The sequence below is a fragment of the Trachypithecus francoisi genome, unplaced genomic scaffold, assembly GCF_009764315.1.
Source record: "Trachypithecus francoisi isolate TF-2019V2 unplaced genomic scaffold, Tfra_2.0 Contig00254, whole genome shotgun sequence".
NCBI lineage: Eukaryota > Metazoa > Chordata > Mammalia > Primates > Cercopithecidae > Trachypithecus > Trachypithecus francoisi.
In genome coordinates, this window is record NW_022680528.1 from 157,529 (window position 1) to 229,617 (window position 72,089).

At 40.4% G+C, this 72,089-nt stretch overlaps 1 long non-coding RNA gene across 1 annotated transcript; it reads right to left on the reverse strand.

Moving 5' to 3' along the window:
- Positions 1 to 42,672: 42,672 nt before the first annotated feature.
- LOC117081819 lies at positions 42,673 to 58,982 on the reverse strand. Its single transcript, XR_004436343.1, has 3 exons — positions 58,879 to 58,982; positions 56,950 to 56,954; positions 42,673 to 42,683 (listed from the first exon to the last, which is right to left on the reverse strand). It is a non-coding gene; the product is annotated as an uncharacterized LOC117081819 (long non-coding RNA).
- Between the last annotated feature and the right edge of the window lie 13,107 nt (positions 58,983 to 72,089).

The window sequence follows — 72,089 nt, forward strand, 5'->3', positions numbered from 1 at the left end:
AGAAAGCTTCTCTGAAGTTTCTATCTGAAGACGTTTCCTTTCTCACCGTAAGCCTCAAAGTGCACCTGAATAACCCTTTCACAGATTAAACAAGAACAGTGTTATTATACTGCTCAATAAAAACAGAAGCGTAACTGTGTGAACAGAATTCACGTGACACAGAGCAGTTTCACAGAAAGCTTCCTTCTGGATTTACTTGAGGATATTTCTTTCTCCATGTTCTAAGGTCCTCATATTCCACAAAAACAATGATTTCAAGGTGGTCAATCCAAAGAATGGTTTAACTCTATGAAGCAAATACACACATCATGAAGCGGTTGCTCAGAAAGTTTCTCTGCAGGTTTCATCGGAAGACGTTTCCTTGCTCACCACAAACTTCTGGACATCACTAAATATCCCTTCACAGATTCTTCAAAGACAGAATTTCGAAACTGGGCAACATAGAGTAAGCATTAACTCGGTGAAGTGAAGGCACATATCAGAGAGTAGATTCTTGGAACGTTTTTTCCTCGATTTTATTTCAGTATATTTCAATATTAGCCATAGTCCTCAAGGCACTCCGAAATATCAGTTTTTCAGGTTCATAGGAACAGTGTTCAAATACTGCCTTGTGAGAAAAGAGGTATAACTCCCTGAGTGGAATGCATACATCACAAAGTAGTTTCTCAGAAAGCTTCTATCCAGCTTTTAGCTGAAGATATCTCCTCTTTCACCATAGGCCTGAATGTGCTCCCTATTATGCCTTCGTGTATCCATGCACGACGGAGTTTCCAAGCTGAATAATGTAAGAAAAGTTTCAACTATGTGAGATTAATCAATATATCTAATACAAAGCCATTTCAGAGAAATCTTTCCAGTTTTTGTCTGAGGATATTTCCTTTTTCACCATCGCCGTACCTATACTTTCGAATGTCTCTTGGTAGCTTTTTCTCCAAGGGGATTCCCGAATCCTCTATAAGAAGAAAGGTATATTTATGAGAGTGGAATGCACACGTCACAAAGGAGCTCTTCACAAAGCTTCTCTCCAGTTTCTATCTGAAGACATTTCCTTTCTCACCGTATGCCTCAAAGTGCTCCTGAATAACCCTTAACAGACTAAGCAAAGACAGCGTTATGATACTGCTCAATGAAAAGAGAAGCTTAACTGTGTGAGTGGAATTCACGTGACACAGAGCAGTTGCACAGAAAGCTTCCTTCTGGTTTCTCTCTGAGGTTATTTCTCTTTCAGGATATTCTAAAGAGCGTTTCCAAATGTACTTTCTCAGATTCCACAGAAACAGTGATTTCAAACTGCTCAAAGAATGATTTAACTCTATGAGATGAATACAAACATCACAAAATCGTTGCGCAGAAAGCTTCTCACCAATTTTCGATGGAAGACATTGCCTGGCTCGACACATTCTTCCGGTTGTCACTTACTATCCGTTTGCAGAACGTCAAAGACAAACTTTCAAACTGGGAAATGTAGGGTAAGCTTTAATCTTGGGAAAAGAATGGATATGTCAGAGACCAGTTTCTTCGAGTACTTCTTTCTGTTTTTTATTGGACGACATTTCGCTTTTTGCCATAGAGTTCAATGTGTTCCGAATATCACTCTTTTGGTTTTACAGGAACAGCATTCAAACTGTGCATATGAGAAGAAGGTTATACTGCCCTGAGTGTAATGCACACATCACCAAGTAGTTTCTCCGAAAAATTCTCTCCAATATTTATCTGACTACATTTCTTATTTCACCATAGGCCCGAATGTGGTCTGAAATATCCCTTCACGGATCCAACCAAGAGGGAGTTTCCAAGCTGAGTAATGTAAGGAAAGATTTATCTATGTGAGATGAATAAACATAGCAAAAAGGAGATTCACAGAAAGCTTCTTTCCATTTTTTATCTGAAGATATTTCCTTTTTCACCAGAGTACAGAATGTGCTCCTGAAGGTCCCTTCGTGGATCCGTCCATGACTGCTTAGAAGCTGCGTACTGTAAAGAAAGCTTTATCTATGTGGGATAATTACACATATCACAGAGCACTTTCTTGTAATGCTTCCTTCCAGTTTTTGTCTGAGGCTATTTCCCTTTTCACTATCGGTGTCAACATGCTCCCAAATATCACTTGGTACCTGTTTCTCCAAAAGGATTTCCCCGACGCTGTATGAGAAGAGAGGTATAACACTGTGTTTGGAATGCACACGTCACAAAACAGTTCCATGGAAAGCTTCTCTCCAGTTTCGGTCTGAACATATTTCATTTTTCACTGTAAGCCTCAAATCACACGCTAAACATACACAGGGTTAGAAAACTGCTCAATGAAAAGAGAGGCTTTACTGAGTGAGAAGAATAAGATGACACAGAGTAGTTTCACAGAAAGCTTCCTCCTGTTTTTTTCCTGAGGATATTGCTTTCTCCATATTATAAGGATTCCACAAAAACAGTGATTTCAATCTGCTCTATCCAAAGAATGGTTTAACTCTATGAGATGAATACACACATTGTAAAGCAGTTGCTCAGAATGTTCCTCTGCAAGTTTCTTCGGAAGATGTTTCCTTGCTCACCACAAGCCTCCTGGGGTCGCTAAATATCCCTTCACAGATTCTTCAAAGACAGAGCTTCGAAGCTGGGCAGCATAGAGTAAGCATTAACTCTCTGAAGTGAATGCTCATATCAGAGAGCAGATTCTTGGACACTTCTTCCTCGATTTTATTTCAGTATATTTCACTATTCACCATAGTCCTCAATGCGCTCTGAAATGTCACTTTTTCGGTTTCACAGGAAAAGTGTGGAACGCTGCCTTGTGAGAAAAGAGGTAAAATTCCCTGAGTGCAAATCATACATCACAAAGTAGTTTCTCAGAAAGCTTCTATCCAGTTTTATCTGAAGATATCTCCTCTTACACCATAGGCTTGGATGTGCACCCAAATGTCCCTTTGCGGATCCGTGTATGATGTAGTTTCCAAACTGCATAATATAAAAAAGTTTTAACTATACGAGATGAATAAATATATATAACACAAAGCAGTTTCACAGAAATCTTTTTTCCAGTTTTTATCTGAGGATATTTCCTTTTTCACCATAGCATTCCCTATACACCTGAATGTCTCTTGGTAGCTCTTTCTCCAAAAGGGATTCCGGATTCCTATAGGAGAAAAAAAGTATATTTGTGTGAGTGGAATGCACACGTCACAAAGCAGCTCCTCAGAAAGCTTCCTTCCAGTTTCTATCTGAAGACGTTTCCTTTCTCACCGTAAGCCTCAAAGCGCTTCTGAATATCCCTTCAGAGATTAAACAAAAACAATGTTATGATACTGCTCAAAGAAAAGAGAAGCTTAACTGTGTGAGCAGAATTCGCGTGATGCAGAGCAGGTTGACAGAAAGCTTCCTTCTGGTTTCTCTCTGAGGTTATTTCCTCTTCAGGATATTCCAAAGAGCATTTCCAAAAGTCCTTTCTCAGATTCCACAGAAACAGAGATTTCAAACTGCTCAATCCAAAGTATGATTTAGCTCTATGACATGAATACAAACATCACAAAAGAGTTGCGCAGAAAGCTTCTCTCCAATTTTCTATGGAAGACATTTCCTTGCTCGACACAGGCCTCTGGTTGCCACTTACTATCCCTTTGCAGAACCGTTAAAGACTGACTTCCAACTGGGAAATGTAGAGTAAGCTTTAACCCTATTAAAGGAATGGACATGTCAGAGAGCAGTTTCTTCGAGTGCTTCTTTCTGTTTTTTATTGGACAACATTTCACTTTTTGCCGTAGTCTTCAATGTGCTCCAAATATCACTCTTTTGGTTTTTCAGGAACAGTGTTCAAACTGTGCCTTATGAGAAGAAAGTTATAACTCCCTGAGTGGAATGCACACATCAGCAAGCAGTTTCTCAGAAAGCTTCTCTCCAGTTTTTATCTGACTATATTTCCTATTTGACCATAGGCCGAAATGTGATCCCAAATATCCCTTCGTGGATCCAACCACAAAGGAGTTTCCAAGCTGAGTAATGAAAACAAAGCTTCATCTATGTGAGATGAATAAACATAGCAAAAAGCAGATTCACAGAAAGCTTCATTCCACTTATTATCTGAAGTTATTTCCTTTTTCACCATAGACCTTTATGTGCTCCCGAAGGTCCCTTCGTGGATCGGTCCATGACAGTTTCCAAGCTGCATAAACCTCAAAGACCGACTATCAAACTGGGAAATGTAGAGAAAGCTTTAACCCTCTTAAAAGAATGAACATGTCAGAGAGCAGTTTCTTCGAGTGATTCTTTCTGTTTTTTATTGGACGACATTTCATTTTTGCCATAGTCTTCCATGTGTTCCAAATATCACTCTTATGGTTTTACAGGAACAGTGTTCAAACTGTGCCTTATGAGAAGAAAGTTATAACTCCCTGAGTGGAATGCACACGTCACCAAGCAGCTTCTTAGAAAGCTTCTCTCCAGTTTTTATCTGACTGTATTTTCTATTTCACCATAGGCCTGAATGTGATCCCAAATATCCCTTTGTGGATCCCTCCATGAGGGAATTTCCAAGCTGTGTAATGTAAAGAAAGGTTCATCTATGTGAGATGATTAAACATAGCAAAAAGCAGATTCACAGAATGCTTCTTTCCAGTTTTTATCTGAAAATATTACCTTTTTCACCATAGTCCTGAATCTCTTCCTGAATGTCCCTTCGTGGATCCGTCCACGACAGTTTCCAAACTGCGCAATGTAAAGAAAGCTTTATCTATGTGAGTTTATTACACATATCACAGAGTAGTTTCCTAGAAAGCTTCTTTCCAGTTTTTTCAGAGGCTATGTCACTTTTCACCATCAGCAACAACATCCTCCTGAATATCACTCGGTACCTGTTTCTCCAAAAGGGTTTCCCGATGCTGTATGAGAAAAGAGGTATATCACTTTGAGTGGAATGCACACGTTACAAAGCAGTTCCTCGGAAAGCTTCTCTCCAGTTTCAGTCTGAAATATTTCCTATTTCACCGTAAGCCTCAAAGTGGTCCCAAATATCCCATCACACACTAGACATACACAGGGTTAGTAAACTGCTCAATGAAAGGAGAGGCTTAACTGAGTGAGAGGAATTAAGACAACACAGAGCAGTTTCAGAGAAAGCTTCCTTCTGGATTATACCTGAGGATATTTCTTTCTCCATGTTCTAAGGACCATTCCCAAATGACCTTCCTCAGATTCCACAAAACCAGTGATTTCAAGCTGCTCAATCCAAAGAATGCTCTAATTCTATGAGACGAACATGCACATCACAAAGCAGTTGCTCAGAAATTTTCTCTACTGGTTTCGTTGGAAGACGTTTCCTTGTTCACCACACACCTCCAGGCGTCACTAAATATCCCTTCACAGACACTTCAAAGACAGAGTTTCAAAACTGATCAGCATAGCGTACACATTACTCTGTGAAGTGAATGCACATATCAGAGATCAGATCCTTGGAACGCTTCTCCTCGATTTTATTACAGCATATTTCAGTATTCGGCATAGTACTCAATGCGCTCCAAAATATCTCATTTTTTGTTTCACAGGAACAGTATTCAAGCACTGCCTTGTGAAATAAGAGGTATCACTCCCTGAGTGGAATGCATACATCACAAAGTAGTTTCTCAGAAAGCTACTATCCAGTTTATATCTGAAGATATATCATCTGTCACCGTAGGCCTGAATGTCCTCCCGAATGTCCCTTCGTGGATCCATGCATGATGGAGTCACCAAACTGCATAACATAAGAAAAGTTTTAATATGCAAGATGAATAAATATAACAACCACAAAGCAGTTTCACAGAAATCTTCTTTCCAGTTTTTGTCTGAGGTTACTTCCTTTTTCACCATAGCCGTCCCTATACTCCTGAGCTTCTCTTGATAGCTTTTTCCCCAAAAGGGATTCCGCAATCCTCTAGGAGAAGAAAAGTATTTTTCTGTGAGTGGAATGCACACATCACAAAGGAGCTCTTCACAAAGCTTCTCTCCAGTTTCTATCTGAAGACTTTTCCTTTCTCACTCAAAAAGCCTCAAAAAGCCTCAAAAAGATCCTGAATATCCCTTGGCAGTTTAAACAAAAACAGTGTTATGATACTGCTCAATGAAAAGAGAAGTTTAACTATGTGAGCGGAATTCACGTGACACAGAGTAGTTTCACAGAAAACTTTCTTCTGGTTTCTCTCTGAGGTAATTTCTTTTTCAGGATATTCTAAAGAGTGTTTCCAAATGTCCTTTCTCAGATTCCACAGAAACAGTGATTTCAAACCTGTCAATCCGAAGAATGATTTAACTCTATGAGATGAATACAAACATCACAAAAGGGTTGCGCAGAAAGCTTCTCACCAATTTTCGATGGAAGACATTTCCTTGCTGGACACAGGCCTCCGATTGCCACTTACTATCCCTTCGCAGAACCCTCAAAGACCTACTTTCAAACTGGGAAATGTACAGTAAGCTTTAATATTGTGAAAAGAATGGACCTGTCAGAGACCAGTTTCTTCGAGTGCTTCTTTCTGTTTTTGTTGGACGACATTTTACTTTTTACCATAGTCTTCAATGTGCTCCAAATATCACTCTTTTGGTTTTACAGTAATAGTGTTCATACTGTGCCTTATGAGAAGAAAGTTATGACTCCCTGAGTGGAATGCACACGTCCCCTAGCAGTTTCTCAGAAAGATTCTCTCCAGTTTTTATCTGACTATACTTCCTCTTTCACCATAGGCCCGAATGTGATCTCAAATATGACTTCGTGGATCAATCCATGAGGGAGTTTCCAAGCTGCATAATGTACAGAAAGCTGCATCTATGTGGGATAAATAAAGATAGCAAAAAGCAGATTCACAGAAAGCTTCTTTCCAGTTTTTCTCTGAAGATATTTTCTTTTTCATCATAGTCCTGAATGTGCTCCTGAAGATCCCTTCTTGGATCCGTCCATGATAGTTTCCAAGCTGCATAATGTAAAGAAAGCTTTATCTATGTAAGGTGATAACACATATCACAGAGTATTTTCCTAGAAAGCTTCTTTCCAGTTTTTGTCTGAGGCTATTTCCCCTTTCACCATCAGCATCAACATGCTCCCGAATATCACTTGATACCTGTTTCTCCAAAAGGGTTTCCCCAACGCTGTATGAGAAGAGAGGTACAACACTGTGAGTGGAATGCACAAGTCACAAAGCATTTCCTCGGAACGTTTCTCTCCAATTTTGGTCTGAAAATATTTCCCTTTTCACCGTAAGCCTCAAAGTGCTCCTGAATATCCAATCACACTCTAAACATACACAGGGTTAGAAAATTGCTCAATGAGAAGAGAGGCTTAACTGAGTGAGAGGAATTAAGACGACACAGAGAAGTTTCACGGAAAGGTTCCTTCTGCATTTTACCTGAGGATATTTCTTTCTCCATATTCTAAGGATCATTCCCAAATGTCCTTCCTCAGATGCCACAAAAACAGTGATTTCAAGCTGCTCAATCCAAATAATGCTCTAATTATATGAGACGAATACACACATCACAAAGCAGTTGCTCAGAAAGTTTCTCTCCACGTTTCATGGGAAGACGTTTCCTTGCTCACCGCAAGCCTCTGAGCAACACTAAATATCCCTTCACAGATTCTTCAAGACAGAATTTCGAAACTGATCAACCTAGAGTAAGCATTTCTCTGTGGAGGGAATGCACATATCAGAGAGCAGCTCCTTGGAACGCTTCTTCCTCAATTTTATTTCAGCCTATTTCAGTATTCGGCATAGTCCTCAATGCGCTCTGAAGTATCACATTTTCGGTTTAACAGGAACAGTGTTCAAGCACTGCCTTGGGAGAAAAGAGGTATAACTCCCTGAGTGAAATGCATACATCACAAAGTAGTTTCTCAGAAAGCTTCTATCCAGTTTTTCTCTGAAGATATCTCCTCATTCACCGTAGGCCTGAATGTACTCCCGAATGTCCCTTCACGGATCCATGCATGATGCAGTCTCAAAACAGCGTAATATAAGGAAAGTTTTAACTATGCAAGATGAATAAATATATCTAACACCAAGCAGTTTCACAGAAATCTTCTTTCCAGTTTTGTCTGAGGATATTTTCTTTTTCACCATAGCCCTCCCTATACTCCCAAATGTCTCTTGATAGATTTTTCTATAAAGGCGATTCCAGAATCCTGAAGGAGAAGAAAGGTATTTCTCTGTGAGTGGAATGCGCACGTCACAAAGCAGCTCCTCAGAAAGCTTCTCTCCAGTTTCTATCTGAAGACGTTTCCTTTCTCACCACAAATCTAAAAGCGCTCCTGAATATCCCTTCTCAGTGTAAACAAAAACAGTGTTATGATACTGCTCAATGAAAAGAGAAGCTTAACTGTGTGAGCAGAATTCAAGTGACACAGAGCAGTTTCACAGAAAGCTTCCTTCTGTTTTCTCTCTGAGGTTATTTCTTTTTCAGGATATTCTAAAGAGCGTTTCCAAATATCCTTTCTAAGATTCCACAGAAACAGTGATATCAAACTGCTCAATCCAAGGAATCATTTAACTCTGAGATGAAGGCAAACATCACAAAAGAGTTGCGCAGAAAGCTTCTCTCCAATTTTCGACAGAAGACATTTCCTTGCTCGACACAGGCCTCTGGTGGCCACTTACTATCCCTTCGCAGAATCCTCAAAGACCAACTTTCAAACTGGGAAATGTAGAGTAAGCTTTAACCCTGTGTCAAGAATGGACATGTCAGAGAGCTGTCTCTTCGAGTGCTTCTTCCTCTTTTTTATTGGACGCTATTTCACTTTTTGCCATAGTCTTCAATGTGCTCCGAATATCACTGTTTTGATATCACAGGAACAGTGTTCACACTGTGCTTTATGAGAAGAAAGTTATAAGTCCCTTAGTGGAAAGCACACATCACCAAGCAGTTTCTCAGAAAGCTTCTCTCCACTTTTTATCTGACTATATTTTCTATTTCACCATAGGCCCAAATGTGATCCCAAATATCCCTTCGTGGATCCATCCATGAAGAAGCTGCCAAGCTGCGTAATATAAAGGAAGCTTTACTTATGTGAGGTTATTACACATATCACAGACTAGTTTCCCAGAAAGCTTCTTTCCAGTATCTGTCTGAGGCTATTTGGCTTTTCACCATCTGCATCAACATGCTCCCAAATATCACTTAGTGCCTGTTTCCCCAAAAGGGTTTCCTCGATGCTGTATGAGAAGAGAGATATACCAGTGTGAGTGGAATGCATATGTCACAAAGCAGTTCCTCGGAAATCTTCTCTCCAGTTTCGATCCGAACACATTTCCTTTTTCACCGTTAGCCTCAAAGTGCTCCCAAATATCCCATCACACGCGAAACACACATAGGGTTAGAAAACTGCTCAATGAAAAGAGAGGCTTAACTGAGCGAGAGGAATTAGGACCACACAGAGTAGTTTCACAGAAAGCTTCCTTCTGGGTTTTACCTGAGGATATTTCTTTCTACATATTCTAAGGATCGTTCCCAAATGTCCTTCCTCAGATGCCACAAAAACAGTGATTACAAGCTGCTCAATGCAAAGAATGGTTTAACTCTATGAGACGAATACACACAATGCAAAGCAGTTGCTCCAAAAGTTTCTCTGCAGGTTTCATTGGAAGATGTTTCCTTGCTAACCAGAAGCCTCCGGTCGTCACTATATATACATTCCAAGATTCGTCAAAGATAGAGTTTCGAAACTGGGCAACATAGAGTAAGCATTAACTCTGTGAATTGAATGCACGTATCAGAGAGCAGATTCTGGGAACGCTTCTTCATCGTATTGTTTCAGTATATTTCACTATTGGCCATAGTCCTCAAGGCGTTCCGAAATATCACTTTTTCAGTTTCACAGGAAGAGTGTTCACACTTTGCATTGTGAGAAAGGAGGTATAACTCCCTGAGGGGAATGCATACATAACAAAGTAGTTTCTCACAAAGCTGCTATCCAGTTTTTATCTGAAGATATCTCCTCTTTCACCATAGGCCTGAATGTGCTCCCGAATGTCCCTACGCGGATCTGTGCATGACGGAGTTTCCAAACTGCGTAATATAAGAAAAGTTTTAACTATGCGAGATGTATAAATACATCTAACACATAGCAGTTTCTCAGAAATCTTCTTTCCAGTTTTTGTCTCAGGATATTTCCTTTTTCACCATAGATCTCCATATACTCCTTAATGTTTCTTAGTAGCTCTTTCTCCAAAAGGGATGCTGGAATCTTCTAGGAGAAGAAAGGTATATTTCTGTGAGTGGAATGCACACATCACAAAGCAGTTCCTCAGAACGCATCTCTCCAGTTTCTATCTGAAGATGTTTCCTTTCTCAACATAATTCTCAAAGTGCTCCTGAATATCCCTTTGCAGACTAAATAAAAACAGTGTTATGATACTGCTCAGGGAAAGAGAAGCTTAACCGTGTGAGCAGAATTCACGTGACACAGAGTAGTTTCACGAAATCGTCCTTCTGGTTTCTCTCTGAGGTTATTTATTTTTCAGGATATTCTAAAGATCATTTCCAAATGTCTTTTCTCACAATCCACAGAAACAGTGATTTCAAACTGCTCAATCCAAAGAATGATTTCATTCTATGAGATGAAAGCAAACATCACAAAAGAGTTGCGCAGAAAGCTTCTCTCCAATTTTCGATGGAAGGCATTTCCTTGCCTTACACAGGCCTCCGGTTGCCACTTAGTATCCCTTCACAGAACCCTCAAAGACCGACTTTCAAACTGGGAAATGTACAGTAAACTTCAAGACTGTGAAAAGAATGGACATATCGGACAGCAGTTTCTTCGACTGCTTCTTTCTGTTTTTTATTGGATGACAATTCACTTTTTGCCAAAGTCTTCAATGTGCTCCGAATATCAATCTTTTGGTTTTAGAGGAACAGTGTTCAAACTGTGCCTTATGATAAGAAGCTTATAACCCCCCGAGGGTAATGCACACATCACCAAGCAGTTTCTCAGAAAGCTTCTCTGCATATTTTAACTGATTATATTTCCTATTTCACCATAGGCCCGAATGTGATCCCAAATATCTCTTCACGGATCCGTCGATGAGGGAGTTTCCAAGCTGCATAATATAAAGAAATTTTCATCTATGGGAGATGAATAAACATAGCAAAAAGCAGATTCACAGAAAGATTCTTTCCAGTTTTTATCTGAAGATATTTCCTTTTTCACCATAGTTGTGAACCTGCTCCCAAATGTCACTTCGTGGATCCGTTAATGACAGTTTCCAAGCTGCATAATGTAAAGAGAGCTTTATCTATGTGATATTGTTACACATATCACAGAGTAGTTTCCTAGAAAGCTTCTTTCCAGGTTTTGTCTGAGGCTATTTCTCTATTCAACATGGACATCAACGTGCTCCCGAACATCACTTGGTAACTCTTTCCATAGAAGGATTCCCGAATGCTGTATGAGAAGAGAGGTATAACACTGTGAGTGGAATGCACACGTCACAAAGCAGTTCCTCGGAAAGCTTCTTTCCAGTTTCGGTCTGAACATATTTCCTTTTTAACTGTAAGCCTCAAAGTGCTCCCGAATACCCCATCACACGCTAAACATACACAGGGTTAGAAAACTGCTCAATGAAAAGAGAGGCTTAACTGAGTGAGAGGAATTAAGACAACACAGAGCAGATTCACAGAAAGCTTCCTTCTGGATTTTACCTGAGGATATTTCATTCTCCGTATTCTAAGGATCGTTCCCAAATGTCCTCCCTCACATGCCACAAAAACAGTGATTTCAAGCTGCTCAATGCAAGGAATGGTTTCACTCTATGAGACAAATAAACACAAGGCAAAGCCGTTGCTGAAAATGTTTCTCTGCAGGAATCATCGGAAGACAGTTCCTTGCTCACCAAAAGCCTCCTGGTGTCACTAAATATCCCTTAAGAGATTCTTCAAAGACAGAGTTTCGAAACTGGGCAACATAGAGTAAGCATTAACTCTGTGAAGTGAATGCACATGTTAGAGAGCAGATCCTTGTAACGCTTTCTCCTCGATTTTATTTCAGTATATTTCACTATTCGCCATAGTCCTCAAGGTGCTCCGAAATATCGCTTTTTCGGTTTCACAGGAACAGTGTTCAAACACTGCCTTGTGAGAAAAGAGGTATAACTCCCAGAGTGGAATGCATACATCACAAAGTAGTTTCTCAGAATCCTTCTATCCAATTTTTATCGGAAGACATCTCCTTTTTCACCGTAGGCAGGAATGTGCTCCCGAATGTCCCTTCGCGGATCTGTCCATGACGGAGTTTCCAAACTGTGTAACGTAAGAAAAGTTTTAACTATGCAAGATGAATAAATATATCTAACACAAAGCAGTATCACTGAAATCTTCCTTTCAGTTTTTGTCTGAGGGTATTTCCTTTTTCACGAGTGCCGTCCCTGTAGTCCCGAATGTCTCCTGGTAGCTTTTTCTCCAAAAGAGATTCTGCAGTGCTCTAGGAGAAGAAAGGTATATTTCTGAGAATGCAATGCACACGTCAGAAAGCAGACCCTCAGAAAGCTTCCCTCCAGTTTCTATCTGAGGACGTTTCCTTTCTCACCGTAAGCCTCAAAGCACTCCTGAATATCCCTTCGCAGACTAAAGAAAAACAGTGTTAAGATACTGCTCAATGAAAAGAGAAGCTTAACTGTGTGAGCAGAATTCACGTGACACAGAGCAGTTTCACAGAAAGCTTCCTTCTGCTTTCTCTCTGAGGTTATTTCTTTTTCAGGATATTCTAAAGAGCGTTTCCAAATTCCTTTCTCAGATTCCACAGAAACAGTGATTTCAAACTGCTCAATCCAAAGAATGATTTAACTCTATGAGATGAATACAAACATCACAAAAGAGTTGTGAAGAAAGCTTCTCTCCAATTTTCGATGGAAGACATTTCCTTGCTCGACACACACCTCTGGTTCCTACTTACTATCCCTTCACAAAACCCTGAATGACCGACATTCAAACTGGGAAATGTACAGTAAGCTTTAACCCTGTGAAAAGAATGGACATGTCAGAGAGCAGTTTGTTCGAGTGCTTCTGTTTTTTATTGGACACCATTTCACGTTTTGGCATAGTCTTTATTGCGCTCCGACTATCACTCTTTTGCTTTTACAGGAACAGTGTTCAAACTGTGCCTTATGAGAAGAAAGTTATAACTCCCTGAGTGGAATGCACACGTCACCAGGCAGTTTCTCAGAAAGCTTCTGTCCAGTTTTTATCTGACTATATTTCCTCTTTCACCATAGGATGAATGAGATCCCAAATATCCCTTCGTGGATCCATCCACAAGGGAGTTTCCAAGCTGCGTAATGTAAAGTAAGCCACATCTATGTGAGATGAATAAACACAGCAAAAAGCAGATTCACAGAAAGCTTCTTTCCAGTTTTTATCTGAAGATATTTCCTTTTCACCATAGTCCTGAAAGTGCTCATGAAGGTCCCTTCGTGGATCCATCCATGACAGTTTCCAAGCTGCGTAATGTAAAGAAAGCTTTATCTATGTGAGATGATTACACATATCACAGAGTAGTTTCCTAGAAAGCTTCTTTCCAGTTTATTTCCGAGGCTATTTCCCTTTTCACCATCAGCACCAACATGCTCCCGAAAGTCCATGAGTTTCCTAATGGACTTTTACTGAGGATGTTTCTTTCTCCATTATCTAAGGATCGTTCCCAAATTTCCTTCCTCAGATTCCACTAACACAGTGATTTCAAGCTGTTCAATGAAAAGGATGGTTTAACTCTATGACACAAATACACACATCGCAAACCAGTTGCTCAGAATGTTTCTCAGCAAGTTTCATCGGAAGACGTTTCCTGGCTCAACACAAGCCTCTGGGCATCACTAAATATCCTTTCACAGATTCTTCAAAGACAGAGTTTTGAAACAGCGCAACATAGAGAAAACATTAACTCTGTGAAGTTAATGCACATATCAGAGAGAAGACTCTTGGAACGCTTCTTCCTCGATTTTATTTCAGTATATTTCACTATGCTAAATAAATAAATATATCTAACAGAAAGCAGGTTCACAGAAAACTGGATAGAAGATTTCTGGAAACCTACTTTGTGATGTATGCATTCCACTCAGGGAGTTATACGTCTTTTCTCACAAGGCAGCTTTTGAACACTGTTCCTGTGAAACCGAAAAAGTGATATTTCAGAGCGCATTGAGGACTATGGGAAATAGTGAAATATGCTGAAATAAAATCGAAGAAGAAGCGTTCCAAGAATCATCTCTCTGATATGTGCATTCAGTTCACAGAGTTAATGCTTTCTCTATGTTGCCCAGTTTCGAAACTCTGTCTTTGAAGAATCTCTGAAGGGATATTTAGTGACGCCTGGAGGCTTCTGGTGAGCAAGGAATCGTCTTCCAATGAAACCTGCAGAGAAACTCTCTGAGCAACTGCTTGGTGATGTCTGTATTCGTCTCATAGAGTGAAACCATCATTTGGATTGAGCAGCTTGAAACCACAGTTTTTGTGGCATGTGAGGAAGGACATTTGGGAACGATCCTTAGAATATCGAGAAGGAAATATCCTCAGGTAAAATCCAGAAGGAAGCTTTCTGTGAAACTGCTTTGTGTCATCTTAATTCCTCTCGTTCTGTTAAGCCTCTGTTTTCATTGAGCAGTTTTTTTTTTTTTTTTTTTTTAAAAAGTAAAAAGGAATTTATTGACTTTTAAAGCAGCTTTTATACACTCACTGTCTAGGTATTTATAAGTTAATTTTTTTTTTTTTTCTTTTCCTTATTGTCATTTCTTTTTCTTTTTTTTTTTTTTTTTTTTTTTTTATTATACTTTAAGTTCTAGGGTACATGTGCATGACTTTTATATCATGTATAACTCCCCAATGCAATCCCTCCCTCCTCCCCCCTCCCCATGATAGGCCCCAGTGTGTGATGTTCCCCTTCCCGAGTCCAAGTGATCTCATTGTTCAGTTCCCACCTATGAGTGAGAACATGCGGTGTTTGGTTTTCTCTTCTTGTGATAGTTTGCTAAGAATGATGGTTTCCAGCTGCATCCATGTCCCTACAAAGGATGCAAACTCATCCTTTTTTATGGCTGCATAGTATTCCATGGTGTATATGTGCCACATTTTCTTAATCCAGTCTGTCACAGATGGACATTTGGGTTGATTCCAAGTCTTTGCTATTGTGAATAGTGCCGCAATAAACATACGTGTGCATGTGTCTTTGTAGTAGAGTAATTTATAATCCTTTGGGTATATACCCAGTAGTGGGATGGCTGGGTCATATGGCGATTCCTCAAGGATCTAGAACTAGATGTATCATTGAGCAGTTTTCTAACCCTGTGTGTGTTTACCGTGTGATGGGATATTCGGAAACACTTTGAGACTTAGAGTGAAAAAGGAAATATATCTAGACTAAAACTGGAGAGAAGGTTTTGGAGGAACTGCTTTGTGACGTGTGCATTCCAGTCACAGTATTATACCACCCTTCTCATACAGCTTCGGGGAAACCCGTTTTGAGAAACAGGGATCAAGTGATATGCGGCAGCATGTAGATGCTGATGGTGAAAGGGGAAATAGCCTCAGAAAAAACCTGGAAAGAAGCTTTCTAGGAAAATACTCTGTGATATGTGTAATTATCTCACTTCGATAAAGCATTCTTTACATTATGCAGCTTGGAAACTGTCATGGACGAATCCACGAAGGGACTTTTGGGAGCACATTCAGGACTAGTGTGAAAAAGGAAATATCTTCAGATAAAAACTGGAAAGAAGCTTTCTGTGAATCTGCTTTTTGCTATGTTTATTCATCTCACATAGATGTAGCTTTCTGTACATTACACAACTTGGAAACTCCCTCATGGATGGATCCATGAAGGGATAGTTGGGATCACATTTGGGCCTATGGTGAAAGTGGAAATATAGTCAGATAAAAACTGGAGAGAAGCTTTCTGAGAAACTGCTTGTGTACGTGTGCATTCAAAGCAGGGGGTCATAACTTTCTTCACCTAAGGTACAGTTTGAACACTGTTACTGTAAAACCAAAAGAGTGATATTCGGAGCACACTGAAGACAATGGCAAAAAGTGAAATGTAGTCCAATAGAAAACAGAAAGAAGCACTTAAAGAAACTGGTCTCTGACATGTCCATTCTTTTCACAGGGTTAAAGCTTACTGTACATTTCCCAGTTTGAAAGTCGGTCTTTGAGGGTTCTGCGAAGGGATAGTAATTGGCAACTGGAGGCCAGTGTCGAGCAAGGAAATATCTTCCATCGAATATTGGTGAGAAGCTATCTGCGCAACACTTTTGTGATGTTTGTATTCATCTCATAGAGTTAAATCATTCTTTGGATTGAGCAGTTTGAAATCACTGTTTCTGTGGAATCTGAGAAAGGACATTTGGAAACGCTCTTTAGAATATCCTGAAAAATAAATAACCTCAGAGAGAAATCAGAAGAAAGCTTTCTGTGAAACTGCTCTGTGTCACGTGAATTCTGCTCACACAGTTAAGCTTCTCTTTTCATTGAACAGTATCACAACACTGTTTTTGTTTAGTCTGTGCAGCGATATTCAGGAACGATTTTGAGGCTTACGGTGAGAAAGGAAACGTCTTCAGATAGATACTGGAGAGAAGCTTTCTGAGGAGCTGCTCTGTGACGTGTGCATTCCACTCACAGAAATATACCTTTCTTCTCCTAGAGGATTCCAGAATCCCTTTTGAAGAAAAAGCACCAAGAGACATTGGGAACTATAGGGAAGGCTGTGGAGAAAAAGAAATATAAGAAATATCCTTAGATAAAAACTGGAAAGAAGATTTCTGTGAAACTACTTTGTGTTAGGTATACTTGTACATCTCTCCTAGTTAAAACTTTTCTTATATTATGCGGTCTGGAAACTCCGTCATGTAGAGATTGGCGAAGAAACATTCGAAAGCACATTCAGGACTACGGTGAAAGAGGAGATATCTTCAGATAAACGTTGATAGAAGCTTTGTGAGAAACTACTTTGTGAGGTATGCATTCCACTCAGGGAATTATACCTCTTATCTCTCAAGGCAGCATTTGAACACTGTTCCTGTGAACCCGAAAAAGTGATATTTCAGAGTGCATTGACGACTCTGGTGAATACTGAAACATACTGAAATAAAATCTAGGAAGAAGCCTTCCACAAATATGCTTCCTGATATATGCATTCACTTCGCAGAGTAAAAGCTTACTCTATGTTGACCAGTTTCGAAACTCTGGATTTGAAGAACCTGTGAAGGGATATTTAGTGATGCCCGGAGGTTGTGGTGAGCAAGGAAATGTCTTACGATGAAATGTACAGAGAAACTTTCTGAGCAACTGCTTTGCGATGTGCGTATTCATCTCATAGAATAAAATCATACTTTGTTTTGAGCAGCTTGAAATCACTGTTTTTGTGGAATCTGAGGAAGGACATTTGGAAACCATCCTTAGAATGTGGCAATTGAAATATCCTCAAGTAAAATCCATAAAAAAGCTTTCTGTGAAACTACTCTGTGTCATCTTAATTCCTCTTGCACAGTAAAGCCATTCTTTTCATTGAGCACTTTTCTAACCCTGTGTATGTTTAGCGTGTGATGGGATATTCGGGAGCACTTTGAGGTTTACTGTGAAAAAGGAAATATGTTCAGACCGAAACTGGAGAGAAGCTTTCTGAGGAACGGCTTTGTCACGTGTGCATTCCACTCTCATTGTTATACCTCTCTTCTCATACAGTGTCGGGGAAACCCTTTTGGAGAAAGAGACACTAAGTGGTATTTGGGAGCATATTGGTGCTGATGGTGAAAAGCGAAATAGCCTCAACAAAAACTGGAAAGAAGCTTTCTAGGAAACTACTCTGTGATATGTGTAATAATCTCACATAGATAAAGCTTTCTTCACATTATGCAGGTTGGAAACTCCTTTGTGGATGGATCCTCGAAGGGATATTTGGGATCACATTTGGGCCTAAGGTGAAATAGAAAATATAGTCAGATAAAAACGGGAGAGAAGCTTTCTGAGAAAATGCTTGGTGATTTGTGCATTCCACTCAGGGATTAATAACTTCTTCTCATTAAGCACAGTTTGGACACTGTTCCTGTAATACCAAAAGAGTAATATTCGGAGCACATTGAAGACTATGGCAAAAAGTGAAATGTCGTCCAATAAAAAACCGGAAGAAGCACTCAAAGAAACTGGTCTCTGACAGGTCCATTCTTTTCACAGTGTTAAAGCTTACTCTACATTTCCCAGTTTGAAAGTCGGTCTTTGAGGGTTGTGCGATGGGATTGTGAGTGGCCACTGGAGGCCTGTGTGAGCAAGGAAATGTCTTCCATCAAAAATTGGAGAGAAGCATTGTGCACAATGCTTTTGTGATGTTTGCATTCATCTCATAGAGTGAAATCATTCTTTGGATTGAGCAGTCTGAAATCACTGTTTCTGTGGAATCTGAGAAAGGACATTTGGAAACTATCTTTAGAATATCCTGAAAAACAAATACCTCAGAGAGAAATCAGAAGAAAAGTTTCTGGGAAACTCCTCTGAGTCACATGAATTCCACTGACACAGCTGAGCTTCTCTTTACATTGAGCAGTATCAGAACACTGTTTTTCTTTAGTCTCTGAAGGGTTACTAAGGAGCGTTTTGAGGCTTATGGTGAGAAAGGAAACGTCTTCAGATAGAAACTGGAGAGAAGCTTGCTGAGGAGCTGCTTTGTGACGTGTGCATTAAATTCACAGAAATATACTTTTCTTCTCCTAGAGGATACTGGAATCTCATTGGAGAAAGAGATACCAAGGGATATTCGGGAGTATAAGGAGGGCTCTGGTGAAAAAGGAAATGTCCTCAGACAAAAATTGGAAAGAAGATTTCTGTGAAACTGCTTTGTGATAGATATATTTGTACATCTCACATAGTTAAAACTTTTCTTTTATTATGCAGTTTGGAAACTCCCTCATGCACGGATCCGTGAAGGGACATTCGGGAGCACATTCAGGCCTGCGTTGAAACAGGAGATATCTTCCGATAAAACTGGATAGAAGCTTTCTGAGAAACTACATTGTGATGTATGCATTCCACTCAGGGGTTATACCTCTTTTCTCACAAGGCAGAGTTTGAACACTGTTCCTGTGAAACCGAAAATGGGATATTTCAGAGCGCATTGAGGACTATGGTGAATAGTGAAATATACTGAAATAAAATCGAGGAAGAAGTGTTCCAAGAATCTGTTCTCTGATATGTGCATTCACTTCGTGGACCTAATGCTTACTCTATGTAGCCCAATTTCGAAACTCTGTCTTTGAAGTATCTGTGAAGGAATATTTTGTGACGCCCGGAGGCTTGTGGTGAGCAAGGAAACATCTTGCAATGAAACTTGCAGAGAAACTTTCTGAGCAACTGCTTTGTGATGTGTGTATTCATCTCATAGAGTTAAACCGTTCTTTGGATTGAGCAGCTTGAAATCGCTGTTTTTGTGGAATCTGAGGAAGGACATTTTGAAACAATCCTTAGATTATGGAGAAAGAAATATCCTCAGGAAAATCCAAAAGGAAACTTTCTGTGAAACTGCTCTGTGTCGTCTTAATTCCTCTCACTCAGTTAACCATCTCTTTTCATTGAACAGTTTTCTAAACCTGTGGATGTTTCACGTGTGATGGGATATTCGGGAGCCCTTTGAAGCTTACGGTGAAAAAGGATATATATTCATACCGAAAATGAAGAGAGTCTTTCCAAGGAACTGCTTTGTGACGTGTGCATTTCACTCACAGTGTTATACCTCTCTTTTCATATAACGTCAGGGAAACCATTCTGAAGAAACAGGTACCAAGTGACATTCGGGAGCATGTTGATGCTGATGGTGAAAAGGGAAATAGCCTCTGACAAAAACTGGAAAGAAGCTTTCTAGGAAGCTACACTGTGATATGTGTAATCATCTCACATAGATAAAGGTTTCTTTACATTACACAGCTTGGAAACTGTCATGGACGGATCCACGAAGGGAACTTCAGGAGCACATTCAGAACTATGGTGAAAAAGGAAATATCTTCATATTGAAAACCGGAAAGAAGGTTTCTGTGAAAAGAAAGGACGTATAACTCCCTGAGTAGAATGCATACATCACAAAGTAGTTTCTCAGAAAGCATCTATCCAGTTTTATCTGAAGATATCTCCCCTCTTAACATAGGCCTGAATGAACTCCCGAATGTCTCTTTGGAAATTCATGCATGTCGGTGTTTCCAAACTGCGTAATATAAGAAAAGTTTTAACTATGCAAGATGAATAAATATATCTAACACAAGGCAGTTTCACAGATATCTTCTTTCCATTTTTTGTCTGAGGATATTTCCTTTTTCACCATAGCCCTCCCTATACTCCCGAATATCTCTTGGTAGCTTTTTCTCCAAAAGGGATTCTGGAATCCTCTAGGAGAAGAAAGGTATATTTCTGTGAGTGGAATGCACACGTCACAAAGCAGTTCCTCGGAAAGCTTCTCTCTCCAGTTTTTATCTGAAGACATTTCCTTTCTCACTGTGAGTCTCAAAGCGCTCCTAAATATCCCTTCCCAGACTAAACAAAAACAGTGTTATGATACTGCTCAATGAAAAGAGAAGCTTAACTGTGCAAGCGGAATTCACGTGACACAGAGCAGTTTCACAGAAAGCTTCCTTCTGGTTTCTCTCTGAGGTTATTTCTTTTTCAGGATATTCTAAAGAGCGTTTCCAAACGTCCTTTCTCGGATTCCACAGAAACAGTGATTTCAAACTGCTCAATTGAAAAAATGATTTAACTCTGTGAGCAGAATACAAGCATCACAAAAGAGTTGTGCAGAAAACTTCTCTCCAATTTTCGATGGAAGACATTTCCTTGCTCGACACAGGCCTCTGGATGCCACTTACTATCCCTTCACAGAACCCTCAAAGACCGACTTTTAAACTGGGAAATTTAGAGTAAGCTTTAACCCTGTGAAAGAATGGACATATCAGAGCGCAATTTTTTCGAGTGCTTCTTTCTGCATTTTATTGGACGACATTTCACTTTTTCCATAGCCTTCAATTTGCTCCGAATATCACTGTTTTGGTTTTACAGGAACAGTGTTCAAACTGTGCCTTATGAGAGAAAGTTATAACTCCGTGAGGGGAATGCACACATCACTAAGTAGTCTCAGAATGTTTCTCTCCAGCTTTTTTCTGACTATATTTCCTATTTCAACATAGGTCCGAATGTCATCCCAAATATACTTTCGTTGGTCCACCAACAAAGGAGTTTCCAAGCCGCATAATGTAAAGAAAGCTTCAACTATGTGAGATGAATAAACATAGCAAAAAGCAGATTCACAAAAGGCTTCTTTCCAGTTTTTTTCTGAAGATTTTCCTTTTTCACCATAGTCCTGAATGTGCTCCCAAAGGTCGCTTCGTGGATCCGTCCATGACAGTTTCCAAGCTGCACAATGTAAAGAAAGCTTTATCTATGTGAAATGATTACACATATCACAGAGTAGTTTCCCAGAAAGCTTCTTTGCAGTTTTTGTCTGAGGCTATTTTCGTTTTCTCCATCGGCATCAACATGCTCCGGAATATCACTTGGTACCCGTTTCTCCAAAAGGGTTTCCCCGACGCTGCATGAGAAGAGAGGTATAACACTCTGAGTGGAATGCACACGTCACAAAGCAGTTTTTTGGAAAGCTTCTCTCCAGTTTTGGTCTGAACATATTTCATTTTACACCATCAGCCTCAAAGTGCTACCGAATATTCCATCACAAACTAAACAAACACAGAGTTAGAAAACTGCTGAATGAAAAGAGCGGCTTCACTGAGGGAGAGGAAGTAAGGTGACACAGAGCAGTTTCACAGAAAGCTTCCTTCTGGATTTTACCCCTGGATATTTCTTTCTCCATATTGTAAGGATCGTTCCCAAATGTGCTTCCTCAGATTCCACAAAAAGAGTGATTTCAAGCTTCTCATTCCAAAGAATCGTTTAACTCTATGAGACGAATACACACATCACAAAGCAGTTGCTCAGAACGTTTCTCTGCAGGTTCCATCGGAAGATGTTTCCTTGCTCACCACAAGCCTCTGGGCATCAATAAATATCCCTTCACAGATTCTTCAAAGACAGAGATTCCAGCTGGGCAACATAGAGTAAGCATTAACTCTGTGAAGTGAATGCACATGTCAGAGAGTAGATTCTTGGAATGCTTCTTTCTCGATTTTATTTCAGTATATTTCACTATTCGCCATAGTCCTCAATGCACTTTGAAATATCACTTTTTCGTTTTCACAGGAGCAGTGTTCAAATCCTTTTGAGAAAAGAGGTATAACTCCTGAGTGGAATGCATACATCACAAAGTAGTTTCTCGCAAAGCTACTATCCACTTTTTATCTGAAGATATCCTCTTTCACTGTTGGCCTGAATGTGCTCCTGAATGTCGTTTCGTGGATCCGTGCATGATGGAGTCCCCAAACTGCGTAATCAAGAAAAGTTTTAACTATGTGAGATGAGTAACTGTATCTAACACAAAGCAGATTCACAGAACTATTCTTTCCAGTTTTTGTCTGAGGATATTTCCTTTTTCACCATAGCCGTTCCTATACTCTCAAATGTCTCCTGGTAGCTGTTCCTCCAAAAGGGATTCTGGAATCCTCTATGAGAAGAAAGGTATATTTCTGTGAGTGGAATGCACATGTCAAAAAGCAGCTTCTCTGAAAGCTTCTCTCCAGTTTCTATCTGAAGACGTTTCCTTTCTCACTGTAAGCCTCAAAGCGCTCCCGAATATCCCTTCACAGACTAAACAAAAGCAGTGTTATGATACCGTTCAATGCTAAGAGAAGATTAACTCTGTGAGTGCAATTCACTTGACAAACTCCAGATTCACAGAAAGCTTCCTTCTGGTGTCTCTGTGAGTTTATTTCTTTTTCAGTATATTCTAAAGAGCGTTTCCAAATGTCCTTTCTCAGATTCCACAGAAACAGTGATTTCAAACTGCTCAATCCAAAGAATAATTTAACTTTATGAGATGAGTACAAACATCACGAAAGAGTTGTGCTGAAAGCTTCTCTCCAATTTTCGATGGAAGACATTTCCTTGCTCGACACAGGCCTCCGGTTGCCATTTACTATCCCTTCGCAGAGCCCTCAAAGACCGTCTTTCAGACAGGGACATGTAGAGTATTCTTTAACCCTGTGAAAAGAATGGACATGTCAGAGAGCAGTCTCTTCGAGTGCTTCCTTCTGTTTTTTAGTGGACGACATTTCGCTTTTTGCCATAGTCTTCAATGTGCTCCGAATATCACTCTTTTGGTTTTACAGAAACAGTGTTCAAGCTGTGCCTTATGAGAAGAAATTTATAACTCCCTGAGTGGAATGCACACATCATCAAGCAATTTCTCAGAAAGCTTCGCATCAGTTTTTATCTGACTATACTTCCTATTTCACCATAGGCCCGAATGTGATCCCAAATATCTCTTCGTGGATCCATCCACGCGGGAGTTTCCAAGTCACGTAATTTAAAGATAGCTTTAACTATGTGAGATGAACAAATATAGTGAAAGGCAGATTCACAGAAAGCTTCTCTCCAGTTTTTATCTGAGGATATTTACTTTTTCTCCATAGTCCTAAATGTGCTGCCGAGGGTCCCTTTGAGGATACAACCATGACATATTACATGCTAAGTAATGTAAAGAAATCTTTATCTGGGTGATATGATTATACGTATCACAGAGTAGTTTCCTAGAAAGATTCTTTCCAGTTTTTGTCTGAGGCTATTTCCCTTACAGCATTGGCATCAACATGCTCCCTAATATCACTTGGTACCTGTTTCTCCAAAAGGGTTTCCCTGGCGCTGTATGAAAAGAGAGGTACAACACTGTGAGTCGAATGCACACATTACAAAGCAGTTCCACAGAAAGCTTCCATCGAGTTTCGGTCTGAACATAATTCCTATGTCACCGTAAGCCTCAAAGTGCACCCAAATATCGCATCACATGCTAAACATACACAGGGTTAGAAAACTGCTCAGTGAAAAAGGAGGCTTAACTGGATGAGAGAAATTAAGATGACACAGAGCAGTTTCACAGAAAGCTTCCTTCTGGATTTTACGTGAGGATATTTCTTTCTCCATATTCTGAGGTTCGTTCCCAAATGTCCTTCCTCAGATTCCACAAAAACAGTGATTTCAAGCTTCTCAATCCAAAGAACGATTTAACTCTATGAGACGAATACACAAATCACAAAGTAGTTGCTCAGAAAGTTTCTCTGAAGGTGTCATCAGAAGATGTTTCCTTGCTCACCAGAAGGCTCCAGGCATCACCTAATATCCCTTCACAGATTTTTCAAAGACATAGTTTTGAAACTGTGAAAAATAGAGTAACCATTAACTCTGTGAAGTGAATGCACATATCAGAGAGCAGATTCTTGGAACACTTCTTCCTCGATTCTATTTCAGTATATTTCACTATTCGCCATAGTCCTCAATGTGCTCTGAAATATCACGTTTTCGGTTTCACAGGAACAGTGTTCAAACGCTGCCTTGTGAGAAAAGAGGTATAACTCCCTGAGAAGAATGCATACATCACAAGTAATTTCTCAGAAAGCTTCTATCCAGTTTTTAACTGAAGATATCTCCTCTTTCACCATCGGCCTGAATATGCTCCAGAATGTCCCTTCACGGATCCGTGTATGATGGAGTTTCCAAACTGCGTAATATAAGAAAAATATAACTATGCGAGATTGCGAGATGAATGAATATATCTAACACAAAGCAATTTTACAGAAATATTTCCATTTTTGTCTGAGGATATTTACTTTTTCACCATAGCTGTTTTTGTACTCCCAAAAATCTCTTGGTAGCATTTTCTCCAAAAGGAATTCCGGAATGCTCTAGGAGAAGAAAGGTATATTTCTCTGAGTGGGATGCACACGTCATAAAACAACTCCTCAGAAAGCTTCCCCCAGATTCTATGTAAAGACGTTTCCTTTCTCACCGTAAGCCTCAAAGCTCTCCTGAATATCCCTTCGCAGATGAAATGAAAACAGTGTTATGATACTGTGCAATGAAAAGAGAAGCTTAACTGTGTGATTGGAATTCATGTGACACAGGGCAGTTTCACAGAAAGTTTCCTTCTGGTTTCTCTCTGAGGTTATTACTTTTTCAGGATATTCTAAGGAGCGTTTCCAAATGTCCTTTCTCAGATTCCACAGAAATAGTGATTTCACACTGCTCAATCCAAATAATGATTTAACTCTATGAGATGAATACAAACATCACAAAAGAGTTGTGAAGAAAGCTTCTCTCCAATTTTCGATGGAAGACATTTCCTTGCTCGACACAGGCCTCCAGTTGCCACTTACTATCCCTTCGCAGAACCCTCAAAGACCAACTTTCAAACTGGGAAATATAGAGAAAGCTTTAACCCTGTGAAAAGAATGGACATGTCAGAGAGCACTTTCTTCGAATGCTTCTTTCTCTTTTTTATTGGACGCCATTTCACTTTTTGCCATAGTCTTCAATGTGCTCTGAATATCACTCTTTTGCTTTTACAGGAACAGTGTTCAAACTGTGCCTTATGAGAATTAAGTTATAACTCCCTGAGTGGAATGCATACGTCAGCAAGCAGATTCTCATAAAGCTTCTCTCCAGTTTTTATCTGGCTATTTCACCATTGGCCAGAATGTGATCCCAAATATCCCTTCGGGGATCCATCCAGGAGGGTGTTTCCAAGCTGCATAATGTAAAGAAAGCTTCAGCTATCTGATAAGAATAAACATGGCAAAAAGGAGATTCATAGAAAGCTTCTCTCCAGTTATTATCTGCAGATATTTCCTTTTTCACCATAGTCTTAAATGTACTCCCGAAGCTCCCCTCGTGGATCCGTACATGACAGTTTTCAAACTGTGTAACGTAAAGAAAGCTTATCTATATGAGATGAATACACATATCACAGAGTAATTTCCTAGAAAGCTTCTTTCCTGTTTTTGTCTGAGGCTATTTCCCTTTTCACCATCAGAATCCACATGCTCCCGAATATCACTCCATACCGGTTTCTCCAAAAGGGTTTCCCTGACTCTCTATGAGAAGAGAGGTATAACACTTTGAGTGGAATGCACAAGTCACAAGGCAGTTCCTCGGAAAGCTTCTCTCCAGTTTCGGTCTGAACATATTTCCTTTTTAACTGTAAGCCTCAAAGTGCTTCTGAATATCCCATCACACGCTAAACATACATAGGGTTAGAAAACTGCTCAATGGAAAGAGAGGCTTAACTGAGTGAGAGGAATTAAGACGACACAGAACAGTTTCACAGAAAGCTTCCTTCTGGATTTTACATGAGGATATTTATTTCTCTGTATTCTAAGGATCCTTCCCAAATGTCCTTCCTCAGATGCCACAAAAATAGTGATTTCAAGCTGCTCAATCCAAAAAATGGTTTAAATCTATGAGACGAATACACACAACGTAAAGCAGTTGCTCAGAAAGTTTCCCTGCCTGTTTCTTCGGAAGTCATTTCCTTGCTCACCACAAGCCTCCGGCGTCAATAAATATCCCCTCACAGATTCCTCAAATACAGAATTTCGAAACTGGGCAACATAGAGTAAGTATTAACTCTGTGAAATGAATGCAAATATCAGAGATCAGATTCTTGGAACGCTTCCTCCTCGATTTTATTTCAGTATATTTCACTATTCGCTATAGTTCTCAATGCACTCCAAAATATCACTTTTTTGGTTTCACAGGAACAGTGTTCAAATGTTGCCTTGTGAGAAAAGTCGTATAACTCCCTGAGTGGAATGCATACATGATAAAGTAGTTTCTCAGAATGTTTCCATCTAGTTTTTATATGACGATACCTCCTCTTTCACCGTAGGGCTGAATGTGCTCCTGAATGTCCCTTCACGCATTCGTGCATGAAGGAGTTTCCAAACTGCGTAATATAAGAAAAGATTTAACAATGTGAGATGAATAGATATATCTAACACAAAGCAGTTTCACAGAAATATTCTTTCCAGTTTTTATCTGAGGATATTTCCTTTTTCACCATAACCACCCCTATACTCCCGAATGTCTCTTGGTAGCTTTTTCACCGAAAGGGATTGCAGAATCCTCTAAGAGAAGAAAGGTATATTTCTGTGAGTGGAATGCACACGTCACAAAGCAGCTCCTCAGAAAGCTTCTCTCCAGTTTCTATCAGAAGGCGTTTCCTTTCTCAGTCAGGCTCAAACCGCTGCTGTATATCCCTTTCGCAGACTAAACAAAAACAGTGCTATGATACTGCTCAATGAAAAGAGAAGCCTAACTGTATGACCATATTCACGTGACAAAGAGCAGGTTGACAGAAAGCTTCCTTCTGGTTTCTCTCTGAGGTTATGTCTTCTTCAGGATATTCTAAAGAGTGTCTCCAAATGTCCTTTCTCAGATTCCACAGAAACAGTGATTTCAAACTGCTCAATCCAAAGAATGATTTAACTCTATGAGATGAATACAAACATCACAAAATAGTTGCGCAGAAAGCTTCTCTCCAATTTTCGATGGAAGACATTTCCTTGCTCACACAGGCTTCCGGTTGCCACTTTCTGTCCCTCTGCAGAAACCTCAAAGACCGACTTTCAAACTGGGAAATGTAGAGTAAGCTTTAACCCTGTAAAAAAATGGACATGTCACAGACCAGTTTCTTCTAGTTCTTTTTCCTGTTTTTTATTGGACATTTCACGTTTGCCATAGTCTTCAATGAGCTCCGAATATCACTCTTTTGGTTTTACAGGAACAGTGTTCAAACTGTGCCTTATGAAAAGAAAGTCATAAATCCCTGAGTGGAATGCACACACCACCAAGCTGTTTCTCAGAAACCTTCTCTCCAGTTTTTATCTGACTATATTTCCTATTTCAACAAAGGCTGGAATGTGATTCAAATATCCCCCACGGATCCATCCACGAGAGAGTTTCAAAGCTGTGTAATGTAAAGAATGCTTCATCTGTGTGACATGAATAAACATAGCAAAAAGCAGATTCACAGAAAGCTTCTTTCCAGTTTTTATCTGAATATACTTCCTTTTTCGCCATAGTCCTGAATGTGCTCCCGAAGGTCCCTTCGTGGATCCGTCCATGACAGTTTCGAAGCTTCATAATGTATAAAAGCTTTATCTATGTGAGATGATTACACGTGTCAGAGAATGTTTTCCTAGAAAGCTTCTTTCCATTTTTTGTCTGAGGCTATTTCAATTTTCACCATCGGCATCAACACGCTCCCCAATATCACTTGGTACCTGTTTCTCCAAAAGGGTTTCCACGACACTGTATGAGAAGAGAAGCATAACACTGTGAGTGGAATGCACATGTCACAAATTTGTTGCTTGGAAAGCTTCTCTCCAGTTTCGGTGTGAACATATTTTCTTTTTCACTGTAAGCCTCAAAGTGCTCCCGAATATCACATCACACGCTAAACATACACAGGGTTACAAAACTGCTCAATGAAAAGAGTGGCTTAACTGAGCGAGTGTAATTAAGACGACAAAGAGCAGTTTCACAGAAAGCTTCCTACTGGATTTTTCCTGAGGACATTTATTTCTCCATAATCAAAAATCGTTCTGAAATGTCCTTCCTCAGATTCCACAGAAACAGTGATTTCAAGCTGCTCAATCCAAAGAATGGCTCAACTCTATGAGACAAATACACACATTGCAAAGCAGTTGCTCAGAAAGTTTCTTTGAAGGTTTCATCGGAAGTTGTTTCCTCGCTCACCACAAGCCTCCAGGCATCACTAAATATCCCTTCACAGATTTTTCAAAGACAGAGTTTCGAAACTGAGCAACATAGAGTTAGCATTAACTCTGTGAAGTGAATGCACAAATTCGAGACCAGATTCTTGGAACGCTTCTTCCTCGATTTTATTTCAGTATATTTTACTATTCGCCAGAGTCCTCAATGCACTCCGAAATATTACCTTTTCAGTTTCACAGGAGCAGTGTTCAAAACGCTACCTTGTGAGAAAAGAGGTAACATTCCCTGAGTGGAATGCATACATCAAAATATAGTTTTCCAGAAAGCTTCTATCCAGTTTTATCTGAAGATATCTCCTCTTTCACCATAGGCCAGAATGTGCTCCTGACTGTCCCTTCGTGGATCCGTGCATGATCGAGTTTCCATACTACATTATATAAGAAAAGTTTTAACTATGCGAGATGAATCATTATATCTAACACAAAGCATTTTCACAGAAATCTTCTTTCCACTTTTTGTCTCAGGGTATTTCCTTTTTCACCATAGCCCTCCCTATGCTTCGGAATGTCTCTTGGTAGCTCTTTCTCCAAAAGGGATTCCAGAATCCTCTAGGAGAAGAAAGGTATATTTCTGTGAGTGGAATGCACACGTCACAAAGCAGCTCTTCAGAAAACCTCTCTCCAGTTTCTATCTGCAGATGTTTCCTTTCTCACCATAACCCTCAAATCGCTCCTGAACATCCTTTCGCAGTCTAAACAAAAACAGTGTTATGATACTGCTCAATGAAAAGAGAAGCTTAACTGTTTGAGCGGAACTCACGTGACACCAAACAGGTTCACAGAAATCTTCCTTCTGTTTGCTCTCTGACATTAGGTCTTTTTTAGGATATTCTAAACAGCCTCTCCAAATATCCTTTCTCAGATTCCACAGAAACAGTGGTTTCAAACTGTTCAATCCAAAGAATGATTTAACTCTTTGACATGAACACAAACATCACAAGAGTGTTGTGCAGAAAGTTTCTCTCCAATTTTCGATGGGAGACATTTCCTTGCTCAACAGAGGCCTTCAGTTGCCACTTACTATCCCTTTGCAGAACCCTCATGAGGCCAACTTTCAAACTGGGAAATGTAGAGTAAGCTTTAACAATGTGAAATGAATGGGCATGTCAGAGAGCAGTTTCTTCGAGTGCTTTTTTCTGTTTTTTATTGGATGAGATTTAACTTTTTGCCATAGTCTTCATTGTGCTCCGAATATCATTCTTTTGGTTTTACAGGAGCAGTGTTCAAACTGTGCCCCATGAGAAGAACATTAAACCTCCCTGAGTGGAATGTCCACATCACCAAGCAGTTTCTTAGAATCCTTCTCTCCAATTTTTATCTGACTATATTTCCTATTTGGCCATAGGCCCTAATATGATCCCAAATATCCCTTCGTGGATCCATCCACGAGAGAGTTTCCAAGCTGTTTAATGTAAGGAAAGCTTCATCTGTGTGAGAAGAATAAAGATAGAAAAAAGCAGATTCACAGAAAGCTTCTTTCCAGCTTTTATCTGAAGATATTTCCATTTTCACCATAGTCCTGAGGGTGCTCCCAAAAGTCCCTTCGTGGATCCGTCCATAACACTTTTCAAGCTGTGTAATGTAAGGAAATCTTTATCTATGTGGGATGATGACACATATCACAGAGTAGTTTCCTAGAAAGCTTCTTTGCACGTTTTTTCTGAGGCTCTTTCTCTTTTCATCATTGGCATCAACATGCTCCCGAATATCACTTGGTACCTGTTTCTCCAAAAGGGTTCCCTGACGCTGTATGAGAAGAGAGGTGTAACACTGTGAGTGTAGCTTTTTCTCCAAAAGGGAATCCAGAATCCTCTACGAGAAGAACAGTATGTTTATGTGAGTGGAATGCACACATCACAATGCAGCTCCTCAGAAAGCTTCTCTCGTGTTTCTATCTGAGGATGTTTCCTTTCTCACCGTAAGCCTTGAAGCCCTTCAGAATATCCCTTCACAGACTAAACAAAAACAGTGTTATGATACAGCTCAATGAAAACAGAAGCTTAGCTATGTTAGCGGAATACACGTGACACAGAGCAGTTTCACAGAAAACTTCCTTCTGGTTTGTCTCTGAGTTTTTCTTTTTCAGGATATTCTAAAGAGTGTTTCCAAATGTCCTTTCTCAGATTCCACAGAAACAGTGATTTCAAACTGCTCAATCCAAAGAATGGTTTAGCTCTATGAGATGAATACAAACATCACAAAAGAGTTACGCAGAAAGCTTCTCTCCGATTTTCGATTTAGGACATTTCCTTGCCTCATGCAGGCAAGTTGCCACTTACTATCCCTTCACAGAAACTTCAAAGACCGAGTTTCAAACTGGGAAATGAAGAGTAAGCTTTAACCCTGTGAAAGGAATGCACATGTCAGAGAGCAGTTTCTTCGAGTGCTTCTTTCTGTTTTTCATTGGACGACATTTCACTTTTTGCCATAGACTTCAATGTGCTCCGAATATCACTCTTTTGATTTTACAGGAACAGTGTTCAAACTGTGCCTTATGAGAAGAAAGTTTTAACTCCCTGAGTGTAATGCACACATCACCGAGCAGTTTTTGAGAAAGCTTCTCTCCAGTATTAATCTAACTATATTTCCTATTTCACCATAGGCCCGAATGTGATCCCAAATATCCCTTTGCAGATCCATCCACGAGGGAGTTTCCAATCTGCGTAATGTAAAGAGAGCTTCATCTCTGTGAGATGAATAAACATAGCAAAATGAGATTCAAGGAAAGCTTCCTTTCACTTTTTATCTGAAGATATTTCCTTCTTCACCATAGTCCTGAATGTGCTTATTGAAGGTCCCTTTGTGGGTCCGTCCATGACAGTTTCCAAGCTGCATAATATAAAGAAAGCTTTACTTATCTGAGGTTATTACACATATCACTGAGTAGTTTCCTAGATAGCTGCTTTCCAGTTTTTTTCTGAGGCTATTTCCCCTTTCACCATTGGCATCAACATGCTCCCGAATATCACTTCGCACCTGTTGCTCCAAAACGATTTCCCCGATGCTGTATGAGACGAGAGGTATATCATTGTGTGTGGAATGCACACGTCTCAAAGCAGTTTCTCAGAAACATTCTCTCCAGTTTTTATCTGTCTATATTTGCTATTTCACCATAGGCCTCAATGGGATCCCAAATATCCCTTCGCGAAACCGTCCACGAGGGAGTTTCCAAGCTGCGTAATGTAAAGAAAGCTTCATCTATGTGAGATGAATAAACATAGCAAAAAGCAGATTCACAGAAACCTTCTTTCCAGTTTTTATCTGAAAATGTTTCCTTTTTCACCATAGTCCGGAATGTGCTCCCAAAAGTCCCTTCGTGGATCCGTCCATGACAGTTTCTAAGCTGCGTAATGTAAATAAAGCTTTATCTATGTGAGATAATTACACATGTCATGCGTAGTTTCCTAGAAAGCTTCTTTCCAGTTTTTGTCTGAGGCTATTTCACTTTTCACCATCGACATCAACATGCTTCTGAAGTAACTTGGTACCTATTTCTCCAAAAGGGTTTCCCTGACGCTGTATGAGAAGAGAGGTATAACACTGTGGCTGGAAAGCACATGTCATAAAGCAGTTCCCCGGAAAGCTTCTCTCCAATTTCCGTCTGATCTTATTTCCTTTTTCACCATAAGCCTCAAAGTGCTCCCGAATATCCCATCACATGCTATACATACACAGGGCTAAAAAGCTGCTGAATGAAAAGGGAGGCTTAACTGAGCGAGAAGAATTAAGACGACACAGAGCAGTTTCACAGAAAGCTTCCTACTGGATTTTTCCTGAGGATTTTTCTTTCTCCATATTCTAAGGATTGTTCCCAAATGTTGTTCCTCAGATTCCACAACAACAGTGATTTCAGGGTGCTCAATCCAAAGAATGGTTTAACTCTAGGAGATGAATACACACATCACAAAGCAGTTGCTCAGATGGTTTCTCTGCTAGTTTGATCGGAAGACGCTTTCTTGCTAACCACAAGCCTCCAGGCCTCAATAAGTATCCCTTCACAGATTCTTCAAAGACAGAGTTTTGAACCTGGGCAACACAGAGTAAAAATTTACTCTGTGCAATGAATGCACATATTTGTAGAGTAGATTCCAGGAACGCTTCTTCCTCAATTTTATTTCAGTATATTTCACTCTTCGCCATAGTACTCAATGTGATCCAAAATATCACTTTTTCGTTTTCACAGGAAACGTGTTCAAACGCTGCCTTATGAGAAAAGAGGTATAACTCCCTGAGTGGAATGCATACATCACAAAGCAGTTTCTCAGAAAGCTTCTATCCACTTTTTATCTGAAGATATCACCTCTTTCACCGTAGGCCTGAATGTGCTCCTGAATGTTCCTACGCAGATCTGCACAGATCAGTTTGGAAACTGCGTAATATAATTAAAGTTTTAACTATGAGAGATGAATAAATATATCTAACACAAAGCAGTGTCACAGAAATCTTTCCCGTTTTTATCTGAGGATATTTCCTTTTTCACCATTGTCGTCGCTATACTCCCGAATATCCCTTGGTAGCTTTTTCTCCAAAAGGGATTCCGGAATCCCCTGGGAGAAGAGAGGTATATTTCTGTGTGTGGAATGCACATGTCACAAAACACCTCCTCAGAAAAATTCTCTCCAGTTTCTATCTTAAGATGTTTCCCTTCTCACCGTAAGCCTCAAAGCCCTCCAGAATATCCCTTTGCAGACTAAACAAAAATAGTGTTTTGATACAGCTCAATGAAAAGAGAAGCTTAACTGTGTGAGTGGAATTCATGTGACACAGAGCAGTTTCACAGAAAGCTTCCTTCTGGTTTCTCTCTGAGGTTATTTCTTTTTCAGGATATTCCAAAGAGCGTTTCCAAATGTCCATTCTCAGATTGCACAGGAACAGTGATTTCAATCTGCTCAATCTAAAGAATGATTTAACTCTGCGAGATGAATACAAACATCAGAAAAGAGTTGCTCAGAAAGCTTCTCTCCGATTTTAGATGGAAGACATTTCCTTCCCCCACACAGGCCTCTGGTTGCCACTTACGATCCCTTGGCAGAACTTTCAAAGACCGACTTTCAAACTGGGAAGTGTAGAGTAAGCTTTAACCCTGTGAAAAGAATGGACATTTCAGAGAGCAGTTTTTTCCAGTGCTCCTTTCTGTTTTTTATTGGACGCCATTTCACTTTTTGCCATAGTTCCCAATGTGCTCCGAATATCACTCTTTGGTTTTACAGGAAAAGTGTTCAAACTATGCCTTATGAGAAGAAATTTATAACTCCCTGAGTGGAATGCACATGTCACCAAGCAGTTTCTCAGAAAGCTTCTCTCCAGTTTTTATCTGACTATATTTTCTATTTCACCATAGGCCCGAATGTGATCCCAAATATCCCTGCGCGGATCCATCCAGGAGGGAGTTTCCAAGATGTGTAATGTAAAGAAAGCTTAAGCTATGTGAGATGAATAAACATAGCAAAAACCAGATTCACAGAAAGGTTCTTACCAGTTTTTATCTGAAGATATTTCCTTCTTCAACAAAGTCCTTAATGTGCTCCCAAAGGTCCTTTCGTGGATCCGTCCATGACAGTTTCCAAGCTGCGTAATAGAAAGAAAGCTTTATCTCTCTTAGTTGGTTACACATATCACTGACTAATTTCCTAGAAAGCTTCTTTCCAGTTTTTGTCTCAGGCTATTTCCCTTTTCATGATTGACATCAAGATGCTCCTGAATATCGCTTGGTACCTGTTGCTCCAAAACGATTTCCCCGACGCTGTATGAGACGAGAGGTATAACACTGTTAGTGGAATGTACAAGTCACAAAGCAGTTTCTCAGAAACCTTCTCTCCAAATTTATCTGACTATATTTGCTATTTCCCCATAGGCCTCAATGGGATCCCAAATATTCCTTTGCGAATCCATCCATGAGGGAGTTTCCAAGCTGTGCAATGTAAAGAAAGCTTCCTCAATGTGAGATGAATAAACATAGCAAAAAGCAGATTCACGGAAAGCTTCTTTCCAGTTCTTATCTGAAGATATTTCCTTTTTCACCATAGTCCAGAATGTGCTCCCGAAGGTCCCTTCGTGGATCCGTCCATGACAGTTTCCAAGTTGGGTAATGGAAAGAAAGCTTTATCTATGTGAGATGATTACAGATATCACAGAGTATTCTCCTAGAAAGCTTCTTTCCAGTTTTTGTCTGAGGCTATTTCGCTTTTCACCATTGGCATCAACATGCTCCCGAATATCACTTGGTACCTGTTTCTCAAAAAGGGTTTCCCTGACGCTGTATGAGAAGAGAGGTATAACACTGTGACTGGAATGCACACGTCACAAAGCAGTTCCTCGGAAAGCTTCTCTCCAGTTTCTGTCTGAACATATTTCGTTTTTCACCATTAGCCTCAAAGTGCTCCCGATTATCCCATCACATGCTAAATATACACAGGGCTAGAAAACTGCTCAATGAAAAGAGAGGGTTATCTGAGTGAGAGGAATTAAGGCAACACAGAAGAGTTTCACATAAAGCTTCCTACTGGATTTTTCCTGAGGATATTTCTTTCTCCATATTCTAAGGTTCATTCCCAAATGTCCTTCCCCAGATTACAAAAAAAAGAGTGATTTCAAGCGGCTCAAACCAAAGAATGGTTTAGTTGTAGGAGACGAATACATACATCACAAAGCAGTTGCTCAGAACTTTTCTCTGCAGGTTTCATCGGAACACGTTTCCTGGCTCACCACAAGCCTCTGGGTGTCACTAAATATCCCTTCACAGATTCTTCAAAGACAGAGTTTCGAAACTGGGCAACATAGAGTAAGCATAAATTCTGTGAGGTGAATGCACATATCAGAGAGCACATTCTTGGAATGCTTCTTTCTCGATTTTATTTCAGCATATTTCACTATTTGCCATAGTCCTCAATGCGCTTCGCAATATCACGTTCTTGGTTTCACAGAAACAGTGTTTAAACACTGCCTTGTGGGAAAAGAGGTATAACTTCCTGAGCGGAATGCGCACATCACAAGTAGTTTCTCAGAAAACTTCTATCCGGTTTTTCTCTGAAGATATCTCCTCTTTCACCGTAGGCCTGAATGTGCTCCCGAATGTCCCTTCGAGAGTTGTGCATGACGGAGATTACAAACTGCGTAATATAAGAAAGGTTTGAACTATGTGAGAAGAATAGATATATCTAACATGAAGCAGTTCCACAGAAATATTCTCTCCTGTTTTGTCTGAGGATATTTCCTTTTTCACCAGAGCCGTCCATGTACTCCAGAGTGTCTCTTGGTAGCTTTTTCTCAAAAAAAGGATTCCGGAATCCTCTAGGAGAAGAAAGGTGTATGTCTGTGAGTGGAAGGCCCACGTCACAAAGCAGCTCCTCAGAAAGCTTCTCTCCACTTTCTATCTGAAGACGTTGCCTTTCTCGCCATAACCCTCAAATTGCACCTGAATATCCCCTCGCAGTCTAAACAAAAACAGTATTGTGACACTGCTCAATGAAAAGAGAAGCTTAACTGTGTGAGCGGAATTCACGTGACGCAGAGCAGTTTCACAGAAAGCTTTCTTCTGGTTTCTCTCTAAGGTTATTTCTTTTTCAGGATATTCTAAAGAGCATTTCCAAATGTCCTTTCTCAGATTCCACAGAAACAGTGATTTCAAACTGCTCAATCCAAATAATGATTTAACTCTTTGAGATCAATACAAGCATAACAAAAGAGTTGTGCAGAAAGCTTCTCCCCAATTTTCGATGGCAGACATTTCCTTGCTCGACACAAGCCTCCGGTTGCCACATACTATCCCTTCGCAGAACCCTCAGAGGCCGACTTTCAACCTGGGAAATGTAGAGTAAGCTTTAACCCTGTGAAAAGAATGAGCATGTCAGAGAGCAGTTTCTTCAAGTGCTTCTTTCTGTTTTTTAATGGACGACATTTCACTTCTTGCCATAATCTTCAATGTGCTCCGAATATCACTCTTTTGGTTTTACAGGAACAGTGTTCAAACTGTGCCTTATGAGAAGAATGTTATAACTCCCTGAGTGGAATTCACACATCACCAAGCAGTTTCTCAGAGAGCTTCTCTCCAGTTTTTATCTGACTGTATTTCCTATTTCACCATAGGCCCAAATGTGATCCCAAATATCCCTTTGTGGATCCATCCACGAGGGAGTTTCCAAGCTGCGTAATGTAAAGAAGCTTCATCTATCTGAGATGAATAAACATAGCAAAAAGCAGATTCACAGAAAGCTTCTTTCCTTTTTTAATCTGAAGATATATGCCTTTTCACCATAGTCCTGAATGAGCGCCTGAAGGTTCCTTCGTGCATCCGTCCATGACAGTTTCCAAGCTGTGTAATGTAAAGAAAGCTTTATCTATGTGAGATGATAACGCATATCACAGAGTAGTTTCCTAGAAGCTTCTTTCCAATTTTTGGAGAGGCTCTTTCCCTTTTCACCATCAGCATCAACATGCTCCTGAATATCACTTGGTACCTGTTTCTCCAATAGGGTTTACCCGACGCTGTATGAGAAGAGAGGTATAACACTCTAAGTGGAATGCACACGTCACAAAGCAGTTACTCAGAATTCCTCTCTCCAGTTGCAGTCTGAACATATTTCCTTTTTCACGTAAGAATCAATGTGCTCCTGAATATCCCATCACACGCTAAACATACACAGCGTTAGAAAACTCCTTAATGAAAGCAGAGGCTTATTGAGCCAGAGGAATTTAGACGACACCCAGCAGTTTCACACAAAGCTTCCTTCAGGCTTTTACCTGAGGATATTTCTTTCTCCATCTTCTAAGGATCATTGCCAAATATCCTTCCTCTGATTCCACAAAAACAGTGATTTCAAGCTGCTCAATCCAAAGAATGGTTTAACTCTATGAGACGAATACAACACATAACAAAGCAGTTGCTCAGAAAGTTTCTCTGCAGGTTTCATTGGAACACGTTTCATTGCTCACCACAAGCCTCCGGGAGTCACTAAATATCCCTTCACAGATATATCAAAGACAGAGTTTCGAAACTCGGCAACATAGAGTAAACATTGACTCTGTGAAGTGAATGCACATATCACAGAGCAGATTCGTGGAACACTTCTTCCTCGATTTTATTTCAGTATATTTCACTATTCACCAGAGTCCTAAATGTGGTCCGAAATATCACTTTTTCGATTTCACAGGAACAGTGTTCAAACACTGCTTTGGGGAATGGAGGTGTAACCCCCTGAGTGGAATGCATCCATCTAAAAGTAGATTCTCATAAATCTTCTATCCAATTTTTATGTGAAGATATCTCCTCTTTAACCATAGGCCTTAATGTGCTCCCTAATGTCCCTTCGGGTATCCATGCATGACGGAGTTTCCAAACTGCATAATATAAGAAAAGTGTTAACTATGCGAGATGAATTAATATATCTGACACAAAGCAGTTTCACAGAAATCTTCTTTCCAGTTTTTGTTTGGAGATATTTCCTTTTTCTCCAGAGCGATCCCTATGCTCCTGAATGTCTTCTGGTAGCTTTTTCTGCAAAAGGGATTCCAGAATGCTCTCTGAGAAGAAAGGTATATTTCTATGACTGGAATGCACATGTCACAAAGCAGCTCCTCAGAAAGCTTCTCTCCAGTTTCAACCTGAAGACATTTCCCTTCTCACCATAAGCCTCAAAGACCTCCAGAATATCCCTTCGCAGTCTATACAAAAACACTCTTATGATACTGCACAATGAACAGAGAAGCTTAACTGTGTGAGCAGAATTCACGTGACACAGAGCAGTTTCACCAAAAGCTTCCTTCCGTTCTCTGTGAGGTTCCTTCTCTTTCAGGATATTCTAAAGAGTGTTTCCAAATGTCCTTTCTCAGATTCCACAGGCAGTGATTTCAAACTGTTGGATCCAAAGAATGATTTAACTCTATGAGATGAATACAAATTTCACAAAAGAGTTGCGCAGAAAGCCTCTCTCCAATTTTAGATGGAAGACATTTCCTTGCTTGTCACAGGCCTCTGTACTATCGCTTCCCAGTATCCTCAAAGACTAATATTCAAACTGGGAAATATAGTGTAAGCTTTAACCCTCTGAAAAGAATGGAGAGGTCATTGAGCAGTTTCATCAGGTGCTTCTTTCTGTTTTTTATTGGACGACGTTTAACTTTTTGCCATAGTCTTCAATGTGCTCTGAATATCACTCTTTTGGTTTTAGAGGAACAGTGTTCAAACTGTGCCTATGAGAAGAAAGTTATAACCCCTGAGTGGAATGCACCAATCACCAAGCAGTTTCTCAGAAAGCTTCTCTCCAGTTTTTATCTGACTATATTTTCTATTTCACCATAGACCGGAATGTGATCCCAAATATCCCTTCACAGATCCATCCACGAGGGAATTTCCAAGCTGCGTAATGTAAAGAAAGCTTCATCTATGTGAGATGAATAATCACAGCAAAAGGGAGAATCACAGAAAGCTTCTTTCCAGTTTTTATCTGAAGTTATTTCCTTTTTCACCATAGTCCTCAATGTGCTCCCGAAGGTCCTTTCGTGGCTCCATCCATGACACTTTCCAAGCTGCGTAGTGAAAGAAAGCTTTATCTATGTGGGATGAGTACACATATTACAGAGTAGTTTCCTAGAAAGCTTCTTTCCAGGTTTTGTCTGAGGCTATTTGTCTTTTCACCATCGGCATCAACATGCTCCGGAATATCGCTTGCTACCTGTTTCTCCAAAAGGGTATCCCCGACGCTGTATGAGAAGAGAGGTACAACACTGTGAGTGGAATGCACAAGTCACAAAGCAGTTCCTCGGAAAGTTTCTCTCCAGTTAAGGTCTGAACATATTTCCTTTTTCACCATAAGCCTCAAAGTGCTTCTGAATATCCCAACACAAGCTAAACATACACAGGGTTAGAAAACTGCTCAATTAAAAGTGAGGCTTAAGTGAGTGAGAGGAATTCAGATGACACAGAGCAGTTTCACAAAAAGCTTCCTTCTGGAGTTTACCTGAGGATATTCCTTTCTCCATATTCGAAGGATCATTCCCAAATGTCCTTCCTCAGATTCCACAGAAACAGTTATTTCACACTGCTCAATCCAAGAATGGTTTAACTCTAAGAGACGAATACACACATCGCAAAGCAGTTGCTCAGAAAGTTTCTCTGCAGCTTTCAGCGGAAGACGTTTCCTTGCTCATCAAATGCCTCCAGCCGTCACTAAATATTCCTTCAAAGATTCTTCAAAGACAGAGTTTCAAACTGGGCATCATAGGGTAAGCGTTTAGTTAGCATACTCATTAACAGAGGGTAAGCATAACTCTGTGAGGTGAATGCACATATCACAGAGCAGATTCTTGGAATGCTTCTTCCTCAATTTTATTTCAGTATATTTCACTATTCGCCATAGTCCTCAACACGCTCCGAAATATCAGTTTTTTGGTTTCACAGGAGCAGTGTTCAAATGCTGCCTTGTGAGAAAAAAGGTATAACCCTCTGAGCTGAATGCATACATCACAAAGTAGTTTCTCAGGAAGCTTCTATCCAGGTTTTATCTGAAGATATCTAATCTTTCTACATAGGTCTGTGTGTGCTCTAGAAGTTCCCTTCGCAGATATGCTCATGATGGAGTTTCCAAACTGTGAAATATAAGAAAAGTTTAAACTATTCGAGATAAACAAATATATCTAACACAAAGCAGTTTCACAGAAACCTTCTTTCCAATTTTTGTCTCAGGACATTTCATTTTCAACATAGCCATCTCTATACTCACGAGTGTCTCTCGGTAGCTTTTTCTCCAAAAGGGATTCCAGAATCCTATAGGAGAGGAAAGGTATATTTCTTTGAATGGAATGCACACGTCACAAAGCAGCTCCTCAGAAAGCTTCTCTCCAGTTTCTATCTGAAGACGTTTCTTTCTCACTCTAAGCCTCAAACCCATCCTGAATATCCTGTCACAGACTAAACAAAAATAGTTTATGATGCTGCTCAATGAAAACAGAAGCTTAAATGTGAGCGGCCTTCACGTGACACAGAGAAGTTTCACCGAAAGCTCCCTTTTTCTTTCTCTCGGGGGTTATTTCTTTTTCAGGATATTCTAAAGAGCATTTCCAAATGTCCTTTCTCAGATTCCACAGAAACAGTGATTTCAAACTGCTCAATCCAAATAATGATTTAACTCTTTGAGATCAATACAAGCATAACAAAAGAGTTGTGCAGAAAGCTTCTCCCCAATTTTCGATGGCAGACATTTCCTTGCTCGACACAAGCCTCCGGTTGCCACATACTATCCCTTCGCAGAACCCTCAGAGGCCGACTTTCAACCTGGGAAATGTAGAGTAAGCTTTAACCTTTGAAAAGAATGGGCATGTCAGAGAGCAGTTTCTTCAAGTGCTTCTTTCTGTTTTTTATTGGACGACGTTTAACTTTTTGCCATAGTCTTCAATGTGCTCCGAATATCACTCTTTTGGTTTTACAGGAACAGTGTTCAAACTGTGCCTTATGAGAAGAATGTTATAACTCCCTGAGTGGAATTCACACATCACCAAGCAGTTTCTCAGAGAGCTTCTCTCCAGTTTTTATCTGACTGTATTCCTATTTCACCATAGGCCCAAATGTGATCCCAATATCCCTTTGTGGATCCATCCCGAGGGAGTTTCCAAGCTGCGTAATGTAAAGAAGCTTCATCTATCTGAGATGAATAAACATAGCAAAAAGCAGATTCACAGAAAGCTTCTTTCCTTTTTTAATCTGAAGATATATGCCTTTTCACCATAGTCCTGAATGAGCGCCTGAAGGTTCCTTCGTGCATCCGTCCATGACAGTTTCCAAGCTGTGTAATGTAAAGAAAGCTTTATCTATGTGAGATGATAACGCATATCACAGAGTAGTTTCCTAGAAAGCTTCTTTCCAATTTTTGGAGAGGCTCTTTCCCTTTTCACCATCAGCATCAACATGCTCCTGAATATCACTTGGTACCTGTTTCTCCAATAGGGTTTACCCGACGCTGTATGAGAAGAGAGGTATAACACTCTAAGTGGAATGCACACGTCACAAAGCAGTTACTCAGAATTCCTCTCTCCAGTTGCAGTCTGAACATATTTCCTTTTTCACGTAAGAATCAATGTGCTCCTGAATATCCCATCACACGCTAAACATACACAGCGTTAGAAAACTCCTTAATGAAAGCAGAGGCTTAATTGAGCCAGAGGAATTTAGACGACACCCAGCAGTTTCACACAAAGCTTCCTTCAGGCTTTTACCTGAGGATATTTCTTTCTCCATCTTCTAAGGATCATTGCCAAATATCCTTCCTCTGATTCCACAAAAACAGTGATTTCAAGCTGCTCAATCCAAAGAATGGTTTAACTCTATGAGACGAATACAACACATAACAAAGCAGTTGCTCAGAAAGTTTCTCTGCAGGTTTCATTGGAACACGTTTCATTGCTCACCACAAGCCTCCGGGAGTCACTAAATATCCCTTCACAGATATATCAAAGACAGAGTTTCGAAACTCGGCAACATAGAGTAAACATTGACTCTGTGAAGTGAATGCACATATCACAGAGCAGATTCGTGGAACACTTCTTCCTCGATTTTATTTCAGTATATTTCACTATTCACCAGAGTCCTAAATGTGGTCCGAAATATCACTTTTTCGATTTCACAGGAACAGTGTTCAAACACTGCTTTGGGGAATGGAGGTGTAACCCCCTGAGTGGAATGCATCCATCTAAAAGTAGATTCTCATAAATCTTCTATCCAATTTTTATGTGAAGATATCTCCTCTTTAACCATAGGCCTTAATGTGCTCCCTAATGTCCCTTCGGGTATCCATGCATGACGGAGTTTCCAAACTGCATAATATAAGAAAAGTGTTAACTATGCGAGATGAATTAATATATCTGACACAAAGCAGTTTCACAGAAATCTTCTTTCCAGTTTTGTTTGGAGATATTTCCTTTTTCTCCAGAGCGATCCCTATGCTCCTGAATGTCTTCTGGTAGCTTTTTCTGCAAAAGGGATTCCAGAATGCTCTCTGAGAAGAAAGGTATATTTCTATGACTGGAATGCACATGTCACAAAGCAGCTCCTCAGAAAGCTTCTCTCCAGTTTCAACCTGAAGACATTTCCCTTCTCACCATAAGCCTCAAAGACCTCCAGAATATCCCTTCGCAGTCTATACAAAAACACTCTTATGATACTGCACAATGAACAGAGAAGCTTAACTGTGTGAGCAGAATTCACGTGACACAGAGCAGTTTCACCAAAAGCTTCCTTCCGTTCTCTGTGAGGTTCCTTCTCTTTCAGGATATTCTAAAGAGTGTTTCCAAATGTCCTTTCTCAGATTCCACAGGCAGTGATTTCAAACTGTTGGATCCAAAGAATGATTTAACTCTATGAGATGAATACAAATTTCACAAAAGAGTTGCGCAGAAAGCCTCTCTCCAATTTTAGATGGAAGACATTTCCTTGCTTGTCACAGGCCTCTGTACTATCGCTTCCCAGTATCCTCAAAGACTAATATTCAAACTGGGAAATATAGTGTAAGCTTTAACCCTCTGAAAAGAATGGAGAGGTCATTGAGCAGTTTCATCAGGTGCTTCTTTCTGTTTTTTATTGGACGACGTTTAACTTTTTGCCATAGTCTTCAATGTGCTCTGAATATCACTCTTTTGGTTTTAGAGGAACAGTGTTCAAACTGTGCCTATGAGAAGAAAGTTATAACCCCTGAGTGGAATGCACCAATCACCAAGCAGTTTCTCAGAAAGCTTCTCTCCAGTTTTTATCTGACTATATTTTCTATTTCACCATAGACCGAATGTGATCCCAAATATCCCTTCACAGATCCATCCACGAGGGAATTTCCAAGCTGCGTAATGTAAAGAAAGCTTCATCTATGTGAGATGAATAATCACAGCAAAAGGGAGAATCACAGAAAGCTTCTTTCCAGTTTTTATCTGAAGTTATTTCCTTTTTCACCATAGTCCTCAATGTGCTCCCGAAGGTCCTTTCGTGGCTCCATCCATGACACTTTCCAAGCTGCGTAGTGAAAGAAAGCTTTATCTATGTGGGATGAGTACACATATTACAGAGTAGTTTCCTAGAAAGCTTCTTTCCAGTTTTGTCTGAGGCTATTTGTCTTTTCACCATCGGCATCAACATGCTCCGGAATATCGCTTGCTACCTGTTTCTCCAAAAGGGTATCCCCGACGCTGTATGAGAAGAGAGGTACAACACTGTGAGTGGAATGCACAAGTCACAAAGCAGTTCCTCGGAAAGTTTCTCTCCAGTTAAGGTCTGAACATATTCCTTTTTCACCATAAGCCTCAAAGTGCTTCTGAATATCCCAACACAAGCTAAACATACACAGGGTTAGAAAACTGCTCAATTAAAAGTGAGGCTTAAGTGAGTGAGAGGAATTCAGATGACACAGAGCAGTTTCACAAAAAGCTTCCTTCTGGAGTTTACCTGAGGATATTCCTTTCTCCATATTCGAAGGATCATTCCCAAATGTCCTTCCTCAGATTCCACAGAAACAGTTATTTCACACTGCTCAATCCAAGGAATGGTTTAACTCTAAGAGACGAATACACACATCGCAAAGCAGTTGCTCAGAAAGTTTCTCTGCAGCTTTCAGCGGAAGACGTTTCCTTGCTCATCAAATGCCTCCAGCCGTCACTAAATATTCCTTCAAAGATTCTTCAAAGACAGAGTTTCAAACTGGGCATCATAGGGTAAGCGTTTAGTTAGCATACTCATTAACAGAGGGTAAGCATAACTCTGTGAGGTGAATGCACATATCACAGAGCAGATTCTTGGAATGCTTCTTCCTCAATTTTATTTCAGTATATTTCACTATTCGCCATAGTCCTCAACACGCTCCGAATATCAGTTTTTTGGTTTCACAGGAGCAGTGTTCAAATGCTGCCTTGTGAGAAAAAAGGTATAACCCTCTGAGCTGAATGCATACATCACAAAGTAGTTTCTCAGGAAGCTTCTATCCAGGTTTTATCTGAAGATATCTAATCTTTCTACATAGGTCTGTGTGTGCTCTAGAAGTTCCCTTCGCAGATATGCTCATGATGGAGTTTCCAAACTGTGAATATAAGAAAAGTTTAAACTATTCGAGATAAACAAATATATCTAACACAAAGCAGTTTCACAGAAACCTTCTTTCCAATTTTTGTCTCAGGACATTTCATTTTCAACATAGCCATCTCTATACTCACGAGTGTCTCTCGGTAGCTTTTTCTCCAAAAGGGATTCCAGAATCCTATAGGAGAGGAAAGGTATATTTCTTTGAATGGAATGCACACGTCACAAAGCAGCTCCTCAGAAGCTTCTCTCCAGTTTCTATCTGAAGACGTTTCTTTCTCACTCTAAGCCTCAAACCCATCCTGAATATCCTGTCACAGACTAAACAAAAATAGTTTATGATGCTGCTCAATGAAAACAGAAGCTTAAATGTGAGCGGCCTTCACGTGACACAGAGAAGTTTCACCGAAAGCTCCCTTTTTCTTTCTCTCGGGGGTTATTTCTTTTTCAGGATATTCTACAGAGCGTCTCCAAATGTCCTTTCTCAGATTCCACCGAAACAGTGATTTCAAACTGCTCAATTCAAATAATGATTTAGCTTTTGAGTTGAATACAAACATCACAAAACACTTGCGCAGAAAGCTTCTCTCCAATTTTCGATGGGAGACATTTCCTTGCTAGACACAGGCCTCCGGTTGCCACTTACTATCCCTTTGCAGAACCCTAAGAGGCCGACTTTCAACCTGGGAAATGTAGAGTAAGCTTTAACCCTTTGAAAAGAATGGGCATGTCAGAGAGCAGTTTCTTCGAGTGCTTCTTTCTGTTTTTTATTGGAAGACATTTCACTTTTTGCCATAGTCTTCAATGTGCTCCCAATATCACTCTTTCGGTTTTACAGGAACAGTGTTCAAACTGTGACTTATGTGAAGAACATTAAAACTCCCTGAGTGGAATACACGCATCACCAAGCAGTTTCTCAGAAAGCTTCTCTGCAGTTTTTATCTGACTATATTCCTACTTGACCATAGCCCCGAATGTGATCCCAAATATCCCTTCGTGGATCCATCCACGAGGGAATTTCCAAGCTGCGTAAGGTAAAGTAAGCTTCATCTATTTGAGAAGAATAAGCATAGAAAAAAGCAGATTCACAGAAAGCTTCTTTCCTTTTTTTATCTGAAGATATTTCCTTTTTCACCACAGTCCGGAGTGTGCTCCCGAAATTCCCTTCATGGATTCGTCCATGACAGTTTTCAAGCTGTGTAATGTAAGGAAACTTTTGTCTCTGTGAGATGATTACACATATGACAGACTAGTTTCCTAGAATGCTTCTTTCCAGGTTTTGTCTGAGGCTATTTCCCTTTTCATCATCGGCATCAACATGCTCCCGAATATCACTTGGTACCTGTTTCTCAAAAAGGGTTTCCCCGACGCTGTATGAGAAGAGAGGTATAACACTGTCAGTGGAATGCACACATCACAAAGCAGTTCCTCGGAAAGCTTCTCTCCAATTTCGGTATGAACATATTTCCATTTTCACCGTAAGCCTCATTGTGCTCCTGAATATCCCATCACACGCTAAACATACACAGGTTTACAAAAGTGTTCAATGAAAAGAGAGGCTTAACTGAGCGAGAGGAATTAAGATGACACAGAGCAGTTCACCGAAAGCTTCCTACACGATTTTTCCTGAGGATATTTCTTTCTCCATGTTCTAAGGATCCTTCCCAAACGTCCTTCCTCAGATTCCACAAAAACAGTGATTTCAATCTGCTCAATCCAAAGAATGGTTTAAATCTATGAGATGAATGCACACATCACAAAGCAGTTGCTCAGAAAGTTACTCTGCAGGTTTCAGGGCAAGATGTTTCCTTGCTCACTGCAAGCCTCCGGGCGTCACTAAATATTCCTCCACAGATTCTTCAAAGACAGAATTTCGAAACTGGCCAATATAGAGTAAGCATAAATTCTATGAAGTGAACGCATATATCAGAGAGCAGATTCTTGGAACGCTTCTTCCTAGATTTTATTTCAGTATATATCACTGTTTGCCATAGTCTTCATTGTGCTTCGAAATATCACTTTTTCGGTTACACAGAAACAGTGTTTAAACACTGCCTTGTGAGAAAAGTGGTATAACTCCCTGAGCAGAATGCATAGATTACAAGTAGTTCCTCAGAAAGCTTCTATCCAATTTTTATCTGGAGATATCTCCTCTTTAACTGTAGGCCTGAATGTGCTCCCGAATGTCCCTTCGCAAATTCGTGATTGATGGAGTTTTCAAACCATGTAATATAAAAAAGGTTTGAACTATGAGGATATTTCCTTTTTCCCCATAGCCATCCCTATACTCCCGAATGTCTCTTGGTAGCTTTTTCTCCAAAAGGGATTCTGGAATCCTCTAGGAGAAGAAAGGTTTATTTCTGTGAGTGGAATGCACACGTCACAAAGCAGCTCCTCAGAAAGCTTCTCTCCAGTTTTTATCTGAAGACGTTTCCTTTCTCACTGTAACTCTCAAATCGCTCCTGAATATCCCTTCACTGTCTAAACAAAAATAGTGTTATGATACAGCTCAATGGAAAGAGAAGCTTAACTGTGTGACCGGAATTCACGTGACACACAGCAGGTTCACAGAAAGCTTCCTTCTGGTTTCTCTCTGACTTTTGTCTTCTTCAGGATATTCTAAAGAGTGTCTCCAAATGTCCTTTCTCAGATTCCACAGAAACAGTGATTTCAAACTGCTCAATCCAAATAATGATTTAACTCTATGAGATGAACACAAACATCACAAAAGTGTTGTGCAGAAAGCTTCTCTCCAATTTTCGATGGGAGATATCTCCTTGCTCGACACAGGCCTCCGGTTGACATTTACTATCCCTTCTCAGAACACTCAGAGGCCGACTTTCAAACTGGGAAATGTAGAGTAAGCTTTAAGCCTGGGAAAAGAATGGGCAGGTCAGAGATCAGTTTCCTCGAGTGCTTCTTTCTGTTTTTTATTGGACGACATTTCGCTTTTTGCATAGTCTTCAATGAGCTCCGACTATCACTGTTTTGGTTTCACAGGAACAGTGCTCAAACTGCGCCATATGAGAAGAACATTAGAACTCCCAGAGGGAAATACACACATCACAAAGCAGTTTCTCAGAAAGCTTCCCTCCAGTTTTTATCTGACTATATTTCCTGTTTGACCATAGGCCCGAATGTGATCCCAAATATCCCTCCGTGGATCCATCCATGAGGGAGTTTACAAGCTGCGTAATGTAAAGAAAGCTTCATCTATGTGAGAAGAATAAACGTAGAAAAAAGCAGATTCACAGGAAGCTTCTTTCCAGTTTTTATCTGAAGATATTTCCTTTTTCACCATAGTCATGAGTGTGCTCCGGAAAGTCCCTTCGTGGATCCGTCCGTGACAATTTTCAAGCTGTGTAATGTAAGGAAACCTTTATCTCTGTGAGATGATTACACGTATCACAGAGTAGTTTCCTAGAAAGCTTCTTTCCAGGTTTTGTCTGAGGCTATTTCCCTCTTCATCATCGGCATCAACATGCTCCCGAATATCACTTGGTACCTCTTTTTCCAAAAGGGTTTACCCGACGCTGCATGAGAAGAGAATTATAACACTGTGTGTGGAATGCAGACGTCACAAAGCAGTTCCTCGGAAAGCTTCTCTCGAGTTTCGGTCTGAACATATTTCCTTTTTCACCATAAGCCTCAATGTGCTCCCGAATGTTCCATCACACGCTAAACATATATAGGGTTATAAAACTACTCAACATAAGGAGAGGCTTAACTAAGCGAGAGGAATTAAGACGACACAGTAGTTTCACAGAAATCTTCCTTCTGGATTTTACCTGAGCATATTTCTTTCTCCATGTTCTAAGGATCTTTCCCAAATGTCCTTCCTCAGATTCCACAAAACAGTGATTTCAATCTGCTCAATCCAGAGAACAGTTTAACTCTATGAGGTGAATACACACATCACAAAGCAGTTGCTCAGAATGTTACTCTGCAGGTTTCATTGGAAGGTGTTTCCTTGCTCACCACAAGCCTCCGGACGTCACTAAATATCCCTTCACAGATTCTTCAAAGACAGAATTCCGAAATCGGGCAACATAGAGTAAGCATAAATGCTGTGAAGTGAATGCACATATCAGAGAGCAGATTCTTGGAACACTTTTTCTCGATTTTATTTCAGTATATTTCATTATTTGCCATAGTCCTCAGTGTGCTCCGAAATATCACTTTTTCAGTTATACAGGAACAGTGTTTAAACACTGCCTTGAGAGAAAAGAAGTATAACTCCTGAGCGGAATGCATACATCAGAAGTAGTTTCTCACGAAGCTTTTATCCAGTTTTTATCTGAAGATATATCCTCTTTCACCGTAGGCCTGAATGTGCTCCCGAATGTCCCTTTGCAAATTCGTGCATGAAGGAGTTTCCAAACTGCGTAATATAAGAAAGGTTTGAACTATGCGAGATTAATAGATATATCTAACATGAAGCAGTTTCACAGTAAGCTTCTTTCCAGTTCTGTCTGTGGATACATTCTTTTTCACCATAGCCATCCCTCTACTCCCGAATGTCTTCTGGTAGCTTTTTCTCCAAAATGGATTCCAGAATCCTCTAGGAGAAGAAAGCTATATTTCTGTGAGTGGAATGCACACATCACAAAGCAGCTCCTTAGAAGGGTTCTCTACAATTTCTATCTGAAGTCATTTCCTGTCCCACCGTAAGCCTCAAAGCGTTCCTGAATATCCCTATGCAGACTAAACAAAAACAGTGTTATGATACAGCTCAATGAAAAGAGAAGCTTAACTGTTTGAGTGGAATTCATGTGACACAGAGCAGTTTCACAGACAGCTCCCTTTTGGTTTCTCTCTGAGGTTATTTCTTTTTCAGGATATTCTAAAGAGCGTTTCCATATGTGCTTTCTCAGATTCCACAGAAACAGTCATTTCAAACTGCTCAATCCAAAGAATGATTTAACTCTATCACAAAAGAGTTGCACACAAGGCTTCTATCTGACTTTCGATGGAAGACATTTCCTTGCCTCACACAGGCCTCTGGTCACCATTTACTATCCCTTCACAGAACCCTCAAAGAACGAGTTTCAAACTGGGAAGTGTAGAGTAAGCTATAACCCTGTGAAATGAGTGGACATGTCAGAGAGCAGTTTCTTTGAGTGCTTCTTTCTGTTTTTTATTGGACGACATTTCACTTTTTACCATTGACTTCAATGTGCTGCGAATATCACTCTTTCAGATTTACAGGAACAGTGTTCAAACTGTGCCTCATGAGAAGAAAGTTAAAACTCCCTGAGTGGAATGCACACACCACCAAGCAGTTTCTCAGAAAGCTTCCCTCCAGTTTTTTTCTGACTCCATTTCGTCTTTCACCATAGGCCCGAATGTGATCCCAAATATCCCTTCGCGGATCCATCCACGAGGGAGTTTCCAAGGTGTGAAATGTAAAAAAGGCTTCATGTATGTGAGATGAATAAACATAGCAAAAAGCAGATTCACAGAAAGCTTCTTTACTGTTTTTATCTGAAGATATTTCCTTTTTCAACATAGTGCTGAATGTGCTCCCAAGGGTCCCTTCGTGGATCCATCCATGACAGTCTCCAAGCTGCATAACATAAAAAAGCTTTATTTATGTGAGATGATTACACATACCACAGTGTAGTTTCCTAGAAAGCTTCTTTCCAGTTTTTGTCTGATGCTATTTCCCGTTCCACCTTCAGCATCAACATACTCCTGAATATCACTTGACACCTGTTTCTCCAAAAGGGTTGCCCCGACGCTGTATCAGAAGAGAGGTATAACACTGTGACTGGAATGCACACGTCACAAAGCAGTTCCTCGGAAAGCTTCTCTCCAGTTTCGTTCTGAACATATTTCCTTTTTATCGTTAACCTCAAAGTCCTCCCGAAATACCCATCAAGTGCTAAACATACACAAGGCTAGAAAACTGATCAATGAAAAGAGAGGTTTATCTGAGTGAGAGGAATTAAGATGACACAGAGCAGTTTCACAGAAAGCCTCCTTCTGGATTTTACCTGAGGATATTTCTTTCTCCATATTCTAAGGATCGTTCCCAAATGTCATTACTCAGATTCCACAAAAACAGTTATTTCACACTGCTCAATCCAAAGAATGGTTCAACTCTAGGAGTGGAATACACACGTCGCAAAGCAATTGCTCAGAACGATTCTCTGCAGATTTCATTGGAAGATGTTTACTGGCTCACCACAAGCCTCCGGGCGTCACTAAATATCCCTTCACAGATTCTTCAAAGACACCGTTTCGAAACTGGGCAACATAGAGTAAGCGTTAACCCTGTGAAGTGAATGCACATATCAGAGAGCAGATTCTTGGAATGCTTCTTCCTCGATTTTATGTCAGTATATTTCACCAGTCGCCATAGTCCTCAATGCGTTCCAAAATATCACATGTTTGGTTTCACAGGAACAGTGTTAAAACACTGCCTGGTGAGAAAAGAGGTAAAATTCCCTGAGTGGAATGCGTACATCACAAGGTAGTTTCTCAGAAAGCTTCTATCCAGCTTTTATCTGAAGATATCCCCTCTCTCACCATAGGCCTGAATGTGCTCCCGAACTTCCCTTCGTGCATCTGTGCATGACGGAGTTTCCAAACTACATAATATAATTGAAGTTTTAACTATGCTAGATGAATAAGTATATTTAACACAAAACAGTTTCACAGATATCTTCTTACCAGTTTTTGTCTGATGATATTTCCTTTTTCACCGTAGCCTTTCCTATAATCCCGAATGTCTCTTGGTAGCTTTTTCTCCACAAGGGATTCCGGAATCCTCTAGGAGAAGAAAGGTATATGTCTGTGAGTGGAGTGCACACGTCACAAAGAGCTCCTCAGAAAACTTCTCTCCAGTTTCTATCTGAAGATGTTTCTTTTCTCACTGTAAGCCTCAAAGCCCTCCAGAATATCCCTTTGCAGACTAAAGAAAAACAGTGTTATGATACAGCTCAATGAAAAAAGAAGCTTAACTGTGTGAACGGAATTCACGTGACACAGAGCAGTTTCACAGAAACCTTCCTTCTCTTTTCTCTCTGAGCTTATTTCTTTTTCAGGATATTCTAAAAAGCGTTTCAAAATGTCCTTTCTCAGATTCCACAGAAAAAGTGATTTCAAACTGCTTAATCCAAAGAATGATTTAACTCTATGAGATGAATACAAACATCACAAAAAAAGGTGGGCAGAAAGCGTCTCTCTGATTTTCGGTGGAAGACATTTCCTTGCCTCAAACAGTCCTCCGGTCGCCACTAATTATCACTTCGCTGAAACCTCAAAGACCGACATTCAAACTGGGAAATGTAGAGTAAGCTTTAAACCTGTGAAAAGAATGGATATGTCAGAAAGCAGTTTCTTAGAGTGCTTCTTTCTGTTTTTTATTGGACGACATTTCACTTTTTGCCATAGTCTTCAATATGCTCTGAATATCACTCTTTTGGTTTTACAGGAACAGTGTTCAAACTGTGCCTTATGAGAAGAAAGTTATAACTCCCTGAGTGGAATGCACACATAACCAAGGAATTTCTTAGAAAGATTCTGTCCACTTTTTTTCTGACTATATATCCTATTTCACCATAGGCCCGAATGTGATCCCAAATATCCCTTTTCAGATACATCCACAACGGAGTTTCCAAGCTGTGTAATGTAAAGAAAGCTTCATCTATGTGAGATGAATAAACATAGCAAAAATAAGATTCACAGAAAGCTTCTTTCCAGTTTTAATCTGAAGACATTTTCTTTTTCAGCACAGTCCAGAATGTGCTCCGGAAAGTCCCTTTGTGGATGCGTCCTTGAGAGTTTCCAAGCTGCATAATGTAAAGAAAGCTGTATCTATGTGAGATGATTACAGATATCACAGAGTAGTTTCCTATAAAGCTTCTTTCCAGTTTTTGTCTGAGGCTATTTCCCTTTTCACCATCAGCATCAACATGCTCCGGAATATCACTTTGTACCTGTTTCTCCAAAAAAATCTGCATGATGCTGTATGAGAAGAGAGGTATAGCACTGTGACTGGAATGCAGACGTCACAAAGCAGTTCCTCAGAAAGCTTCCTTCCAGTTTCGGTCTGAACGTATTTCCTTTTTCACCATTAGCCTCATCGTGCTCCCGTATATCCCATCACACGCTAAACATACACAGGGCTAGAAAACTGCTCAGAAAAAGAGAGGTTTCCTGAGTGAGAGGAATTAAGACGACACAGAGCAGTTTCACAGAAAGCTTCCTTCTGGATTTTACTTGAGGATATTTCTTTCTCCATATTCTAAGGATCGTTCCCAAATGTCCTTCCTCAGATTCCACAAAAACAGTGATTTCAAGCTTTTCATTCCAAAGAATGGTTTAACTAGATGAGACGAATACAAGCATTGTAAAGCAGTTGCTCAGAACCTTTCCCTACTGTTTCATTGGAACACATTTCCTCGCTCACCACAAGCCTTCGGGCGTCACTAAATATCCCTTCACAGATTCTTCAAAGACAGAGTTTTGAAACTGGGGCCACATAGAGCAAACATTAACTCTGTGAAGTCAATGCACATAACAGAGAGCTGCTTCTTGGAATGATTCTTCCTTGATTTTATTTGAGTATATTGCACTATTCGCCATAGTCCTCAATGTGTTCCGAAATATCACATTTTCGGTTTCACAGGAAAAGTGTTCAAACGCTGCCCGGTGAGAAAAGAGGTATAACGCCCTGAGTATAATGCATACATCACAAAGTAGTTTCTCAGAAACTTCTATCCAGTTTTTATCTGAAGATATCTCTTCTTTCACTGTAGACCTGAATGTGCTCCCAAACATCCCTTCGCAGATCTGTGCACGACGGAGTTTCCAAACTGCATAATATAATTGAAGTTTCAACTATGCGAGATGATTAAATATGTCTAACACAAAGCAGTTTCACAGAAATCTTTCCAGTTTTTGTCTGAGGATATTTCCTTTTTCACAATAGTCGTCGCTATACTCCCAAATATCTCATGGTAGCTTTTTCTCCAAAAGGGATTCCGGAATCCTCTAGGAGAAGAAAGGTATATTTCTATGAGTGTAATGCACATGTCACAAAGCAGTTCCTCAGAGAGCTTCTCTTCAGTTTCAATCTGAAGATGTTTCCTTTCTCAGTGTAAGCCTCAAAGCCCTACAGAGTGTCCCTTTGCAGACTAAACAAAAACAGTGTTATGATACTACTCAATGAAAAGAGAAGTTTAACTGTGTGAGCGGAATTCACGTGACACAGAGTAGTTTCACAGAAAGCTTCCTTCTGGTTTCTCTCTGAGGTTATTTCTTTTTCAGGAAAATCTAAAGAGCGTTTCCAAATGTCCTTTCTCAGATTCCACAGAAACAGTGATTTCCAACTGCTCAATGCAAAGAATGATTTAACTCTATGAGATGAATACAAACATCACAAAAGATTTGCGCAGAAAGCTTCTCTCCAATTTTTCATGGAAGACATTTCCTTGCCTCAAACAGGCCTCTGGTTGCCACTTACTATCCCTTCAGAGAACCCTCAAACATCATCTTTCAAACTGGGAAATATAGAGTAAGGTTTAACCCTTTGAAAATAATTGACATGACTGACAGCAGTTTCTTCGAGTGCTTCTTTCTGTTTTTTATTGGACGACATTTCACTTTTTGCCATACTTCAATGTGCTCCGAATATCACTCTTTTGGTTTTACAGGAACAGTGTTCAAACTGCGCCATATGAGAAGAACATTAGAACTCCCAGAGGGGAATGCACATAGTCCAGAATGTGCTCCCGAAGGTCCCTTCATGAATCCTTCCCTGACAGTTTCCAAGCTGCGTAATGTAAAGCAAGCTTTATGTATGTTAGATGATTACAGATCACAGAGTAGTTTCCTAGAAAGCTTCTTTTCAGTTTTTGTCTGAGGCTATTTCCCTTTCCACCATAGGCATCAACACGCTCCTGAATATCACCTGGTACCTGTTTCATCAAATGGGTTTCCCCGAGTCTGTGTCAGAAGAGAGATATAACACGGTGACTGGAATTCACACGTCACAAAGCAGTTCCTCACAAAGCTTCTCTCCAGTTTTGGTCTGAACATATTTCCTTTTTCAACATTAGCCTCAAAGTGCTTCCAAATATCCCATCACACGCAAAACATACACAGGGCTAGAAAACTGCTCAATGAAAAGAGAGGCTCTCTGAGCGAGAGGAATTATGACGACACAGAGCAATTTCACAGAAAACCTCGTTCTGGATTTTACCTGAGGATATTTCTTTCTCCATATTCTAAGGGCCGTTTCCAAATGTCCTTGTTCAGATTCCACAAAAACAGTGATTTCATGCTGCTCAATTCAAAGAATGGTGTAACCCTATGAGGCGAATACATACATCGCAAAGCAGTTGCTCAGAACGTTCTTCTGCAGGTTTCATCAGAGGAGGTTTCCTCGCTCACCAGAAGCCCCGTGCGTCACTAAATATCCCTTCACAGATTCTTCAAAGACAGAGTTTCAAAACTGGGCAACATATAGTAAGCATTAACTCTGCGAAATGAATGCGCATATCAGAGAGCAGATTCTTGGACGCTTCTTCCTCAATTTTATTTCAGTATATTTCACTACTCGCCATAGTCCTCAACAAGTTCTGAAATATCATCTTTTCGGTTTCACAGGAACAGTGTTCCAACACTGCATTGTGAGAAGAGAGGTATAACTCCCTGAGTGGAATGCATACATCACAAAGTAGTTTCTCAGAAAGCTTCTATCCAGTTTTTATCTGAAGATACCTCCTCTTTCACTGTAGGCCTGAATGTGCTCCCGAACTTCCCTACATGGATCCATGCATGAAGGAGTTTCCACGCTGCATAATAAAAGAAATGTTTAACCATGGAAGATGAATAAATATATCTAACACAAAGCAGTTTCACAGAAATCTTCTTTCCAGTTTTTATCTGAGGATATTTCCTTTTTCACCATAGCCTTACCTATACTCACGAATGTCTTTTGGTACCTCTTTCCCCAAAAGGGTTTCTAGAATCCTTTATGAGAAGAAAGGTATATTTCTTTGAGTGGAATGCACACGTCACAAAGCAGCTCCTCGCAAAGCTTCTCTCCAGTTTCTATCTGTAGACGATTCCTTTCTCACTGTAAGCCTCAAAATACTCCAGAATATCCCTTCAGAGACTAAACAAAAACAGTGTTATGATACAGCTCAATGAAAAGAGAAGCTTAACTGTGTGAGCAGAATTCACGTGACATAGAGCAGTTTCACAGAAAGCTTCCTTCTTGTTTCTCTCTGATGTTATTTCTTTTTCAGGATATTCTAAAGAGCATTTTGAAATGTCCTTTCTCAGATTCCACAGAAACAGTGATTTCAAACTACTCAATGCAAAGTATGATTTAATTGTATGAGGTGAATTAAACATCACAAAATAGTTGCACAGAAACTTTCTCTCCGATTTTCGATGGAAGACATTTCCTTGCCTCACATAGGCCTCCGGTTGCCTCTTACTATCCCTTCACAGAACCCTCAAACACCACCTTTCAAACTGTGGAATATAGCGTAAGGTTTAATGCTGTGGAAAGAATGGACACGTCGGAGAGCAGTTTCTTCGAGTGCTTCTTTCTGTTTTTATTGGACGACATTTCACTTTTTGCCATAGTCTTCAATTTGCTCTGAATATCACTTTTTTGGTTTCACAGGAACTGTGTTCAAATTGTGCCTTATGAGAAGAAAGTTATAACTCCCTGAGTGGAATGCACACATTACCAAGTAGTTTCTCAGAAAGCTTCTCTCCAGTTTTTATCTGACTATGTTTGCTACTTCACCATAGGCCCTAATGTGATCCCAATTATCCCTTCATGTATCCATCCACAGGGGAGTTTCCACATTCGTAATGTAAAAAAAGCTTCATGTATGTGAGATGAATAAACATAGCAAAAAGCAGATTCACAGAAAGCTTCTTTCCAGTTTTTATCTGAAAATATATCCTTTCTCACTGTAGTCCATAATATGCTCCCGAAGGTCGCTCCGTGGATCCTTCCATGACAGTTTTCAAGCTGCGTAATGTAAACAAGGCTTTATCTATGTGAGATGATTACAGGTATCAGAGAGTAGTTTCCTAGAAAGCTTCTTTCCAGTTTTTGTCTGAGGCTATTCCCCTTTTCACCATCGGCATCAACATGCTCCCGAATATCACTTGGTACCTGTTTCTACAAAAGGGTTTCCCCGATGCTGTATGAGAAGGGAGGTATAACACGGTGACTGGAATGCACACGTCACAAAGCAGTTCCTCGGAAAGCTTCTCTCCAGTTTCGTTCTGAACATATTTTCTTTTTCACCATAAGCCTCAAAGATCTCCCAAATATCCCATCACACGCAAAACATACACAGGGGTATAAAACTACTATAAGTAAGGGGAGGCTTAACCAAGCAAGAAGAATTAAGACGACACAGAGTAGTTTCACAGAAAGCTTCCTTCTGGATTTTACCTGAGGTTATTTCTTTCTCCATGTTCTAAGGATCGTTCCCAAATATCCTTCCTCAGATTCCACAAAGACAGTGATTTCAAGCTGCTCAATCCAATTAATGGTTTAACTCTATGAGACGAATACAAACATTGGAAAGCAGTTGCTCACAACGTTTCTCTGCAGGTTTCATCAGAAGACGTTTCCTGGCTCATCACAAGCCTCTGGGCGTCACTAAATATCCCTTCACAGATTCTTTAAAGACAGAGTTTCCAAACTGGGCAACATAGAGTATGCATTAACCCTGTGAAGTGAATGCACATATCAGAGAGCAGATTCCTGGAACGCTTCTTCCTCGATTTTTATTTCAGTATAATTCACTATTTGCCGTAGTTCTCAATGCATTCCAAAATATCCCTTTTTCGGTTTCACAGGAACAGTGTTGAAACACTGCCTTGTGAGAAAAGAGGTATAACTCCCTGAGTGGAATGCATACATCACAAAGTAGTTTCTCACAAAGCTTCTATCCAGTTTTTTTCTGAAGATATCTCCTCTTTCACCATAGGCCTGAATGAGCTCCTGAATGTCGCTTCGTGTATTTCTGCATTACGGAGTTTCCAAACTGCATAATGTAATTAAAGATTTAACTATGCGAGACCATTAAATATATCTAACACAAAGCAGTTTCACAGAAATCTTCTTTCCAGATTTTGTCTGAGGATATTTCCTTTTTTACCATAGTCATCACTATACTCCCGAATATCTTTTGGTAGCTTTTTCTCCAAAAAGATCTTCCAGAATCCTCTAGGTGAAGAAAGGTGTTTCTGTGAGTGGAATGCACACGTCACAAAGCAGCTCCCCAGAAATCTCCATTCCAGTCTCTATCTGAAGGCTTTTCCTTTCACACTGTAAGCATTAAAGCCCTCCAGAATATTGCTTCGCAGACTAAATAAAAAGATTGTTATGATATGTCCGGAGCCATGAGGCCTGGAATTAGTCGACCTCTGCTGCTTAATCTCCATAAAGCAGAGACAAGATGGCACATTTCCGGGTTCTTCATTACAAACCTTTCCCGCGTGCTTGCAAACAGTTCCCGCATGCGCACAAACATTTCCCGAGCATGCGCAAACATTTTCCGCACCCAGGAAGATATGCAACCTATGGCACAGGGGCGATCCTGCGCCTGGGAAAATTACCAACCAACGGCGCAGGCGCAATTGTAATTGAGAAAACCCGTCCCCCCGTAACCGCCCTGGCCCAACCTCTTCCCCTGCCAGCCTATATAAGGCATTGCACCGCCACCATTAAACGAGACTTGATCAGGCTCTTTTTCTTGTCTCCATTTCTCGTGTTTTCTTGTCTCCTCCATTCCCACTCCCCCTTCCAGGCTCCGTTCAACTGTCCTGCAGGTCGGGATATGTGGCACCCAAACAGGGACCTGGACACGGGGGAAGAAGTGAGGAAGAAGGCACTAAAGTTTGTCAAAAGTAAAAGTGGAAGAAATTCCTCTGGACGTCATGGGAACCTGCCGCGTTGGAACCAGAGGTAAGTAACAGTGTCTGATTATGGGACAAGAATTGAGCCAACATCAGATTTATGTAGGGCAGTTAAAAGAGGCCCTAAAAACAAGAGGAGTAAGGGTTAAAAGTAATGATTTTTTTAAATTTTTTGATTTTGTAAAAGATACCTGCCCTTGGTTTCCACAAGAGGGAACCATTGACATAAAGAGATGGCGTAGTGTGGGAGATTGTTTTCAAGATTACTATAGTACTTTTGGACCAGAAAAGGTTCCGATAACAGCCTTTTCTTATTGGAATCTGATCAAATATATAATAGATAGAAAGGAAAAAGAAAAAGATCCTGAGGTAATGGCGGTGGTTACTCAGACTGAGAAAATATTAAGAGGCAGCTCACAAACCAACCTCGAAAAATCCACACCTAACAAAGAAATAGACCTTATATCACTACAAAGCGACGAGGAAGAGGCTGGGGTCCCCTCAATAACAAATATAGAAACATCACATAAGGAAAAGGCCAAAAAATACCCAGTTTTACCTACAACTTATGAAAACAAAAGTAAAAATAACCTTAACGCTTCAGAAGTAGACTTGGATAATTTAGAGGAAGAGGCAGCAAAATATCATAATTCTGACTGGCCACAAACTCTTACTTATCCCCCTCCCTATAATAAGGCTTCTGTCCCTGCAGTTATGGCAGTAATAGACCCAAAAGAGGAGCTTAGAGAAAAAATTGCAGAACATGAAGAGCAAATAAAGCTCGAATAACTACATCAGTCTTTAATCACTAGATTGCAGAAATTAAGGACAGGAAGTGAGAGCATTCAATACCCTTAAGGAATAGAAAAACACACTCACCCTCAGAGACCCGGACAGCATGTCCCAAAAGGAAGGTCGCTTGGTAGTAGGGATAGGGAGGATTCCTCTCCTCGAGACGTTTTTCCAGTAACTGAAACTACAGATGCACAGGGCCGTGCCTGGAGACACCACAATGGGTTTGAATTTACTGTAATAAAAGAACTAAAAACCGCTGTCTCGCAATACAGACCTACTGCCCCCTACACCTGGGCCATAGTCGAATCTGTGGCCGAAAATTGGCTCACTCCCATAGATTGGAATATCTTAGTTAGAGCAGTTCTTTCCAGAGGCGACCAGCTGATTTGGAAGACAGAATTTTATGAAAATTGTAGAGATATGACCAAGAGAAACCAACAAGCTGGAAATGGTTGGGATTTTGATATGCTAACTGGCTCAGGTAACTACACAGAAACCGATGCTCAGATGCAGTACAATCCCAGACTGTTTTCTCAAATCCAAGCAGCAGCTACCAAAGCCTGGAGAAAACTCCCTGTTAAGGGGGATCCAGGAGCCTCCCTCACGGGGGTCAAACAAGGACCTGATGAGCCCTTTGCAGACTTTGTACATAGACTTTTAACCACAGCGAGCAGAATATTTGGGAATGCCGAGGCAGGGGTGGATTATGTAAAACAGCTAGCTTATGAAAACGCTAACCCGGCTTGTCAGGCAGAAATCAGACCTTATAGAAAGAAAACAGACTTTACAGGCTACATCCGCCTCTGTTCAGGCATTGGGCCCTCATATCAACAGGGCTTGGCTATGGCTGCTGCCTTTAGTGGACAAACCGTAAAAGACTTCCTAGCGTAAAAATAAGAATAGCAAGGGGTGCTTCAAGTGTGGGAAAATGGGACACTTCGCTAGGGATTGTAAGGGAGAGCTAGCTAAGACCTTAGAGGCAAAAGCTCCAGGCCTCTGCCCTAGGTGTAAAAGAGGAAAACATTGGGCCAACGAATGTAAATCTAAAACTGACAATCAAGGAAATCCCCTAACACCTCAACAGGGAAACGGATTGAGGGGCCGTCCCCAGGCCCCAAAACAAGCTTATGGGGCGGTCAGTTTTGTACCAACCAACAACAATCCGTTTCACAACTTAGTAGAGCAACCCCAGGAAGTGCAAGATTGGACCTCTCTTCCACCTCCCACACAGTATTAACCCCTGAAATGGGACCCCAAGCCTTAGGTACTGGGGTGTATGGACCCCTACCCTCAAACATGTTTGGATTAATCCTAGGGAGAAGCAGCGTCACCATGAAAGGCCTACAGGTCTTTCTGGGAATAATTGATAGTGATTATATAGGAGAAATCAAAATCATGGCCAAGGCTATTGACAACATCATTATCATTCCTCAAGGGGATAGAATAGCACAGTTACTCTTGTTACCATTGCTAAAAACAGCTAATAAAGTCCAATCGCCCCTAAGAGGAAAGGGAGGATTCGAATCATCAGACATCGACTGGGTACATCCCATTACTAATCAAAAACCCTCTCTCACCTTATGGCTAGACGGAAAGTTATTTACAGGACTGATAGACATAGGTGTCGATGTGACAATTATTAAACAACAAGATTGGCCCACCAGTTGGCCCACTTCAGAGACCTTAACAAATTTATGAGGAATGGGGCAAAGTAATAACCCTAGACAAAGTTCCAAATATCTCACCTGGAGAGATCAAGAAAGTAATTCCGGTCTCATTAAGCCATTTGTTATCCCTAATTTGCCTGTTAACCTTTGGGGTAGAGATCTTCTCTCCCAAATGAGGGTCATGATGTGTAGCCCAAATGATATAGTCACTGCACAAATGTTGGCTCAGAGCTACCACCCCGGGAAATGGTTAGGAAAAAGAGAAGATGGCATTTTACAGCCAATCCCAGCCACAAGAAAATCGGATAAAAGGGGGCTTGGAAATTTTTAACCATGGCCACTGACATGCCTGCACCCCAAAAAAGTGCTGACCCAGTTACTTGGAAGTCAGATGAACCCGTTTGGGTTGATCAATGGCCACTAACCAATGAGAAACTTGCCGCTGCCCAACAGTTAGTGCAGGAACAATTAGAGGCAGGACACATTACAGAAAGCAACTCTCCTTGGAACACCCCCATATTTGTCATAAAAAAGAAATCCGGAAAGTGGAAACTCTTACAAGATTTAAGAGCAGTAAATGCTGCTATGGTCCTTATGGTCTCCTTACAGCCAGGGCTACCTTCTCCAGTTGCAATCCCTCAAAGATATTTTAAAATCATTATAGATATTAAAGACTGTTTCTTTACAATACCTTTACATCCTAGTGATCAGAAAAGATTTGCCTTCAACATTCCATCCACAAATTTTAAACAACCAATGAAACGTTATCAATGGAAGGTTTTACCTCAAGCAATGGCCAACAGTCCTACACTATGTCAAAAATATGTAGCTGCTGCTATACAGCCAGTCAGAGAAAGGTGGAAACAAATGTATATTATACACTATATGGATGATATTCTTATAGCAGGACAAGTAGGAGAACAAGTCTTACAGTGTTTTGCTCAACTCAAACAAGAGTTGATTATGGTTGGACTACAAATTGCCCCAGAAAAAATACAATTATAAGACCCATATACTTACCTTGGTTTCCAAATAAATGGGCCTAAAATTGTTAACCAAAAGCCCGTCATACGCCAAGATCAGTTAAAAACATACACCATGGAATACTATGCAGCCATAAAAAAGGATGAGTTTGCATCCTTTGTAGGGACATGGATGCAGCTGGAAACCATCATTCTTAGCAAACTATCACAAGAAGAGAAAACCAAACACCGCATGTTCTCACTCATAGGTGGGAACTGAACAATGAGATCACTTGGACTCGGGAAGGGGAACATCACACACTGGGGCCTATCATGGGGAGGGGGGAGGGGGGAGGGATTGCATTGGGGAGTTATACATGATATAAACGTCATGCACATGTACCCTAGAACTTAAAGTATAATAAAAAAAAATAAATAAATAAAATTGAAGTATTGCCAAAAAAAAAAAAAAAAAAAAAAAGATTTCCAAAAACTACTCGGAGACATAAATTGCCTTCGACCGTACTTAAAGCTAACCACAGGGGAGTTAAAGCCTCTCTTTGACATATTAAAAGGAGATCCTAACCCCAAGTCCCCTAGATCTATTTCTAAAGAGGCACTAGCCGCACTCCAAAAGGTAGAAAATGCCATAGCAATTCAATTTGTCACTAATATAGATTATGCTCAACCACTAGTGTTTCTCTTTTTTAACACAACGGTGACACCTACTGGTCTATTCTGGCAAAACAATTCCATTATGTGGATACATTTGCCCTCCTCCCCCAAAAAGGTTTTAATGCCTTACTATGATGCCATAGCCGATTTAATCATCTTAGGTAGAGACAATAGCAAAAAATATTTTGGAATAGAACCCTCTAAAGTTATACAGCCTTATTCCCAATCTCAAATTTACTGGCTGTTAAAAAATACTGAAACGTGGCCAATTGCCTGTGTCTCTTACACTGGTGAGTTAGGCAATCATTATCCGCCAAATAAGCTCATCCAATTTTGCAAATTACATGCCTTTGTGTTCCCTCATATTACCAGTCACGAACCTCTCACTAATGCATTATTACTCTTTACTGATGGATCCTCCACAGGAATTGCTGCATACACTTTTGCTGACACAGTCATTAAGTTTAAAACCAAGCAGACATCGGCTCAATTAGTAGAATTACAAGCCATAATTGCAGTTTAAACAGCTTTCCGCTGTCAAGCACTCAATATTTATACAGATGGTGCCTATTTGGCTCACTCTGTACCCCTCTTAGAGACAGTAGCACAAATTAAGCATGTGTCACATACAGCCAAGTTATTTTTACAATGGCAACAGTTAATACATAATAGAACAACACCCTTCTTTCTTGGACACATTAGAGCTCATTCAGGATTACCAGGACCTCTATCCCAGGGCAACCAACTGGCTGATATGGCAACCAAGACGGTAGCCATAGCTACAAATATAAACCTAGCCCAAGCACAAGCTACTCATGCCTTACATCATCTTAATGCTCAAACTCTAAGACTGATGTTTAAAATAACTAGAGAACAAGCAAGACAAATAGTTAAACAATGTCAGACCTGTATAACATACCTGCCAGTCCCTCACTTAGGAATTAACCCAAGAGGACTAGTTCCCAACATGATCTGGCAAATGGATGTCACTCATTATTCAGAATTCGGTAACTTAAAATACATCCATGTATGTATAGATACATTTAGTGGATTTATACTGGCCACCTTACAAACAGGAGAAGCTACCAAACATGTCATAGCTCATTTACTACACTGTTTGTCCATAGTTGGAAAGCCTAAACAACTAAAAACAGACAATGGTCCTGGCTATACATCCAAAGCCTTTCAAGACTTCTGTCTTAAATTACAAATAAAACACATTACTGGAATTCCATATAACCCTCAAGGACAAGGAATAGTTGAAAGAGCACTCCTATCCTTAAAAACCACCATTGATAAAATAAAAAAGGGAGAATGGTACCCTACTAAGGGCACCCCTAGAAATATTCTTAATCACACACTTTTTATTTTAAATTTTTAAAATTTGGATAACCTGAACAGATCAGCAGCTGATTGATTTTGGCATTTCAATTCCAAAAAACCATTTGCCATGGTTAAGTGGAAAGACCCCTTAGACAACACATGGTATGGTTCAGACCGAGTGTTGAACTGGGGATGAGGCTCAGTTTGTGTTTTTTCTCAAACTCATGATGCAGCCAGATGGCTACCAGAGCGACTGGTAAGACAGGTACCTAACAATAGCCAATCCAGAGAGTAATTTTCTCCCTGAGAGTACTCTTTTCCTCTATTGCAGAGATGAACTCCAACTACAAGCCCCTCTGGACCATGGTGCTGATTTGCCAAGCATTCCAGGTTTATGCCAGCTTCAGTAATCCCCATGAGGCCCGTACATATATACAACAATGATACAGTAAGCCCTGTGATTGTTATGGGGGATATATGACGTCCCCTCCAAATAAGTACCTCTCAACTGTGTCCTGCTCTGCTCACACAGCATACCTGCCTAGTGACTCCCTTTAGTGGAGGTGTGTGTCAACCCCAAGATTATCTAGTGGAGGGGGTACCACAACCTGCCCTTGTGACACATTTAAGGCTGCTATGCATAGTTCCTGCTACACTACTTATCCAGAATGTACCTCTGGCAATAAAACATACTATAGTGATATCTTAACAAGATCTAGAACCCCTACTATAGGGGCCAGTAATGTCCCTACAGTTTTAGGAAATACCAATAACCATATATCAGCTGGCTGTACTGGAATTGTAGGACAGCCTGTCTGCTGGAATACTCGCCCCCCTCTTCATGTCTCTGATGGAGGAGGACCACAAGACAAGATCCGAGAAATTAGGGTATACAAAAAATTTGAAGAGTTGCAAAGGTCTCTGTACCCGGAAATTCACTACCACCTCTTGGCCTTGCCAAAAGCCCGAAGGAAAGAGAAAATTGATGCCCAGACCTTTGACCTCCTCACTGCTACTCATAACCTGCTTAACAATTCCAACTCTAGTCTAGTTAATGACTGCTGGCTGTGTCTGCAATCAGGAGATCCCGTTCCTCTTGCCATACCCAGCAATGACTTAAATTATACATCCAATACCCCTTGCACCATAATTCCTCCCCTTAAAGTACAGCCTTTAGAATTTCCTAGTTCCTCTTGCATCTACTCCCCTCCCCTTAATAACACTTATGACCTCAATGTAGGATTCAATGAATTCAATAATTGTTCCACCATAGTAAATATTTCCCAATCGTTGTGTGCCCCAACAGCTCAGTTTTTATATGTGGCAATAATAGGGCTTATACCTATTTACCTACTAACTGGACAGGACGCTGTGTCTTAGCCACACTTTTGCCAGACATAGACATTATCCCTGGAGATGAACCTGTACCTATCCCAGCTTTAGATCACTTTTTAGGAAAAAACAAAAGGGCAATACAATTTATCCCCTTACTTGTAGGATTAGGCATAACTACTGCCATAACAACTGGGGCTACAAGCCTAGGGGTCTCTGTTACTCAATACACCAAATTGTCTCACCAATTAATCTCAGATATACAGGCCATCTCAAGTACTATACAAGATTTACAAGATCAGGTAGATTATCTGGCAGAAGTAGTGCTCCAAAATAGAAGAGGCCTAGATTTACTAACTGCAGAACAGGGAGGCATCTGCTTGGCTTTACAGGAAAAGTGCTGTTTCTATGCCAACAAATCCGGGATTGTCAGAGATAAAATCAGGCATCTACAAGAAGACCTAGAAAAACAATGAAAAGAAATAACCAAAAACCCGTTTTGGACTGGGTTCCATGGACTCCTTCCCTATGTTATGCCATTCCTGGGCCCTCTGCTTTGCCTATTGCTCTTACTCTCTGTAGGACCTTTGGTCTTCAATAAGCTCATGACATTCATTAAGCAACAAGTCGAGGCTATCCAAGCAAAACCTATACAGGTCCATTATCATCGCCTAGAACAAGAGGATCGTGGTAGTTCATACTCACACCCGTTATGACCACCTTCCCTGTGCGCTGAACTGGACAGCCAATGACGGATAAGAGAGTATCATCTCTCACTAACCTAAGACAGGAGGGGCGTCATAAGCTACTGCCTAATCCCATGACGGGTACCAGTGATGAGATGCATTACTCCAACCTAAGACAGGCGCAGTTCCCAAGAGACAATCTTCTAGCCACAATTATATATAAAAAAGGGGGACCTGTCCGGAGCCATGAGGCCCAGAATAAGCCGACCTCTGCTGCTTAATCTGCGTAAAGCAGAGACAAGATGGCACATTTCCGGGTTCTTCATTACAAACATTTCCCACGCGCGTGCAAACAGTTCCTGCGTGTGCGCAAACATTTCCCATGCACGCGCAAACATTTTTTGCGCCCAGGGAGATATGCAGCCTACGGCACAGGTGCGATCCTGTGCCCAGGAAAATTACCAACCAACAGTGCAGGCGCGATTGTAATTGAGAAAACCCGGCCCCCCGACACCGCCCCGCTCCAACCTCTTCCTCTGCCAGGCATTGCACCTCCACCATTAAACGAGACTTGATGAGGCTATTTGTCTTGTCTCCATTTCTCGTGTTTTCTTGTCTCCTCCATTCCCACTCCCCCTACCAAGCTCCGTTCTACTGTCCTGCAGGTCGGGACAATGATACAGTGCTTAACTGTGTGAGCAGAATTCACGTGACGCAAGCCGTTTCACAGAAAGCAGCCTTCTGATTTCTCTCTGAGGTTATTTCTTTTTCAGGATATTCTAAAGAGCATTTCCAAATGTCCTTTCTCAGATTCCACAGAAACAGTCATTTCAAACTGCTCAATCCAAAGAATGATTTAACTCTGTGAGATGAATACAAACATCACAGAAGAGTTCTGCAGAAAGCTTCTCTACAATTTTCGATAGAATACATTTCCTTGCTCGACACAGGACTCTGGTTGCCACTTACTATCCCTTTGCAGAACACTCAAAGACCGACTTTCAAAGTGGGAAATGTAGAGTAAGCTTTAAACCTGTAAAAAGAATGCACATGTCAGAGAGCAGTTTCTTCGAGTGCTTCTTTCTGCTCTTCATTGGACGACATTTTGCTTTTCGCCATAGTGTTCAGTGTGCTCTGAATATCACTATTTTGGTTTTACAGGAACACTGATCAAACTGTAACTTATGAGAAGAAAGTTATATCTCCCTTAGTGCAATGCACACGACACCAAGCAGTATCTCAGAAAGCTTCTCTCCAGTTTCATCTGACTATATTTCCTATTTCACCATAGGCCCGAATGTGATCCCAAATATCCCTTCGTGGATCCATCCAGCAGGGAGTTTCCAAGATGTGTAATGTACAGACAGCATCATCTCTGTGAGACGAATAAACAGAGCAAAAAGCAGGTTCACAGAAAGCTTCTTTCCAGTTTTTATCCGAAGATATTTCCTTTTTCACCATAGTCCTGAATGTGTTCCCGAAGGTCCCTTCATGGATCCGTCCATGACGGTTTCTAAGCTGCATAATGTAAAGAAAGCTTTTTGTATGTTAGATGATTACACTGGAATGCACACGTCACAAAGCAGTTCCTCAGAAAGCTTCTCTCCAGTTTCGGTCTGAACATATTTAATTTTTCACCGTTAGCCTCAAAGTGCTCCTGATAATCCCACCACACACTACACATACACAGGGCGAGAAAACTGCCCAATGAAAAGAGAGGCTTATCTGAGTGAGAGTAATTAAGATGACACAGAGCAGTTTCACAGAAAGCTTCCTTTTGGATTTTACCAGAGAATATTTCCTTCGCCATATTCTAAGGATCGGTCTAAAGAGCGTTTCCTAATGTCCTTTCTCAGATTCCACAAAAACAGTGATTTCAAGCTGCTCAATCCAAAGAATGGTGTAACTGTGTAAAGCGAATAAACACATCACAAAGCAGTTGCTGAGAACGTTTCTCTGCAGGTTTCATAGAAGACGTTTCCTCACTCACCACAGGCCTCCGGACATCAGTAAATATCCCTTCACAGATTCTTCAAAGACAGAGTTTTGAAAGTGAGCAATGCAACGTAAGCACGAACTCTGTGAAGTGAATGCCCATATCAGAGATCAGATTCTTGGAATGCTTCTTCCTCAATTTTATTTCAGTATATTTTGCTATTCGCCATAGTCCTTCATACCCTCCAAAATATCACTTTTCCAGTTTCACAGGAACATTGTTAAATGCAGCCTTATGAGAAAGAGGACTAACTCCCTGAGTGGAATGCATACATCACCATGAAGTTACACAGAAATCTTCTATCCAGTTTTATCTGAAGATATCTCCTCTTACACCGTAGGCCTGAATGTACTCCCGAATGTCCCTTCGCGGATCCGTGCATGACGGAGCTTCCAAACTGCGTACTATAAGAAAAGTTTTAACTATACGAGATGAATAAATATATCTAACACAAAGCAGTTTCACAAAAATCTTCTTTCCAATTTTTGTCTGAGGATATTTTCTATTTCACCATATCAGTCCCTATACTCCCGAATGTCTCTTGGTAGCCCTTTCTCCAAAACTGATTCTGGAATCCCCTAGGAGAAGAAAGGTATATTTCTGTGAGTGGAATGCACACGTCACAAAGCAGCTCCTCAGAAAGCTTCTCTCCAGTTTCTATCTGAAGACGTTTCCTTTCTCACCGTAAGCCTCAAAGTGCTCCTGAATATTCCTTCACAGACTAAACAAAAACAATGCAATGATACTGCTCACAGAAAGGAGAAGCTTAACTGTGGGAACAAAATTCAAGTGACACAGAGCAATTTCACAGAATGCTACCTTCTGGTTTCTCTCTGAGGTTATTTCTTTTTCAGGATATTCTAAAGAGTGTTTCCAAATGTAATTTCTCAGATTCCATAGAAATGTTGATTTCAAAGTGCTCAATCCAAAGAATGACTTAACTCTATGAGATGAATACAAATATCACAAAGAGTTGTGTAAAAAGTTTCTCCAACTTCCGATGGAAGACCTTTCCTTGCTCGACACAGGCTTCCGGTTGCCAATTAGTATCCCTTCACAGAACCCTGAAAGTCCTACAGTAAAACTGGGAATGTAGAGTAAGCTTTAACCCTGTGAAAAGAATGGACATATCAGAGAGCACTTTCTTCGAGTGCTTCTTTCTGTTTTCTATTGGACAACATTTAATTTTTTGCCATAGTCTTCAATGTGCTACGAATATCACTCTTTTGGTTTTACAGGAACAGTGTTCAAACTGTGCCTTATGAGAACAAATTTGTAACTCCCTGAGTGGAATGCACACGACACCAAGCAGTTTCTCAGAAAGCTTCTCTCCAGTTTTTATCTGAGTATATTTCCTATTTCAACATGGGATCGAATGTGATCCCAAATATCATTTCGCCCTTCCATCCACGAGTGAGTTTCCAAGCTGCATAATGTAAAGAAGTCTTTATCCATCTGAGATGATTACACATATCACTGAGTAGTTTCCTCTAAAGCTTCTTTCCACTTTTTGTCTCTGGCTACTTCCCTTTTCACTGTCGGCATCAAGATGCTCCTGAATATCACTTGGTACCTGTTGCTCCAAAACAATTACCCCGACGCTGTATGAGACGAGAGGTATAACACTGTTAGTGGAATGCACACGTCACAAAGCAGTTTCTCAGAAACCTTCTCTCCAGTTTTTATCTGACTATATTTGCCATTTCCCCATAGGCCTCAATGTGATCCCAAATATCCCTTCGGGAATCCATCCCCGAGGGAGTTTCCAAGCTGCGTAATGTAAAGAAAGCTTCATCTATGTGAGATGAATAAACATAGCAAAAAGCAGATTCACAGAAAGCTTTCTTCCAGTTTTTATCTGAAGATATTTCCTTTTTCACTATAGTCCTGAATGTGCTCCCGAACGTCCCTTCGTGCATCCGTCCATGACAGTTTCCAAGCTGCGTAATGTAAAGAAAGCTTTATCTACATGAGATGATTACATATATCTCACAGTAGTTTCCTAGAAAAGTTCTTTCCAGTTTCTGTCTGAGGCTATTTCGCTTTTAACCATTGGCATCAACATGCTCCCGAATATCACTTGGTTCCTGTTTCTCCAAAAGGGTTTCCCCAACGCTGTATGAGAAGAGAGGTATAACACTGTGACTGGAATGCACACGTCACAAAGCAGTTCCTCGGAAAGCTTCTCTCCAGTTTCAGTATGAACATATTTTCTTTTTCTCCGTAAGCCTCAAAGTGCTCCCGAATATCCCATCACACGCTAAACATACACAGTGCTATGAAACTGCTCAATGAAAAGGGAGGCTTAACAGAGCAAGAGGAAGTAAGACGATACAGAGCAGTTTCACAGAAAGCTTCCTACTGGATTTTTCCTGAGGATATTTCTTTGTCCATAATCTAAGGATCCCCAAATGTCCTTCCTCAGATTCCACAAAAACAGTGATTTCAAGCTGCTCAGTCAAAAGAATGGTTTAACTCTATGAGACAAATACACACATCGCAAAGCAGTTGCTCAGAACGTGTCTCTGCTAGTTGCATCGGAAGACGCTTTCTTGCTAAGCAAAACCATCCAGACGTCAATAACTATCCCTTCACAGATTCTTCAAAGACAGAATTTTGAAACTGGGCAACGTAGAGTAAACAATAACTCTGTGCAATGAATGCACATATCAGAGAGCAGATTCTTGGAACCCTTCTTCCTCGATTTTATTTCAGTATATTTCATTATTCGCTATAGTCCTCAATGTGCTCTGAAATATCACTTTTTCGGGTTCACAGGAACAGTGTTCAAACGCTGTCTTGTGAGAAAAGACGTATAACTCCCTGAGTGGAATGCATATATCACAAAGTAGTTTCTCAGAAAGCGTCTCTCCAGTTTTCTCTGAAGATATCTCCTCTTTCACGTTGGCCTGAATGTGCTCCCCAATATCCCTTCGAGGATCCGTGCATGACGGAGTTTCCAAACTGCGTAATACAAGAAAAGTTTTAACTATGCGATATTATTAAATACATCTAACACAAGGCAGTTTCACAGAAATCTTCGTCCCAGTTTTTCTCTATGGATATTTCCTTTTTAACCATAAATGTCCCTGTATTCCCGAATGTCTTTTGTAGCTTTTCCTCCAAAAGGGATTCAGGAGTCCTCTAGGAGAAGAAGGGTGTATTTCTGTGAGTGGAAAGCACACGTCACAAAGCAGCTCCTCAGAAAGCTTCTCTCCAGTTTCTATCTAAAGATGTTTCCTTTCTCACCATTAGCCTGAAAGTACTCCTGAATATTCCTTTGCAGACAAAACAAAAACAGTGGTATGATACTGCTCAACGAAAAGAGAAGCTTATCCATGTGAGTGGAATTCAAGTGACACAGAGCAGTTTCACAGAAAGCTTCCTTCTGGTTTCTCTCTGAGGTTTTTTCTTTTTCAGGATATTCTAAAGAGCGTTTTTAAATGTCCTTTCTCAGATTCCACAGAAACAGTGATTTCAAACTGCTGAGTCCAAAGAATGATTTAACTCTATGAGATGAATACACACATCACAGCAGACGTGCACAGAAAGTTTCTCTCCGATTTTCCATGGAAGACATTTCCTTGCCTCACACAGGCCTCCGGTCGCCACTTACTATCCCTTCGCAGAACCCTCAAAGACTGACTTTCAAACTCAGAAATGTAGAGTAAGCTTTAACCCTGTGAAAAGAATCAACATATCAGAGAGCACTTCCTTCTAGTACTTCCTTCTGTTTTTTATTGGACGACATTTCACTTTTTGCCATAGTCTTCAATGTGCTCCAAATATCACTCTTTTAGTTTTACAGGAACAGTGTTCAAACTCTGCCTTATGAGAACAAAGTTATAACTCCCTGAGTGGAATGCACACATCACCAAGCAGTTTCTCAGAAAGCTTCTCTTCAGTTTTTATCTCATTATATTTTCTATTTCACCATAGGCCCGAATGTGATCCCAAATATCCCCTCACGGATTGATCCACGAGGGAGTTTCCAAGCTGC